We start from the raw sequence: 68,401 nt of genomic DNA, 5'->3' as shown, positions 1-68,401 counted from the left end.
CTGCAATATTTTTAGAGATTTTTTTAACAGTGCACAAAGGAAAAATCATTTGAAATTCTATAAACACTCTCTTGTACAAGAAAATGCTTTTTCAGTCTTGGTACTTCAAAATTTCACATTTAATTCAATGTGTTACATGCTGTTTCTTAGTAATTACTTGCAAAATTTACTAGCAGTTTCTGAATGAAAATTGTTTCAAAGTAAATCCTACACCATTTTTTTAATGATTTTGAAAAACTTCTATACCATTTTAAAGAACCATGTTTATAAACTATGTATATGTAGCAGAGTGAGGTATAGCCCCAGTATGATTGGCTGGCGTCATCCAAACAGGTGAACCAAACAGTGTTTGTAGTGTGGTATGATTGGTTAGTTGTATAAGTTTCAGTAGCCTATTAGTGCCTGTGTTGTGACTATAAAAGAGGGAAGTGTTTGGCTGTTTGATATGAATCATCCTTGGTACCGCCCCTTTAGTGACATGTGGCACTTTGAATGCGTGCTAGCAGTTGGGTTGCTTAATTGATTGCGTGCTAGCAGTTGGACATACCTCCTGTATGTCATGTGAGCTGGCTGTTGGCCAGTTCTCAGTCATGGGCCAGCAAGTAGCTGTAATCCTGCATGGTGAGTGACCATGTGTATTGCAGCAGTTTACCGTTTCTTTGGCTTGATTGCACGTCCAGGAGTTTCCAATGATCTTAATGGAAGTCTAACTATCATCAAGTGACTGCGCTGCTGCTCTGTTTTGTCTTGTTATTTTCAACAGTTTTGTCTGGAACTCACCTGGGTCCATTTTGTTATTTTGTTTGTTTTATGTGTTTGAAGCACAGGATTGTGCTAGTTTTGTGTGTGAGTTAGCTGGGAGGCTAAATTCTTGTAATCTGGCTCTTCTTGGCCCTTTTATTACCCTCCTCCGTGCCAGTGGCTGTGTTTGTTTGTGTTTTTGTGTAAACTGTTATTGAATTCACTTGACTTGTCTTCTGTATTGTTTTGTGTGGATTTAGGTTTTTAAAGTGGGAGGGGTTGGCCATGGTACCCTGTACTGGTGTGTCCACATGGAGTGCTGCACTTAACATTTTACCCTGTTTTTCACAAGATTGTGTGTGTTGGGTAGAAATTTGAGGGTTCCTGTTGGCCACCTCCATCTTTATCTGTTGATTTGTTTTCTTTTTAATTAATTTTGTATGTTACTGATATTATTTGAGACCTTGTGTGACGTATTGTATGGACTGACTGTGTTTTTATTAATTGTGTTTGAATAAAGAAATTCTTGTTGTTATTGTCTACATCTTTATGGTCACCCCGCCTTTTGGCAACGAACCTGTGGGCCCTTGTATGGGGCTGTTCTGTCCTGGTGTATTCCAGGTGGCGTAGTCGATAATAGGATTTTTCTTATTATTGGTAACTTCCCCTACCTGACCACTCCTTGCCACACATATACTATGTATATAATACCAATTCATAAACATTAATGCATTTTTGGTTGTCATACCACATAACATTTTACAGCCTGAACTAACCTAAAAATTTTAATTATCTGAAGCCATCTGTATTTTAAGTGGTAAACAATCATAAAGTTTATCAGAGGTCCTCTCTATGACAACCTTATGTTTCCTCTTCAGGAAACCGCTTTACAGTCGAGCTTGGCTCTGAATACCAATCAAATCTGTCCAGAAAATGGGAAGGGACGTCACGGGCGAGGTGACTTAATGACCAGCTGGTATAAAAGCACGTGCGGTGAAACCGGCATCAGCTTTCTGTCATTCAGCTAAGCGCTCTGTGTCTTGTGAGTCATATTTAGCATTGTCTGTCTGTATTATGTCTAAACGTGGTTGCAAAACCAAGTGTGGGAGTGAGGCGCAATACAGGCTGTGTGTTCCTCCGTCCAAACGTTATTTGTGTGCGGAGGATACACACAGTCTGTGTGTGCTTTGCTTGGGAGCGAGGCATGCGGAGGCAGCCCTCGAGGGGGCTGACTGTCTGCACTGCGAGGGTTTTTCTCTGCGTGTGCTTCGCTCCCGAAAGGCTCTTTTCTCCGGAGAGGGCTCTTTCATTAGCGCTCCCCGCGGCGCTGGTCCCGCTTCCACTGAGGCGGAGCGGAGACGGCATTCGTGGGGTTCACAACAGGATCTAGCAGAGGGATCAGAGACGAGCGAGTCTCTTTCTCCATCCTCACCTGCCGGATCCCGCTGAGATGCTCGCCACCCCTTCGGGGGTCTCTGGAGCTGCTAATCCGCTCTGATTACACCAGAGGCCAGTCTCGAGAGACTGGTTCCCTTAGTAGACTATTTCGCAGCATGGAAACTACTGCCAAATGTGTCTCGATGGGTCCTGCGCACTGTAGAAAGAGGCTACAGAATCCAGTTTGGTTCTCGTCTGCATCAATTTCACGGGGTGATTTCCACGTCAGTGGGCCCCGAGCAGGCTCTGGTAATGGAACAGGAGGTACATACTCTCTTAAGAAAGGATGCCATCGAGGTGGTTCCTTCTCTCGAGAGGGAGTCCGGGTTCTACAGCCGGTACTTCATAGTTCCAAAGAAGGATGGAGGGTTGAGTCCCATTTTAGATCTGAGGCATCTGAACCGCTCAGTCAGCAGACTGAGGTTCAAGATGCTCACACTCAGGCAGGTCGCGTCTCAAATCAAGTCCGAGGTCTGGTTTGTCGAGATCGATCTAAAGGACGCATACTTCCGCGTCTCCATTCTTCCCTCTCACAGGAGGTTCCTGACGTTTGCTTTCGGGGGCGAGGCTTACCAGTATCGGGTACTTCCTTTCGGCCTGGCACTCTCACCCCGCACTTTCACGAAGTGTGTGGACACCGCGTTAGCTCCGTTGAGGCTACGGGGCGTTCGCATACTCAATTACATCAACGATTGGTTGATTCTCGCTCAGTCAGAGCAGAGGGCGGCTCAGCATCGAGATGCTGTTCTCGCCCACATGAAAGTGTTGGGGTTAAGACGAAACGCCGAGAAAAGTGTTCTTTCTCCAATACAGAGAACCACTTTCCTTGGCGTGGTGTGGGATTCAACTATGATGCAGGCACGTATGTCTCCTTCTCGGATCAAGTCGATCCTCACAGAAGTCGGGAGAGTGAGAGAAGGCCAGTCACTCACTGTAAAGCAGTTCTAGAGACTGATGGGTCTGATGGCGGCTGCGTCCAACGTTATACCTATTGGCCTGCTGTACATGAGACCCCTACAGTGGTGGCTCAAGACCAAGGGGTTCTCCCCGAGGGGAAACCCTTTTCGCATGATCAAGGTCACGCGGCGGTGCCTACGTGCCTTGGACATGTGGAGACAACCTTCGTTCTTTTCCCAGGGCCTGGTGTTGGGAGCTCCTTGTCGCCGCGTAACGCTAGCGACGGACACATCCCTCACCGGTTGGGGAGCGGTCATGAGTGCCCACCCTGCCCACGGTCGGTGAAGAGGTCATCATCTCTGGCGGCTGTTATCCGAGGAATGGATGCTTCACACCGAGGTGGTGGAGCAGATTTGGAGAGTGTTTGGCCAGGCTCAGGTGGACCTCTTCGCTACTCAGGAGACAGCGCAATGTCCCCTCTGGTACTCTCTACGTCATCCAGCTCCCCTGGGGCTGGATGCCATGGTACAGACGTGGCCGAGGCTGCGTCTGTATGCCTTTCCCCCCGATTGCTCTGCTCCCCGGAGTTCTGGAGAGAGTGCGCCGGGACGGACACCGGCTGCTATTGGTAGCCCCGTTTTGGCCGGGCCGAGTATGGTTCTCGGACCTTATTTTTCTCCTCGACGGCTCCCCATGGGAGATTCCAGTCAGGAGGGTTCTCCTCTCATAGGCAGGAGGCACCCTTCTGCACCCCTGCCCGGAGTTATGGAAGCTGTGGGTGTGGCCCCTGAGGGAGGTTGTTGAGACCATTCTGCAGTCCAGAGCTCCCTCTACGAGGAAACTGTACGCCCTGAAGTGGAGACTCTTCACTTCATGATCGCCAGCTAGACCCAGTTAACTGCCCAGTAGGTACAGTGCTGGAGTTCCTGCAGGCTCGACTCTCCGCAGGGTTAACCCACTCCCCTTTGAAGGTCTATGTGGCGGCCATTTCTGCTTACCACACCCCTCTTGGTGGATCGACAGTGGGCGCACAACCCCTAGTTACACGTTTCCTCCGTGGTGCATTGAGGCTAAGGCCTCCGGTACGGTCCCAGGTCCCACCTTGGGACTTGGCTGTGGTGCTGAACGCTCTCTGTAGGCCTCCCTTCGAGCCTATCGAGGAGATCTCAGATTGCCATCTCACTCTGAAGACCGTGTTTCTTCTGGCGATGGCATCTCTGAAGAGAGTGGGGGACCTGCAGGCCCTTTCAGTGGCCCCTACCCATTTGGACTTTGCGCCTGGTATGGCCAAAGCCTTTCTATACCCTCGTGTAGGGTATGTCCCCAAGGTTCCTTCTGTCACACCACAGCCTGTTGTACTGCAGGCCCTTAGTCCTCCTCCCTTTCGGGATCCTGACCAGCTGAAGCTAAACCGTATGTGTCCAGAACGCTGTAGGCGTTCCCCAAAGTGTCGTCGACGCAGTGTCTCGTTCCCTCGAGGAACTGGGGTTACACAAGTAACCCAAGACGTTTTTTTCTTCCCTTTATGTTCCCACATGCCTTTGGTTGGGTGGATTTAAAAAGCTTTGAAGCAGATTTGTTATATTATTTGTTGTCTGAGAAATAGCATATAGGCCTACGCAATGCCATACTATAGATACAAGTATCACTACTGCTCATACTTATCACTCATACCTTCAGTGTGTAACTTGCATCTCACTGTACTTAATCTCAAATTATGCAGCTTGAGGAGTGGTCTGCTATAACTTTTATAAGCGTCATCTACTACATTGTGTAAATGAGTTCAGTGCTTTCTGGCTGTTTAGAGTGTTGGAGTGAGTGTTGGATGTGAATGTGCCTTACCTTACAATCATTCTAAGGGCCGAAGTTCCACAGCTATAAAAATACCACAGCTGTCAGAACTCACTACTATGGGTCTAATGGGCTCATAAGCAGTTATCCTGAAATATGCACACACTTTTCCATATCTTAACATTAAATGATTGTTAAAAATTTAAATGACTAAAAAATATATTTTTCCACCAGTAAAATAGTGAACCTCAAGGTCATACAAGTTGGAGAAAGAATGTGCTTTTGAAATTGAGTCAAATTCGATTTCTCAGAGTAAAACAAAACTAATTAAGAAAACTCATAAGAACGTATATGTAGAGCTTGAGAAAGCCAACTGAACAACTATTTAAGGTTCTTCTTCTTCTTGTTTTTCTTCTGAGACTATATTTGGATTGTATCTCCTCTTAGATTTTTGAAGCTACATTCACCAAACTTGGGTCAGACATTCAGACTTGTCTGACTCGGATTGTTATATCGGACTTATGGTTTTCATTAATCGGATGATGAAAAAGTCCCATAGACTTTCATTGAGGGAGTCACAACTTTTGTGCAATAAGACTTGTAGAGTGTTTAGCTGTCTGTCACAAGCAAAGTTTAATGACTATCCTCGGACAACATGCTAATTTGTGCTAGTAATGTGTTAAATCATGCTAGCAACAAGCTAAAACATGATAGCAATGTTAAATCATGCTAACAACATGCTAAAACATGATAGCAACATGCAACATGCCAAAGTAAACATTTTAACAACATAACATGTTAGCAACATGTTAATACAGGATAGCAATAGCAATATGCTAACATGAAACATGGTAGCAACATGCTAATCATGCTAGAAACATGCTAAAACATGGTAGCAACATGCTAACAACATGGTATGGTAACAATGATAGCAACAGGCGATTCATGGAAGAAAAATGCCAGCAACATGCTAACAACATATTAATCATGCTATAAACATGGTAGCAACATGCAAACAACATTTTAATCATGCTATTATGTTAGCAACACGCTAGTCATGCTAGAAACATACTAGCAACATGTTAATAATGCTAACAGCATGCTAATCATGCTAAAACATGCTAAATCATGCTAGAAATATGCTAGCAACATCTATCTAATCTATCTATTTAAACTTTCAAACTTAAAGCTTCTACAACAGCTTCAAACGTTCAGGCTAGGCCTTCTCAAGCCAGTCTTAGGTTTGATCACAAACTTTACTCTTCTAGGTAGAGTTTGTTGTAGGTGGTAAATCTTTTCAAATGTGATTAACTTAACTCAAAGAACATTTAATTTCTGAACTGCTGCAACGTACAACCACCAACGTAACAATAATTTGCCAGATTCAAGTTTCATCCATTTCAGATCAAAACTGAACAGCATCGCTCACTTTATATTTTACTTTGAAAGTGTCTTGAAACATGCAAGAAGCAATGTTATACAGAAATGTCACCACTTTCTTTTTTTTCTTTTTTTTCTCTCTCAATGACCTTGGGTTCTTTGTTTCTCCCAGAAATATGTCACATTATGAAAGTAAAATGGGTTACAAATCCCATTTCATGTTCACTACAAATCTCCATTTCACAAACAATAGCACTTGGTTACAGTGAATTAGAGGCATACAGTTTATGATTATAGACATTAAAAAAAAGTTAATGTAAAACTCATTTGAGTTTGGCAACACATTGGCATTGTCTCATCAGATCTATCCTTTCTTTAGAACCGTTACCTTCTAAGATGCCCATTTTCTGTTACTAATTCTGTCTTTTCTTGGATTGTCTTTCTCCACCTCTGTTATCTTTTCTTCTAGTGCCCCCTCATCCATCATTTCAGTAGTGGGAGAGGCAGGGGGTGTTTGGATTGACCCCAGAGACTTCTAAATATGTTACCCTGTGCTAGAACTCCTTATACCTTCCAACTAAAGGTATGCTTAACCATCACTGAGGAGACCGCAGCTAACAACAGCATCACGTAACCCTCCTTGTACACATCTGATCCATGGGCTTAAACTTCATAATTCCGATACAATTTGTGTAGAGAACACTAACTCTGGGTGTCCTGTTACCTTCCAATAATACATCTGCCAACATGTGTGAAATGAGGCTCATTTGTGGTCTTAACATGATTGTATATTGTACAGTAGTATGAGGTGTAGAGAGTGAAAAAAAATCTGAGTAATCCAAAGAATGGACAACTTAAAACTTTCATTGTATATTTAACATGATTTAAAAACTGAATGACTGTCTTTCCTCGATGAAATGCAAAAGGAGATATTTTGAATTTCTGAGCTGCTCTTTTATATAGAACTGAAAGCAAATAGTGACTAAAAAAAAAAAACTTTTTAATGAGAATGCAATCTCAAAACCCATTATTTCTTTAGTGTCTCAAAACTGATCGATACATCCCAGAATTTAAGTTATTAAAGATATTAAAATCTATTCCTCCATTTAAAGTTCCGGGTCTCTGACTCCAAAGTCGCGGGTGAGTAATGACATGCAACATTGTACATGGCACCCCAGCTGGTGGTGGAGGGATCCATGTGTAACACAGCATGCCTGGAGACCTGTTGTAGGGGTACAACTGCCCGAAGAAATGTGACCACGGAGTGAAGGATTGGCGGCAGGCCGGTGTGACTTGGACCTTGTGAGTGCCGCGCTGCCACGCCTATCCGGCCATGGAGCCAGTGTTGAAGCAGTCTCATATGAAGCAGCCCAAGCAGCATGACTGCTGCTGCAGCTGCCATGTGCCCCAGGAGCCTCTGAAATTGTGTCATTGGGACCGCCATCCTGCCTTTGAACAAATTCAAGTTCAACACTGACTGAGCATGTTCCTCTGTGAGGCTGTCAGAGGCGGGATTTGAACTTGGGTCTCTGGCACAAGAGTCTGAATTTCCACTACTGAGCCACAGAAGGGAGTTGAACCCAATAGTCAGTATGTTCTTAGAATGTTCTTAGCAGACAGCCATGTCTGTAGTATAGACGAATCCAACATTTTCTTTTAGCCAAACCCATTTCAAACAAGGTTATCTTATTATATTATTGTTACCTTATAGACTTAAGAATACATCCATGCCAGACAAGGAAGATGCTCTGAATTGAATTTACAAGATTTATTTTACCAACCAAACATGTTAACATATTTGTTGTCGTCTTCTAAATAATGGCGCGAGTGGGGCTCGAGGAAGTAACGTCGCCTGCGTCTGCGCAGTGCAACCTGATGCAGCTCCAGAAGAGACACAGGAAACAGAAATACTGCAAAATAATAATAATGACGCGACTAAATGAGACAAAATAACGTTATAACATTTCGTTTCATCTCGTTTTGGTCAACGAAAATGAAGAGACATTTTAGCATAGTTTTTATTTTGCAAAACACATTTAGTCTCGTTTTTATTCATCAACAATATTGCATTATATATTTAATTATAGTCATCATCACATGACCAGCATTTACGGTTCCGTCTTGTCTCGTTTTCGTCATGTGATAAAGGTTCGTTGACGACGATATTTAGTCATAATTTTCGTTGACGAAAGCAACACTAGTTAGCAGCCATACACCTCAGTGTAGTCTCAAGTAGAGCCCTGCACGGGCCTCAAATTTAGGTCCTAGCCCGGCCCTGACCCGAGACGTTCAGGCCCTAGCCCGGCCCGTGTCCGACAGCTTATCAGAATTACTGGCCCTAGTCCGACCCAAGCCTGTCTTTTTTTCCTCTTCTCCCAAAACAGCTTATACTACTGTTTCGGCTATTAAAATAGTTCAGTTTTGTATGTAATGGCAAAATGATTATATTTTGTATCGTTTTTTATTAAGTTAATTTAGAAAAACGTTTGGAGCATTTTTTATTTATTTTTTTTTCAATGGAAACAACTTAAAATAGCGTACACCGTCATTTTTTTCTGATAAAGGTAAGAGTAGCCTAATACATCATTCAGAACTGTAAAGGGTCCACTTTTATTTGTGTGCACTCACAATATCAACAAAACGTTGTGCTATAAAACAAAGAAAACAAACATGATGCACTTTCTGCGGTCTCGTCTTGAACAGGAGCACTTCACAAAAATTAACCGAACCTGAGTGAATACATTCCTCACAGACATGATAAATATATATATTGAAAGCTTTAAATTACCACTTAATGAAATATAAAAAAAAACTTATTATAATCATAATCAAAAAAGATGCATTTCTCTCTAAAGGTGCATCTAATGAGGAGACGGCGAGTCAGGATCAGCAACTTCATCCTTGCGAAACGGACTCAGAAAATACTAGTTTAATAGTAAATAACTAAAATATCTCCTTACTATTTTCGCTGGACACATTCATGGTAATTATGTTTGCTGGGGCTTTGCAGCAAGCTTTAGCCTATTGCATGCATTTGAACGCAGAACTCGGTAGCTGCGCTGACGGCAGTCGCTGCTGCAGGACACTAAACACTGTTGAGCTGCTCTCAGTCGCAGCAGCACGGTCTCGTGTTGTTTCCACCAGCGCGACAATTTTATTTTCATCACTAATTGATGGTTGTCTAAAATATAAAAATAAGGAGAAACCTAAAGCAGGCCAGAGGCCCGGCCCGCATCTGAACTATTATGTGAAAATTGGCCCTGAAATGGCGGGCTGAAATGCAGGGCTCTAGACTCTCTCAAGATCTTGGTTAAGCCTCTCTGTTTGCTCACTGGACTCCGCATGGAACCTAGACTGTAGCCCCCAGAGATGGACAAAATGCCCGCCAGAATCAGGAGGAAATTTGGGATCCTCGATCAGAGACGATGTCTTGTGGGTTGCCAAAGACTCAAAAGACGTGGTTTATAACCAATTCAGCAGTTTCTTTAGCTGTGGGTAGTTAGGTTGCATTTACAAATTTGTCACATCCTCATTGATAGTTGGCCACCAAAATCGTCTTTAGAGGAACTCAAGAGTGTGAGAAGTACCAGGATAGCAAGTGAGAGGAGAGGAGTGTCCCCACTGGAGGATCTGGGAGCAGAAAGCTTTTGGGACAAACAGACATGAAATTCCTGGCAGCACCAGAATCAATCAATGCCTGGAGTTGGTGTTTTTGGTCTCCCCAAGTGAGTGTGATGGGAAGGAACAACCCAGAGTTGGAAGGTGAAGCTGTGTCTGTAACTCCCTTTACAGTCCTTCCTTGCCTGTACGGGACTGGGCGTTTCCTGAAAGCTCGGGGCAGTTGGAGCAAAAACGACCATACAACCCACAATATAACAACAGCACTCTCTCATGCAACGGTCTTGTTCTGACAGAGAAAGCCTAGTCCTACCCAATTGCATGGGTTCTGAAGAATCTTGGGGCAGTGGTAGAATTTGAGCAAGAGCTGGACTGGCAGATAATGTAGAAACATATGGGCGGTTCAGGCTTCTCTCCCTCGGGTGATTATCCAGCCAGATTGCTTGAGCCATAAGAGTCTCGAGATCACAAGCAGGCTCTCTGGTAGCCAGATCATCCTTGACTGCCTCTGACAGACCGTTCAGGAAACACACCATGAGGGCCTCGTCGTTTGAGCCGCTCCCTGCTGCAACTAGCCAAAACTGTATGGCATATTCAGCCGGGCTGCCATTATTTTGTCAGCGGGTGAGCAGTCTCTCAGAGGCTTGCCTTGCTTGAACTCCTTTTCAAATGCAGAATAACTTGAACAGAAGAGTGCCTGTGCCTTCCAGACCGCTGTTGTTCAAGAAAGAGCCTTGCCAGAAAGGAGGGTGATAACATAAGTGATCTTGTCCTGATCTGAGGGGAAGGAAGATGGTTGTAATTCAAATGTGCCTACCTTGTGGTGGAGGTAGGCAAGGTTCAGTCAGAGGAGAGAGCACTCGAGAATCCAAAGGGATACAGAGGCAGCAGTAGAAGCAGTAGCTGAAGTAGAGGGCCATCGGTCAAAGATCTGATGGACAGAAGTCATGAGATCAGACAGCACCTGTGAGTGTTTAGCCATCAAAGTCTCCTGCCGAACTAATGCTGTCTCATGGCGTTGGACTGTGGACACATGCTGAGCAACTGTGGCAAGGAGTTGTTAAGAATTAGGTGTCTCTGGGTTCATAATGTGGTTTGGTTATTCTGTCAGAGCCGGGATTTGAACTTGGGTCTCTGGCTTAATTTCCAGCACTGAGCCACAGAAGGGAATTGAACACAATAGTCAGACGCATTCTTAAATTAACTCAGAAGAGTTTATGTAACAAAAACAGCAAAAAGGATACAAAAATCCTTTTCTTAATGAAACAGAAAAATCTCAAGTCCAAAAAATATCCAAAAGGAGAAAATAATCTCCAAAAAAACAAAAACTCAGGAAAAACTCCAAAAACAGCAAAAAATAAACACAGGGAAACAATTCAAAAGGCTTTCCATAAATAGTTCTTAGAACTAGAGCAGACTTACAGCAGCAACAGGCTTAGGAACAACAATAACCAAGCAAAGATACAAAGGAACTGATCAGCTTAAATACACAGCCCAAAATGAGACACATGTGAAAACAATAGCACTGATTACAAGAGGCACAACTTTGACATGAGAGTACTATGGGACCTCTAGTGGCCAAAATAAAACATTACAAAGCAAAAACTCTGACAGAGGTGTGCTGTCTGTTTGACTGAATCCAACTCCATTTTCAGAAATGAGATCCTCTGCATCAGGGAGAGTTTGCTCTTTTCCCAGTTGACCTGAAGACCCAACTAGCTTGAGGTGCCTGAGCACAAGGTCCCTGTTCTCGCACGATTGATCCTGAGACTGTGAGTTGAGGATGCACTCTCAGGGGAACAAGAACCCCCTTTTTCAACTTTCATGAAGACACGGGGACAAGGTCAGCCAGAAGAGACACTGCACACTGAGTCCAAAAATTTTGTTCAAAATTTTCGCACGTTAAAAAATAAATATGACCTCACGTTATGTCAATCATGTTTACACACTGCCTCCGAAATTTTCATCCGTCATAAAAAATATTCGGATCGGGTTAAATTTTTTGCGGTTTTCGCATGCATGGCAAGCATTTTGAGAGGTGTTTTGACAGTTCAGAGCCACCGTACAAGCGAACGCCAAAATCAATCAAGTTCATTCACTTCATCTCACAGCACAAAGCACTGTATATAGATCCTTGCACACTGAGTTCACAGAAATTGGTGGTCTTCTTTTTAAAATGTGGCTCTAGTGTCGCAAAGCATCAAACTGAGCCACTGACATCCTGAAGTAAACTTTGAATCGTGCAGGATAATCCCACTAATCCTTAAGGAGGAACTCTCCCTTCCTCTCTATATTTTAGGATTGGATGGACCCAATATTTCCTTTCTTTTTCTTTTTTTTAAGAAGCGAGAGGACAACAAAATAATCCTCAATGCTTGAAGACTCCATTTAGTAGGCTAACATTACTGTTTTGCGAAATTAATTAATACGCATCGGACTCAGTGTGCAAGGTTTCTGTGCGTGACAAATTTTTAGGATTACGAATATGAAAAAACACATGCGAAAATTTCGGACTCAGTGTGCTGAGACCTTAAGACCTTGTACTGATATGTTCGTCCTTTGAACATGAACAGCAGAAAGGGTCTGTGATGCGGAAGGATCGAGACATGAAAGTACGCATCCTTCAGGCCGATCACTGCAAACCAATCTCAGGGACAGATGCATCCAAAGAGGCATTTTTGCATCAACATCTTGAACGGTAGCCTGTGAAGGGCCCGGTACAAGACACGCAGGTCTAAGATTGGTCGTAACCCACCACCTTTCTTGGGTACATTGAAGTAGGGTCTGTAAAACCCTGCCTTCATATCGGCTGGAGGGACCGGATCTATCGCGTCTTTCGCCAGTAGGACTGTGATCTCCACACGCAAGACATGAGCATCGGCTGCCTTCACTGATGTTAAATGGATGCCCCTGAACTTGGGGGGACGCAGGGTGAACTGAATTGCATAGCCGAGTCTGATGGTCTGAAGGAGCCAGAGACATGGGATGGGCAGCGCTAGCCAGGCTCCCAGAAACCGTGCAAGTGTGACCAGCGGAACCACCAACATACCCACAGTGGGGCAGCGAGGTGGAACGCAGGGACCCAGATTTGGCAGCTCTTTTCTGTGGATGGACCAAAGCGGGATTTGAGTGTGTGGTGCAACGCTTACCTGTTTCCACGTTTGGGCAGAGGCTGCATGAGTAGAGCCTTTGATAGTGCTCTCGAACTGCCCACTGCTGCATGCTGGCGACAGAGGCGGATGAGTGTGATCCAGGTTTGGCCCATCCACAACTCTCCGTGCCCTCTTGGAACCCAGAGATAGAGGAAACTGCTTTTGTGTTGAGATTTTGACAAAAAGGAGAACAAAACAAAATAATCTCCTCCCGGCCCGGGGTGCAATCATCATCTCCTGAAGAGGAACCTCCTCCATCTCTGGGTCACCCGTCTCAGCTCTTACCTTTCCGTTTGCTTGGATGGGCTGGGTGGCCTGCGCGACTGCCTCCACAACGGCTCTCACCATGAACTGGTGAACCAGCGCGAGCCACCTAGAGAAACCAATCATCCAGCCTCGAAGGTTCAGGACACGGTGGAGGTCTCTATAGAATAGTCATCCTCTCCGGCTCTGATTCAGGCATTGTCACCACACAAAAAGGTGACAGTGCAGCCAAATCTTCTTCCCCAGAGAGCTCAGGCTCACCCTCTGATGCAGCAATCGACATCTGGTCGGGGGGAGCACCAAAGGATATGGCTGGTACGCTCCTTTTAGAATCTGGTCCGCAACTCCGAAATGGTCATGTACCCGCAATGAGAACATGACTCATGAAGGCCACCTCAGCATGCTTAACACCCAGACATGTGAGGCAGTGATCGTGACCATCGCCCAGTACCAGGTAACGACCACATCCAGAAACGCACGAGTGATACATCATTTATAACAAGATGCAACATCGTCTTTACAGAGATGCAATGCCGAGTTTGCCAGACGCAACATCGTCTTTAAAAAGACGCACCCATGAATGCTCTTTTAGGAAGTGCTCTTTAAGTTGTGCTGAGGCATACAGGGGGTAGTGCAGCCTGTAGTGTGCACCCACTCAACGAAGGATCCGACCACCCACTGCAGCACAGCACCGATCATACAACGAACACTGAAGCTTATTGGAAGAGCAGAACGATCACAACCGCTCAGCTCTGAAGCGATAAGCTGAGTAGGCATCGCACCTGCTGCCTATTTATATTCCCGCTGCGACGAGTGCAATTATCGCATTCCAAAGTGCATTGGCTCAATTAGTTTACACTGGATTGTGCTCTCTGGCGAGATTACCAATTCATCAGTCACCAATGTGACATCAAAAGTGACCAAAGGTAACTGGCGAAAAGTGAAAGGTAACTGGCATTACTTATTTGAAAACATAATGCAGATATTTTCTTGTAAATTAAAAAGTAATGTGTTACTTTATTAGTTACTTGAAAAAGTAATCTGATTACGTAACTCATGTTACTTGTAATGCGTTACCCCCAAAATTTATGATGAACCGATTTATTGTAAGCTTTTATTCACTTATAAACATTGTTGATGGTATTCTCAAACATGCATGTTTGATGCACAAGAACCAATGAGGCTGAGTAATTGTTTGTGTTTGGAATGACGTGAGGGTGAATAATTGGGGCAGTATTTTCATTTTTGAGTGAACTATTTCTTTAATGTCTATTCAAACACGAACTGAGCATTTGAGAGAGATGACCCATATGGAACACAATGGCTAAATAAAGTTGCTCGTACAAGCCATTTCCTACATTTGCAAGATTTATATTGCTCTTGGAAGAGCTGCAGACACTAAGAAGCAATATGCACAAAAGTGCCTGTAGTTTTGAGGAAGGAAAAGAGCCATTCAGGGCTTTCACTCAACTACCCAAAGGAATTCTTAAAAGGTTTAGAATCACAGCTGTTTCGTCGTCTTTCTCTCTATCCTTGTTGTGATCACCAGATTGCTGACCTGTACACAGCAGTAAAAAACAACCTATCTGAACTTCATGACTGGTTTGCCAAATTAAAAATCACTTCTAATGTTAAGCTAAAACTCAAATTCCTGCTGATCCATTGGTTTAATACTTAACACTTTAATACTAATGTTGCTTGAGACATGTAGTTACTATAATATCAACATGAAACTAAATCTGACCTTGTTTGAGTCATGATATCATCTAGGCCATACAGGTTATTGGTTAATATTTAACAATTGCCTAAACAAGATGTAGGCATCATTTTAGGCTGTTACCAGCTTTGTTAGCATGGCTATGCTAATACATAGCAGCTAGACCAGCATCAGACAGTGGGGAGATGATATATGGTGTGGGTTATTTTCTAAGTCAAGCAAAATTGTCAGATCATTCAAGCAGACCTTCACTCTTCATGAAGTGGAGCATCAGTTTTTGATGTCTGTCAAAGATGAAGACGATTGGCTAAGCCTTTGAACAATGCATGATTGTGAGACATTTCCACAATGTTCTTTAACTTTATTGGAGGACAGCATCGGAAATCTGCTTTGAGAGATACATATACAGGAGAAGGCTGAGCACTTGTCTCTCTGAGCACTTGTCTTTATGTGCATAATTTAAAAAATAAATATCTCCCACTATTTAAAAGCTGGTGCAAACTTGAATGAAAGCACACCAAAGGGCATGAGAGGGGACTACATTTCTAAGAGGAATGTACATATCAGTTAACATTACAATATACTTTTTTTTTTTCAAAACATAGGCCATAACATTTAAATATGATAAATGAATATAAATATTAGTGCTGGGCAATGATTAATCACAATGAATCACATCCAAAATAAAAGTTTTTGTTTATATAATATATGTGTACTGTGAAGTTTTTGTTTATATAATATATGTGTACATGTATTTACGTGTATATTTATATTCATATAATTTATATTATATATAAATATATTTAATATATAAACATAACATTTTTCTTAAATACGTGCATTTAGTACACACACACACATATTATGTACACAAAAACTTTTATTTTGGATGTGATTAATAGTGATTAATCATTTCCCAGCACTAATAAATATATAAATATATATATAAATAAATATATAAATATAAATACATTTTTAAATTAAACAAATATTTATTTATTTGTTTGTAGCTTGTATTTTGGAATTGAAAAGCCTGTTCTTACAGTTACATTTTGGCAGACACTTTTTATCCCAAGCTTGTTTTATCTTAAGTTCTTGCTTGCCCTAGGAATCAAACCCATGACCTTTGTTTGCATTGTTAGTGCCATGGTCTGCTGTTTGGGCTATAGAAATGTCCTTAACGTATTTCTGAAGATAGGAAATACTATAGCATTTAAACACAATAAACACTAAAGGAGCAAAGCTCAGGGAAAAAAGCTAGAGACCCTGGAGATTTTTTAGTCTAGAGTAACATATAGGCTACTCTAGTCCTGCATTGTTTCATACAATATTTGCAAAAGAATGCTGGCAATGATCTAAGCCGTTGTTCTTTACAGATTAAGCTAAATACTGGCTCGCTGTTAAGAAAAAACTGCATCTGCATTGTACTAGTGATAGTAGGCTACGTACGATGTTTGCTGAATGCTGATGCATGCGCAATGAAAGGTCAGATACCCCACCAGCTTAGCAACAGATAATCCATTTGCTATTAATGAACTGGCGTGTGAACTATAGATGATTGATGTTCTCATTTAGCAGTGTGTGTTTCCTCGTCACATGTCATGACCATTGTGTATTCTAAATGAATAAAACCCCATCGATTTAAAGCAATCAAAGCTTTTACTGGATGTTCTTATCTTAGCCTGCTGGTACTAAATAATAGCCTTGAATTCATTACAAACTAATTAACATAGAGCGCTTAGTCTGGTTATAGGAATGCATATGTAATGGTTCATATTACTGTTAAAGCTACAATTAAAGTTAAATATCACATCTGTGTTTGAGTTATGTTTTGAGTTGGACTAAGGTAGTTTTGCGCTGTTTCTTGTGTCCTTTGTCCCTGTTCATTTGTTGTTATGGTTTCATGTGCTACATGTACATTTTCTTTGTTTAGCCACCAATTGTTTCCCTGTTTACAGCTCTGAAATTCAGTTAGGTCTATTACTGTCTATGTTTGCAAGCTGTTCTGTTTGTGTTTCTAAAACTTTGTGAGGTACCTGAGTATTTTGTTATTTTGATTTATTAATAAAGACTGCTGTGTCTAGATCCAGCTTTTTTATCCTCTGCATCTTATTTTACTTTCATATTTGATATTTCTGAGTGAAACAGGATATTGCATTAAAAATGTAGACCTTATTTTATCCACCAAGATTCAACTAATTCATTCTTCCATATCAGGATGGAGCAGAACTGAATGTGTAGTGGCAGTGGATTGTGTATAAAACTACAGAAGGCTGTCAATCAATTAAAAATTAAATAGTCACAATTAACCACATTTCTCAATATTTCTTGAGAAAAGTCCCTCAAATGGCAGATGAGTGAGTCACTGAACACTGAGTTGGGGAAAGTTACTTTTAAAAGTAAACATTACAATGTTGCGTTACTCCATTAAAAAAAAATATATTAATTGTGTTACTTTTATGAAAATTAATGTATTATGTTACTTTTGCATTACTTTTTGTCGCCTGCTTATTTATTTTTAATTTTAAAAAAAGTTAGATTTTTGGCAACTGTAAAATGCCTTTCACACCAAATAAAATGTGAAATTAATAAAGCTCAGGCTGAAGGAAGTGCCTCCGGTCTACACCTCATTCCCAATTTCTCTAAACATTGGGCAGGAGAGCTGTCAGTGAATAAATGGGAAAACAAAGTAACTTGCATTACTTATTTAGTTTTTTTTTTTTATGTTATGCATTACTTTACTAATTACTTGAAAAAAGTAACCTGATTACTTAACTCACGTACTTGTAATGCATTACCCCCAACACTGCTGAATAGACACTACAAAAAGTGGTCAAAATTTGCGTTTTATATATATATATATATATATATATATATATATATATATATATATATATATATATATATATATATATTATATATAATTATTTGTATTGAAATTAAACTGACAACACTAACATCAAGATAAATAGGGTCAGTGTTGAGCTGACTTTAAAAAAGCAATGAGCATTATCACCAACTGCTGATCAGGATTTGGCATGTATTCCTCTTGTTTCACTGCCCTCTATCCGCCATGCATAACTCTTGTCTGTGTGGATCAATACACCCCAAAATACCACTGTCTGTTCTCTGGCACACCTGGAGGCATTATCTCACTGGCTCTTTACAATCACACCATGCTGTATTTAATTAAAGCCATATGTTGCAACAATGTGTGTGTGCAAGAAGCCACACATTAAATATTCACCAGTTCATTTTCTAACTGACCTTTGTTGGTCGCCTGGCTGTAAAATAAATGACTTGAGAGGAAAAAGAAGAAAAGTAGGATGTTAGGTAAAAGGTTTGTTAAAATTCCTAACCATTTGAGGAATGGTGATGATGCTTGCCTTAGCAAATACCTCCAATGAATGTAAAATCTCTGGCTAAAACTCTTCCCATTCTCTCTATAACAGTGTTATCTTTAGGGCACATGGAATATTTATTTGAAGCTGGAGGTGGCTGTGAAGATACTGATCGTGAAGGTGACCCATCAGGTCTGAGAAACAGAGAAGAGACTTCAGGTTTCAGCTCTCCTTCAAGTGTCCCTGTACATTAACTCATTGATAGCCATACTGTATGACAGATATCAAAACCTCACAGTCGATGCACATGACGTCAGAGCTGTGCATGCATGCTATGTTATGCCAGCATACGCGTATGGAATATTTAAATACAATCAAGGGCACGGCACAAAATTCTTGAATTATTTGACTATGTATATTTTCGACATAAATCATGTGAAGTCTGATTGATTAAAAAGTTCTGCCTGATTCATTTGACTAAAAAGATTGCTTCTCCAATACAATAGCCCTGACAGTTCTAAATATAGATGCTTAACAGCCACCTGCCTCATTAACCATGATATAGCCCTGACCGAGGAACATGCTATTGGTTCCTGGAATCAATGAAAGTTGAATTTTAATCTCCTCACATTAGCGTTTTAGTCAAGTGCAAAAGAAGGGCTAATTTAAAGCTGATGGAGCTGATAATTTGAGCAGAGTCGTGATCTAATGGTGTGACTTACAGAACAGAAGGGTCAGCAATATTTTAAAAAGAATCACTGTGCCTTTTAACTGCTTTATGCCTTTTTCTGCTAAAAAACAATAATAATAATGATAGGTATATCTATATATAAAATAATTGTCTTCATTTTGTTTGTGATTTGATGAGTGGCAATGTTGGGACTCAAATTTGAAGTTTAGCGCCAATGGTTACATATTTGAGTGCCAGTGGTGTATAAAGTTGCAAAATCTTGGCTGATATGATTCATCGATTATGCTGCAGAATGTATTGCGTTTACTAGAGTATCATGTTAGCTAAGTAACATATTTATGCCAAGCTCCAAGGTCATCGTCAAGAGGGAAACTAGAAACTTTTTCCTAGGCTCCTTGGAAAAACATGCCCGTGGTGACATTTCTGCATATTACATTGTTTCTGATATTGTTTCTTGCATGTTTCACAAGTAAAATATGGGTGGTGTTAAACATGAATCTGGCAAAGTTTTATCATGTTGGTTGTATATATCACAGCAGTTTGGAAATGAAATGTCTGGTGAATCGCACTAAAAGGTTAATGCATTATTGCATTTGAAAATAACCATCTGCGTTAAATATCGTCAATTAAAATAACAAAAGCAAATGTGAGGTAAAAACACATGAGCTGAAGCAACCATGCCATTTTAGCTTTCCTATACAAGTCGTTGAGCTCTTTTATCATGACTCATGTTTCACGGCAAGTGCAATTTGGTACCAAGTGAGCTACTGAGCAAGTTTATTATGTCAGAGCTGCATATGGAATTGGTTATGTGATGCAAAAATCAAAATGTGGTTTACAAATCATGCATTATGGTATATGTTTTTAAGGTCATAGTACTGTGCAAAGATCTTCATGAAATGATGAATTAAGTCTTTATTAATTGATAATCTCCTCTGTAAAATAATGCATTTTGTGAAATGGAATAAATGTTGTTAGTGTTTTACTGCCAGTAGTTTTAATTTCAGCTGGAAACTACAGGAAATTTTATGTAGAGGTATGTTTTTAGAGTTTTGCACAAATGTAGTTATAGGCACATTTTTCTAAAGATATTGTTTGCCTTATGACAAAGCGTCCACTGTAAAAGTCCTGCTGAGATGTTCTGATTGGTTAGTATGCAGTTTCTAAGTGTTGCACTTTTTATCATCTGTCAGGTAAAATCTTTGTTTATAAAAGTAAAAGCATACCATAACCTCAATAAGATGTTTAATTTGAGGTATCAGTCATATTTGTAGCACAAATGCATGATTACACATTAGAGTTGTGTTACTACCAGTGCACTGTCTGAAGAAATGTGCAAAAACTGTACCTTTAGGGGTAAAACAGTACCCTAAAAGGGACACGTTTGTACCTTTTTTACCCCTAAAGATTGCACATTAGTACCTTAGAGTAGTAAGATGCACTCTTATGATACTAATATGAACCATTTAGGGGTTAAAGAAAGTACAGAGGTGTTCCTTTGAGGTAAACTGCCCCAGTGACAAGCTGTTGTACCCCATTTTGCACTTTTTTTGAGAGAATGTGTGGGACTTAGAACAAATCCTTAACCATAAGTATGAGCAACAGTAGTAGAGATGCTTGCCTTAGCAAAGCTATTTACTTACGATCTGATGGATTAAGAAAAAGAATGCCGACAAGCAAAATGAAATTGTAAAAGTAAGTAAGTAATCTCAGACTTTTGTAATTAATCTTTCTCTCACTAATTTACTTGGAATCAATGTAATGTCACTTCCGTATCTCATTACAATAGTCTCTCTCTCTCTCTTTCTCTGACTGAATATCCTTCCTGCGGCAGCCAGATGGACATCTCAGGCTCCAGTCACGTATTGAATGTCTGTCTGGTCTGTTTCTGATGATGATGTTTGTTTGTCCTTCCCTCAGAGGGCAAATGACAAAAGAAGTCATAACAGGAAAAAGAAAGAAGAGACAAAAGAACAGGCGCACTCTATTCCCTTAAAAAAATACAATATACCTTACACCCATACGTTCACGGGGCATTGGCTGTCTGGTGATTTATCGAGTGAACCATGTCTCTCCTCTGGGCAGAGAATCCATGGAGAGTAAAGAGGACAGTCGTTTACGTCTAACCCTTATTATCATGCTGAAGATCTCATTGCTGAAGCAGTCTGTCTGACAGGACGCTTACAAAACAGACGGAGTGACCGGACAACCACTACTTCTGATTACTGCTGTTACTTCACTCAGCTGTTACTTTAAACATGTGCTTACAGTCTGTGAATACTAAGCATTGTCAAAACCCAGAATGTGTTTGACAAAAGCAAAAGTCCTTGAAAAACGTTCTTAAAGGTGAAGTGTGTCATTTCCACTAGCTCCAAATATATTGCAAAAATAATGAAAAGCAGGTTTCCCAAACACTACAATATTGCTTTACTGCTTTTTATTAATATTTGAAATACTTAATTTTTTAAAAACATTTGTCTAATCAAATTTGTGATTTGACCAATATGTGTAAACAAAAACAAAACAAAAATCAAATCATAGAGAGGACCCTACAGACCCTACAGTCTTTTTATGACAAGGCAAGGTTAGTCCAGAATGCCAACTGTCATGTGGTGCGACTCTTCAAAAACCTGGTGATATTTATATATTTTATATTTTATGATATTTGTAAGTAAAAAATTCTAAAAACTATTTTAAAAATTACGATTTGGATGTCTACACCAATATGTTTCAAGGCATAAGGGAAATATGTTATTTTTACCCAAAGGTTTACCCACAAGACATTTTTAGAAAAACTTTACATCTTTTTTAAAACATGGATTAAAAGGTTTTCAAAACCATATTTAAACCAACATAAATCGAAATGGGCCCCTAATACAATGATTCAAATTAAAAATGTTAAAATAAATGTTTAATGTTTTACCAAAATTTGGTTACACTGTATTTTAAGCTGTCCAGTGTATACAATTAAGTACTGCGTAATTTCAATTAAAGGTGCGGTAAGCAATTTCTGAGAAACACTGTTGAAAGTGGATTAAGAGAGGGGTGTGATCCGTTTGGTTTAGGATTAGCTGCTTGGAATTCTGAATAATTTACTGTTATTACTACAGTACATGTAATGTGTGATAACAAGGACACTGTAAAAATAAAGTGTCACTGAAAATTACTTTGTATTTCCTTGGCTCTACAAAAACCAAGCTGAGCTGGAAAGTTCGGGGTTTCAGTGTCATAAGTTGCTGCTCTGGCCACCAAACAACCATAAGAAGTGTGAAGAATGGTAAGAGACAGAAATGGCATAGCAGGCTGGAAGGAGAACAAACGGAAACAAAACAACGCACAGAGCAGATTGGTTTGGCCAAGTGTGAGGGAAGGAAAGCTTATAGAGTCTGGCGCTGTAATTGGGCCACATATGAAACTCAGCATGTGTCCTTCTCTCACAGAAAATCCGAGAGCACCGTGAGAAAATTCTCCTCCCTATGCCGGAGATCAATTTCACACAAAGTGCTAAGGATTTGCCGCAGAACCATAGAGGAGTCACTGAAATAGACTTGGCTTGTGATATTGGACTGGGTTTGGCCTGAACCTCAGCACTTTTACTGGATGTGTTGTGCAGGAAGCATTGGTTTTTGAGCGGGGGTGATCTAAGCTGAGACCAGCAACTCAAAACTTGCATTCAGAGGCATTTTATAGTGCTTTGCTCTAGATCTGAAAGTGTGTTCTTACTTACTGGCGTGGGAGAGGCCCAAACTGAGTGGCTAAATGGACGCACTAACACTTTTATGACAGCTGTGCCTCTGTGATTATAGCTAAAGCATCAATTAGTCATTATTGTATCACTCACATTAACTAAAGAGTGGAGAAAATATCCCTGAACGCAGATTCTGTGAAGCTAGCTGAATCTAATTTTGTCAGGCAAAATAGCCTTGTGGCACCATCTCAGAGCAACTACACTCTCACTCTCAAAGCCTCATAAATATTTGACAAAAAACAATAAATAGAGACACAGCCGCAGGCCACTGAAGTATTAAAGTGTAACATATGTGCACTAAAATATAGAGAAAGCAATTCAAGCACAGAATGGACAAATGCTGTCTCTTCGCTTTTATCTATCTATCTATCTATCTATCTATCTATCTATCTATCTATCTATCTATCTATCTATCTATCTATCTATCTATCTATCCTCTGATAGCACACATACATCAAGGAGATGTCTATTTAACGTCTGCATTTACATCTGGAAGACATACTTTTTAGAGTCTTTGCTCATCTGCAATACGTCTATAGGACATTTCCTATCAGATGTCAAATAGACGTCTATCAGATGTCTTTAAGATGTTTATGATTTAGAATGTATGTAAAACTGACCTTACAGACGTCTGTCAGACGTTTGTACTCAGCAGATGCTTTCTAGATCAAACAATCTTTAATGGGGTCATCGGATGCCCATTTTCCACAAGTTGATAGGATTCTTTAGGGTCTTAATGAAAAGTCTATAATACTTTTTTTTTTTAATTCTCAATGGTAGTGTAAAAAAAGACTCAGCAAGCCGTTTTCAGCAAGCCGTTTTTTAGGTCATGTTGCTTTAAATGCTAATGAGCTCTGCTCGCCCCGCCCCTCTCTTTTGTGAAGTGATGAGCAGACTATAAACGTCAGCTGCGAAACTGGCGAACTAGTACATTAGTAGGAAAGGCGATTTGCAAAGATTCGTAAAAAACCCTTATACTCACTTCTGTAGGTGAGGGTGGATCACGAATGATTCGTGCGAACATAGATGCATTTCGGCAGATTGGGGATCGGCGCATTCACTTCAAAGCGAAAGTAACGTTAATCCTCTGCGTCTTCAGCGGCTCAGATGTCGGGAGTAAATGACGACTGTTATATTCATTATTACATCCAATAATTGAACACCTCAATCGCTGAATTGGAGATGTTCTTGTCTTCCCCTGCACCGGAGTCGATACAATGGCAGAAAGCTCTCAGCTCACTCAGGGCAGGTCTAAGGTAAGATGGTCTTGTCAATCAACTATCGTGGGAGTGGCCTGTGCAGAACTACGTCATTCTGACAGAAAGGGGATTTAAAACAAATACTGGGTGGATTATCATTATAGGATGGATGTGTACACACACTTCCAACACACATTTATGTTCAAACAACTTGTAAAGTGAATTTTGCATCCGACAACCCCTTTAACAGATATCTTGCTAACTGGCTCATGTGCTAACTGGTTCTATATCTTTGTCTATCTCAGTTTTACACTATTGGCTAAAAACCTTTTCCAAAGAGTTTTCCGGAAAATATATAGCCTAACACCCTGGTCACTGTCATATCCACGTATTTATGTACAACTTTTCTGTATTAGACCAAAGTCTTTTAGATTTCATATACCACTAGTTGGCATGCAATAGTATGACATGCTTAAGATCATGACTTGTCACTGCAATGCCTTGAAAGGCACATGGTAACACTGCATGCTAAAATATTTCAGGGAGGAGCCCAATAGTAACATGATTACAGCACCACCACGATGCACTCGTGTCTCCTCTTTTGTAATAACGACGGCACTCCACTGCGTCCACTCTACCGTGATACCCGAATCTCGAGCGAATCGTTCTTTTGAACGGGTTCTTTCTATTGATTCATTCGAACCGAATCGCGTTTGTGAATCACAGGAGTAAAACTGTGCGTGTGAAGTGGGTTATATATCCCAAAAACAAAGCCGCTTATTGTAAAAACACACAATCAAAACACATTACTAAAGTTAACATACAATATGCAAAAATGCATTTTACCACAAAAAATAAAACGACGACAACTGAAACGAATCGGTGAATCGTTTTTATGAAACAGTTCACCGAAACGAACCGTCCGAACGAACCGATTCGTCAAAAAGAATCGGACCTCCCAGTGCTTGCTGCCATCTGTTCGGAGCAGCGTGACGCCCCCTGCTGTCTGATGCATGAACGGCGCTGGACAAGTTTCACACAACCCTGAGCGACTCCTCAAAGCGATGTGTGCAGGAATTTGAATCGGGTGATGCTCCCAACAGCGGGTTTCTTATGGTTTTCGCTTGTAACCTAAAAGGTGCCGTTTTGCCCGTGCGGAGGTAAAATGAGCAGCACGGAGATCCAGAATTCAGGAGAGGAGCCCTGCTTTCGCCTGGAGCACCTACCGGGCAAGAGTCCGTACCTAGCGGGCAAGAGTCCGCACCTACCGGGCAAGGCGTCTCCGCAGGTGAACAACAGCTGGGATGCGCCTGAAGTGACGGCCAACGGGGTCCGTGACATTGAGGATCGGATTTTACGAATCACCGGTTATTACGGCTATAAGCCCGGATACTCCAGCCACAGAAGTAAGTGTTCAAAAACACACGCAATAACAAATGCATGTCTATGAATATGAATGTAAAGGAAACTATGGAAGCCCGTTCCCTCCACCTTAAGAAAAAATATAATTCAGTAAGTCATAATAATGAGATATTTTCTCATAATAATGAGATACTCTCTCATAATAATGACTTAGTTTTCTGGTAATAATGAAAAACTTTCTCGAAATAAAGACTTACTCCGCGCATGCGCAGTGCATGAGTGGCGGCACGCTAGCGACATCTGCTGGTCAAAACCATGCAGGAACATCGCAAACAGCGCTTGTTCTGTAATCTAAAACTGTATAATCTATTAATTAAATAACGATTTCAGATCAATTATCTGCATGTAGTCTTGTTAATTTGTAGCACGTACCAGCAAGTTACTCTGCCCGATAGTTACGGCTTCAAACATTCAAGACTAATATTTCAGTTAAGAAATACAGGCATTTTATGAAGGAATGAAAGCCATTACGCATATAAACTTAATTTATAGATGTCTATTTCATTGATCTATTAGTTTTATTAGCTGTCCCTTTCATGCATCACATGCTTCATACAGTAAGCCATCTCATTTCAAAAGCACAAAGCATCATTGTTCGTTACCACGGCAACCGATTGGTCTTCAGCATCCCACACCGCTTCTTGCAGGACAAACACTTAACCTGAAAAATGCTTAATGTGGCTTGAAGTACAAAGACAGATTGAGACAAATTCAGTACATAACTTAATGATCATGCATACTGTATGTACAGGCATTCAGGTGGACCCAAAATATGAATGCAACGCAAAACAACAACTCTTATGCAGCATTTTCTATAACGCTTAACATGCAACTTTGGGTGTTGTGTTCAAATTCTGGGTTCTTATGCTTGCCTGTATGCATGATCAATAATACTGTATCCTGAATTAGTCATTGTACTTTAAGCCACATTAAGCATTTTTCACGTTCACATGTCCTGCAAGAAGCGGTGTGGGATGCTGAAGACCAAGTGGTTGCCGTGGTAACGGTCAATGATGCTTTGTGCTAGCAAGAGGAGATTGGGCTACTGTATAAACATTGTGGGCTAATGCATGTGATGCATGAAACTGACAGCTAATAAAAACTAACAAATCATCGAAATGAACATCTATTCGTTAAGTTTATATGTGTAATGGCTTTCATTTCTTCATAAAATGCATGTGATTTTTGTTGGAATACATTCCTCTATATCTGAAGCCATGAACTTCATTGTCTGGCAGAGTAACAAAAGACTACAAGTTATGTGCTTACTGCATAAATCTGAACAACACATGAATTCAGTCGGTAGAACTTTCTGTCAAAGTTTTGAATGTAACAGTAGGCTATGGAATAATGTAAAATATAACAGGATAAGATTAACATGATAGAAGTAGATATAAGAAATAAATATATTATTATATAAATAATAAATAAAAATAGAAAATAAAGAATGAATTAGATTAAAACTATTCAAAATGTAACAAATAATATAACAGATGATATAATAATAAAATGCCTCTTTATAGACAATTCAGATCCAGTAGTGAAGTAATTTAGTGTCAACAAATATAAATATCTTGGAAATATATGAAGTCAGCTGTGTGGTTGGCTAAATACATATGGCTTTTATTACCTGTTTATAAATAAAGCTAAATCATACTGCACAGCACTCATAAATGCAATGATAGTAATTACAAGTAAACAAGAAATCATACACATTGCAAGATGTGTGGTTAGACAAAATGCACAGGTTGAAAGACATTTGTTGAACACTTATTAAAATGACAGTGTGAATGGAGTAGAGTGATGATTGGATCCTAATTATAGTCTGTGTGCCATTCCTGAATTTCAATGCCTCGGTCTATTTTTATGCAATCGAAAGAGTCTTGGCACAGGACAGATATGATGTTCCGCTGTTGTAAATATGCAATTTGAATGATGTTTATTATTATTGTGGCCAAGTGTAAGTGCACATATCACACAATGGCCAGTGCAGGGACAGTAGTGTCTCTAGTGTGCCATTATTACATTGTTGCAGTATGTAAGTACATGAATCATGTCTAATGCATATCAGTGTGTAGTGTATGTGTGCATGCATTTGTGTGTAATGTCTCTGAGTCCCTGAGGACGGTAGATGGTAACGTTAACTCGGCGCTGCATTCATCTTTGGCACTCGTTTTGTTACATAAGCACATCACACATGATGGTCTGTGCCAGATATGCCAATTAAAGCTAAAAGCAATGGGGACAATCTATTCAAATGGCTTTTCAAATGAAGAAGGCAGTTTTGTAAAACATTTTTGTTGTTTTTTACTGTGCTCAACCAAAAATCTCTTTAAAAGTCCAAAAAGGTTTTTAGAAGACTTTTTTTTTTTATGCGAAGGTGTCACATTGAAATGTTTCCTCAGAGACTATATGCTCACCACTGTTTTAAGACCTGACTCAGCAGTATATGCAGTGAATTAAAGTGTCAGTCATAGACAGGCAAGATGAACAATGTGAAAGCACTATTATTTAACAGAACTAGTTGTAATCACCATCCATCCCAAAGAACTCTGTCTGTACACTCTTAAAAATGAAGGTGCATCAAAAGGTTCTTCACAGCGATGCCATAGAAGAACCATTTTTCGTTCCACAAAGAACTATTTAGTCAAAGTTTCTTTAAAGAACCATCTCTTTCTTCTGGAGAACCTTTTTTTGCCACAAAGTACCTTTTGCAATACAGAAAGGTTCTTCAGATGTTAAAGGTTCTTTATGGAACCATTTAGATAAAAAGGTTCTTCTATGGCATCTGTCAGTCTGTGTCTCGTGTTCCCCCGCCTCTCGTGTCCATATTTGGCCTTCCTGTTCCTGTCCTCGTTCCATGTTCATTAGTTGATTAGTCCCTAGCCCTGTGTTTGATTGCCCCGCACCTGTTTCTGTTCTTCCTCGTTAATTTCCCTGTGTTCTTAAGCCCTGTGTCTCCGTGTCTCCCATGTCCTGTATTGTTTGTCAATCATCCAAGCTCCATGGTCTGCACAGTTGGAATTACAATAAAAACCTGGTTTGGATATCTCCGTGTCTCCTTGCCCCGAGAGGGAACGTGAAAGCATCGTGAAGCACCTTTATTTTTTTTAAGTGTACTCTGTCTGTAATTGATGTCAAAGCCCAAAAACCTAAAACACATTTTTGGGGAGGCTTTCTGACCGGGACATGGAAGCTGAAGGTCATCCTCAAGAGCATCTTAACCATTAGTGTTTGTTGGACCTTTTCTTTTCCAGTATAAATTAAAATTCCAGTTTCATTTAATGTTTGCACAATTTCAAAAAGCAACAAATACTATGTTTTTGTATATTTCTAATATATATTTAAATTAATGTATCGTTTTTATTTGAAAATATAAAATGATATGTATTTGACTGGCAGATTTGTGTAGGTGACACTCATAGTGTAATATATGTGCATATCTACACTGCCGTCCAAAAGTTTGGAAACGCCCCAGGCAAAGAGGGATTTTGGGCAACATCATCATAAATCCTTATTATTTTGTGATGACTCTGCATGAAAAATAGCTATTGATAAATCATCTCTGAACTGTGTTCTGCTTGGTCTATTGTGTTTTAAAATTAATTGGCAATCAATCAGCAGCTATAAGCTATAAAGGTGTGTGTGACCCAATAATCTAGAGAAAAGAAACCATATATTATTACCCCACTGACAGGGTGACCATGTGCTATGGAGGCACTGCTTCTGTGATTTTTCATCTATATTTAACTTTTTTCTCCTCACTTTTAACTACAAATAAATCAATAGAACAAAGATACAAATTAAAAGAGCGTTTTAGATTTATAGGTGTTCAAGTACAGAAATTGAATAATCAGAAGTAAAATAACATTGCATATTCTTTACTGTATCAGTTGATAGATTAATAGTTGTTAAATCTAAGTTATTCAGTCAAGAGCGGTGAGGGATTTTATCTATATTCTGTATTTATTTATTTAGTTTATTTTTTCTTGGATTAACATTAAGGATACCGATATCACCTGGTAAATTATATGTGGTCACTTTACAATTCACAATTCACTCAATGCAATGAGCACAAATTATGCAAAACGAGACACTGCACTGCTCTTAGCTACCATTAGGTTGGACACTGTAACTTTGTTAATAACAGTTTAAATAATAAATACTGTTTTTTGTAGACCAATGTGCATCAGCATCGCCTTGGCTCCCTCAACAGAATTTTCCATTGGTTTTTGGTTTATTGCACAAAATAAGCTCTTACACCAAAAGTTTGATTCTTGCATGTTCTGTTCATCATGAATGTTGTAAAAGTAAAATGTAAGGGGAAATTAGTTCATGTCCTAATGTACATTATAACTTGAAGCTACTGAACCTCAGCAGCTCCTAACCAACCCATGATGGGACTTTCCTACCAGCTGGATGTAGTTGCATCAGATCAGACTGGCTGAAATATCTGCTGCAGCTTTACAACATGCATATGCTGTCTTGCACAGATCCTACAACAAGCTTACACGCTGGAAACTTTTGCAACTGTTTGCTAATTAGCTGAAAAAGCCATCAAACCCATCTTGAATAAGACCAAGAAAGAATCATCCAGCAAAGCCTTTGCCAGAAACAATCTGTTGGTGTCAGGGCCGCATTAACACTGTAAGGGGCCCCTGGGCTTTACCACTTGTGGGGCCCTTCATCCACCAGAAATACAGCCTACATTCACACAATCTTAATAATCACAAAGTGCAAGTTATCAGCCTTTTATTTTGCTGAAATAAATGCCATAACAAAATATCGAAACCAATAAGTCATCAAGATTCATGTACAACATACACAAATATCATTGCATGAACTATGCACATATTTTGCACAGGCTATCGACTCCTTGCAAAAAAATTGGCCTTTTGTTTTCTAGAAATAAATGCGATAAACTTTCATATAAAAAAATTCACTGTTTCATTTATAATTTCAAATAAACAATATACAAAAATGATACTGTCTGAACATGTTTCTATTATTTATATAAATTAATCAGATCATGGGCACAGGCTACTTAGAACTACATTCTACATCGGCTCCATCTTGCAAACAAATTGGCCCTTTGTTTTTCAGAAATAAATGCAATAAAGGATCTAAACTTTCATATATAAAATTTCACTCTTTCATTTATAATTTCCTATAAACAATTTACAAAAAATCTTACTGTCTGAACATGTTCCTTTTAATGCTATAAATCAGGGGTGGCGAACGTCGCTCCTGGAGAGCCGAAGCCCTGCAGAGTTTTGCTTCAACCCAAATCAAACACACCTGAACAAGCTAATCAACGTCTGAAGGGTTACTTGAAAGCTACATGCAGGAGAGTTTTAATTAGGGTTGGAGCTGAACTCTGCAGGGCTGCAGCTCTCCAGGACCGGAGTTCGCCACCCCTGCTATAAATTAATCAGATCATAGGGAGTACATTACAAAGGTTTCCTTCGGCTTTTTTGGGATGAAAAATCTCTTATGACATCAGAAAAGTTCAACCCCCTTAGTATGTCACTTTCGATTGACATGCATGTCAGATGATTAAGTCTTTCTTGTGCCATTGTCGATCTGAGTCTGTTTTTTACCAATGACAACTTTGAAAAAGAACGTTCTCCAGTTGCATTTGTTACTGGTATAGTTAAAAAAATCCTCAGGGCAATGTCCACATTTGGGAATACGGTGTGAATGTTCCTTTTTCGGATTAGCTGTAAACACTGACTCGCTGATTTTACATCTGTATTCCTGATGTATTCCCTAAAATGTTCGAATTCATCAACTAAATCTTCTTGTAAGTCACAACTATATTTCTTTTGAAGCATTGTGGCAGATGAACGAATTTGTTGTGGCGAGAGTTCAGTGACCTTGTTCAAAAATCCAAATGTGTTGTCCAGTTCTTTGTAGGCCTCACATCTCTTGCTTACCTCTGCAACAAGTTTATCAATGATGACATTAAAAACTTTGACAACAAATTTATGTCTACCTGACATTGCAATGTCACAATCTGGTCCTGATGACTCGTCTGCTTGTTTCTTGCGCCGCCTGGTTCTCTGTGTGTCTGCCTTGTAGTTTTGTGTGACACTTTGTGACATTTTCTTTGCTCTCTCCTCAAACATGTCAAACTGATCACGAAGACCAGAGACGAAGTCTCTTAGTGATGAAATGAGCTCATGTGCTTGTGAGAGGTCCATTTCCACTTTTTGCAGGTACTCACTGACATGCTGAAACCGCCTTAGAATAGCGTCCCACATAGTAGTAAGGAAAGCCACCTCAAGATTGTCCATTTGGTTATGGAGAGTTTCTGCCTCGCTGCGTGTAGTCATATTTTGGTTTTCATCTTCTGCAATTGTTTTAAGAGTGCCATGAATGCATTCATAGTTTATATACAATGCGTGTACTGCCTGGGAATGTGCTGACCATCTTGTCTCTGATAAAGATTTAAGTGTCTCTACTCTCCCTCTGTCATTGCACTGTAGTCCAGCAGTTAGAATTTGCCAACGCCATGTAGACTTTGAGAAAAAGTTGAAAAGATTCTGAATAAAAGCAAAAAACCCATTTGTCTCTAGGCAACAGTCTACTGTATTTACTCCGACCAAGTTTAAAGAATGAGCAGCACACGGAACCCATTCTGCCAATGGGTTGATCTCCCGTATGCGAGCCTGGACTCCTTTATACAAGCCAGCCATGTTGCTGCCATTGTCATAGCACTGACCTCGACAGTTTTGTATGTCAATGCCCATTTCATTCAAAACTTCAATGACTGAATTAAAAATGGATTCACCTGTGTGACTTGTTATTGGCAAAAAGGTTACAAACCGCTCTTGAACCACACCTTCAGGTGAGATGTAGCGCATAATGACAGTCAGTTGATCAGTATGTGCAATATCTGGAGTTGAGTCAACACTTACAGCAAAATACTTAGCCAGTTTGATTCTGTTAATTATTTCTGAGTAAACCTTTTCTCCCATTAATTTCACAAATTCTTCACAAGTAGTGGTTGATAAGTATGATGGTGTGCCTCTACCGGCATTTCCAAAGCGAGCAATGTGATCACTGAGAAATGGATCAAATTGACTAATCAGTTCGAGCAATCCTAAGTAATTGCCATTGTTTTGCTGACCAAAAACATGCGTCTCCCCTCGAAATGCAAGTCCACGCTCAGCTAGGAACTTCACAACAGCCACAACCCTTTGGAGTACACTAACCCAGTAGTGGCATTCTGTCTGAAACTGTTCTCGTAGTTCGTTGTCAATCTGTCCTTTCTGTGCAGTTCGACATGTCCAAACATACATACACTTGTGATGTGACTCAGAACTCTCATGCTCAGCCACACGCTGTTGTGCATGCTTCCAGTCATTAAAGCCGCAGGAGGAAAATGGGGAATCTTTCTTCTCAGAAAACAAGAGGCACACAAAACAAAATGCACATCCCTTTGATGGAGAATAAAGCATCCATTCACGTGACACAGATTCACCATTTGCAAGCTTGCGTGAGAAGAGACTTTTGGAAAAACTCCGTTTCTGGTGTTTGTACTGTTTTTCTGACACAGAAAAATCAGAATTTCTGTTCTGGCATATTAAAGGTCCTTTCTCAATCCAGTATTCCCTTGCTTCTTCTTTAATGCAGCCCCAGCAACCTGGATCTGTGTTTGTGTAATCCGGTTGATTTGAGGGTGAAGTTAGAACTTGTTCACTTGCTGCGTTACTCTCCAAGCTTTCCTCAATGCAGTCATTTAGGACGTCAGAGGTGCGTGGTTCATCATCCAGGGCTGGGGCTGTGTAAGATAAAAAAAATTTTTTAAATAAAAACCACACACAAAAAGGCTATTTAATATTTTTATTTTTAAATATTTAGGAGCACAGTCAAAAAATTCAGAAGCACCTTCTGATCAATGACAAAAATCACATTCCAAGGTAATATTTGTCTCTTAAAGTGATTTACTGTGGCATTTTTTCTAACTTTATTAAAAGTATATCATTTTATGTCAAATTCAAAAAATCTAATGAATAATAATCTTTTCCAAAATTTCTAATTAAAACAATAGAATAAGAAGAATGAGTTACCAATCAAAAGAAATAAATAATAAAATTAATTTCCACTAAAGATGGCACAGAAGAACACAGAGGCATATAGGTATATTTACAGACATTTAAAGAGGCTCAGAGGTGGCGTGGGTGTTTTAAATTCATAACAATGTTGTGAGATTAATGTTTTAAATATAAAAATTTGAAATTGAAATTTGTTTTATTGAAATGATTTAAATAACTGAAATGATACTTTGAAAAAATAAAATGGCCAGCAGGTGGCGGCAAGTCACTGTTTTCTCACTGAATCATTAATTCAATTGATTCGTTCGAACGGCTGATCATTGGCTCACTAGATTCCTTTAAAAACGCAGGTTCATTCATAAACAAAATACCGCTGTGTTTGCTTGGCAGAGGCTCGGCTCTGGCAGTGTGCTCCCTAAATCTTTGGGGACTTTGTTTGAAACTATTTAACTTACCTTGACGAAATAGAGCAAAATCAATTGTTATTGTCAGACAATGTAACGTTAAGTCCCTTAATATTAACTTCTTGTTTAATATTGCAAATGCGACTGAAATGGTCGCATTGTAGAGCCCTGAAAGGCATACACAACTTGTCTTTATTAATATAGCCTATAACAAGAGTACTTTATTTGTTTGTTAATATGTAGGATATTCCTATTTAATTACATTTATGCAGAATCGTTCACATCAGCATCGCGTTTGGATCATAAAAAAAATATTATCCACAGCGTGTGTAGTGGCTACTGCAAACTCAACTATTTTAAGATGAGAAACAAGTTAATTAGTTGACTAATTATAGCCTACTGAATCTAGCTACTGCTAGCATATGACCTACCAGTAATTGGTGGTGATTGCCTTCCCCCTTCGCCATGATCTTCGTCTTCATCTTCTCCTATGCCTGTGTTAAAATATGCCGTGAGCTTGGGAATTTTTGTCAACAAATTTGACTGACGTTCAACTTTACTTTTTGCTATTTTTCTCTTTTGAGACCCGCTTTCGTATTTTCGAGACATCTCATCAACTCATCCATTTGACTCGATGGCGGCAGTTTGCTTATTAAGAATTCAACGTGAGTACGTCACATGTGAATTCGATACAGGCCAATCACTGGACGCGTTCAGAAACGTTAAGCAATAATGGATATTTTTATTGGATTTCAGACAGAACATATAAAGGCCACTGATGATTGCAGGGTTCAGTAAGTGAGAGATTTTGACTGACATTTGTCGCGCAGGAACTGCATTCAAGCACAGGCATTCAAAGCAAAGCGATAAAGCGTAATTTTAAAGGGACTGTCAATTTATTATAAAATGCGGTTAATTTTTTTTTCCGGCATCACCGGGCCCCCCCGCCAGCCCGGGGCCCTGGGCTTAAGCCCAGGTAAGCCCGTGCATTAATGCGGCCATGGTTGGTGTCATCTGTTGTCTTCTGAGCTCTCTTACACAGAGATGGTCAATGTGACCCAATCATCTAAACGTAACTGCAGCGCATGAATGCCCCCCTCCATCTCAGCCCAGACCACCTCGCCTAGAGAGCTACTTTTAGCTACAGGCCTAATGGGGCTCTTCTCATCTACTTAGCCAGAGAGACGCTGTTAACTGTAGTCTCACTTGGGAGCTTTACAGACTTCAGAACAGACAGCTGACGTAACCAATCGTTCCTGAATCATTAACCCAAATAGAAAATAATGTTCGCACTTCAAGTCAGCATTATTTTTAGTATCATTAAGATGCTATTATTACATTTTCTTTTTCATTTGAATTTTAGTTAAGTATATTTTTGACTTTTATTAGCTTTATTTTTTAAACAAATCTATAATGTTTTTGTTCATTTCTATAGTTTTAGTTGGTGTAGTTGTTTAAAAAGTTTTTATTTCAGTTTTTGTTTATTCCATTTCAAGGAACATTTTTTTATGGTTTTGGTTTTAGGTTTAGTTAACTATAATAACCCCTTGAGAAGTCAAAGTGCCCATTTGTGGTTGAATACACAAATTCAGTTTTTTTGACACTGCTCTAAAAAGGTGTCGTTGACTCGTTTAAAAAAAAAAAAGAATGCCTAAAAATATCACAACATCTGAGCCCATTAATGTGGGCACTTGTCTGTATGTTGTTACAATAGATACATGTCGAAGCAAGTTACAACTGAAAACAAATTGTGTTAGAACTTAAAACTTTTTCAAATACTTTTTAGGTTTATAGTGAATTTATGAGAGAGAGAAAAAAATATATATATATATATATGTATAACTAAATTGATTGCCAATTAATGTTAGGACACAACAGACCAATCAGAACACAGTTTAGAGATGAATTATAAGCAGCTCTAGTATTTTATATGTTATTTATTTAATAAAATGTTTGCATAATTTGTGTTGTCCCTTATTAATGCAAAGTCATGACAAAATAATATTAATTACTGCTGATGTTGTCCAAAACCCCACTTTTGCCAGGGGCGTTTCCAAACTTTTGGACTTCTCTTATGGTCATAATGTTTTCAGACATTTCCTACAGGGTGTATTGGAGTTATAATTGTTGTGATTATGATCATAATAATTATCACAAAACCTTTCAGCCTTAGTAAATCTCTCGTCAGTATTTGTGACTTGTTTTTAAATGGAGGAAACATGTTTATATGCTGCATCAGCACAACATTTCCAGAATATATAATACTTTTATACTTTCTGTGCACTCCTGTGCTGCCCCCATCTGGTCATTTGACAAATATCTCTGCACGCTTTTATTGATTCATGATGATACAGTCATAATCCCACTTACTCAGAATGCTGAATCACACACACATACACATTTACGGGGTTAATATTGTTCATGTGCACATTTGCTGCTACCAAGGTTCATATTTGGTTAGCATTAGGGTTGGGGAATGACAACAAATCAAATCTGGCAATAACAAATCATAAGGTTTGAGTTCATAGAGGAGCTGCAACCCCTTTGCCTGGCCAAAAGGTGTCACTCTTCTCATTTTACAGTGGTTCTAGCTAACTGTTAGCATTCCAGTATTTGCAACTCTAAAAGTAACAACTTGGACATGGCCATCTTTGCTCATGGCACTTATTTGCAAAAACATTTTAGTTGAAGCATCTACCAGAAGGGCTTAACTGCTAAAATTAACCAGCAGAAAATTGACCTCCACATCCAATTTGCTGCTTCAAACCACAAGATGTTTTGATAACTAATTATCTGAAAACTTGATCAATAAATTAGTTGATGTAATATGTGCTTATGGAAGCCTATTTCTGCCACATAACAAATGATTTGGGAAAAAAAGAGATACTAACTGTAAAAAAAGTACAATTAATGTACAATAAAGTACATTTTTAAGTACAATTAATTTAGCTGTATAAGTCATTTCAACTTAAATGACATTAAACTGACTTAAAAACATCAGTTGAATCTTGTAGAACTTGTTTAAAAAAAAAGAGTAAAAATTGCTTAACTTTGATTAATGTAATGTAAAACATGTCATGACTTAATGATCATACCATTTTTATAGTGTAATTATGAGATACTGAATCATAATTATGAGATAAAAGTCCAAATTATTACATACAATTATGTCAAAAGTATGACTTAACATCTTATAATTGACTTTTTATCACGTAATTGACTTAGTATCTCATAATTTTTACTTTTTGTCTCTTTTTATCTCATTATAGCTTAGTATCTCATATTTCATTTTGATATATCATATGACTTTCTATGTTATAATTTAGATTCACCAAAGCATGACTTTCTTTCTTATGCAGCAGAAATGGGCTTCCGTATCTGTTAACAGAAAAGACCAGGTTGTGTCCAACCCGCTGTAGCCTGACCTTTAGAATTTATTTTCAAAATGGTAATCTTGATTCTAAAGCGATAAAGACAACAAAGTTCATATTTATGCAAATCTCACAGCTCCTCCACTAATGTAAGTCTTTTATGGGGTTTGGACGAATTGGTTATGAAGTGTGTGTAATACTCGTAGCGTGTGGGTGCACTATTCCCCTCTCATCTCGCTTGCGTCTTGTAGAACGCAGCTAATAGACGCACATAAAGGACGCAGCAGGTTTGTGGACAATGGTGGAGGAACATGGCACTGATCTAAATGACAAAGGTTCTGAATGGGGCTGCGATGACAGCGTCGAAGGTGGAACACAAGGGCCAGGCGTTGCTATGGCAGGACGCAAGAGGAGGGGGACATTGGGATGAAACAACAGGCATCTCGAATGGCAGGTGTCCGTTTGAAAAAAAGAGGTTGAAAATAAAACCACTACTCAGTATAGGTCCATATTTGTGCTTTTTTTATTTTCCGTACAGGAGGAGTTGATTATAGTTTAGTGTCTGCAGTACTTTAATAATATATCAGCGAGAGAAAAGATAAGTCATTAAAAAGGCTGTGGTTTAATTTTCTTCTTGGCATCAGCAAATATATGGAGTCTTGACACAAAATCCATCATCTAGTGTGTGAATATGTAATATAAGCTTATATTTCAACTGCAGAAATATTAATCTGTCTTTCAATATTTCTGTCTTTCTTTGCACGGCTGGGGTTTATATTTTAGGGTTTTGAAGAGCTGTATATATGTGCACACAGGAAAGATATTTATATACGTGATTGAATGCAAACTCAATTGACTAGAGGGAAAGGGTTGAAGAAGCACTTTCTGTGTATGTGTAAAGAAACAACTCATGGTCCAATAAAACATTTATGTTAAATTATATTACAGTGGATCTAAAAACTATTTGGATCTTTATAATAGATATAAATGCTTGAAGGTCATTGCACTGATAACTGAGTTCCACTGTAAGTTTATTTTGAGTTATAAAATTTACTACACTGTTCGAAAGGTTTTTTGAGTTATAAAAAAATTAATACTTTTCAGCAAGACTGATCAAAATAACAATAAAGACTTTTACACTAATACAAATAAAATCTATTATGAATAAATGCTGTTCTTTTCTATTCATCAAAGAATCTTTTTACATAAAATGTATCATGGTTTCCACAAAAATAGATTTTTGACATTGATAATAATAAGAAATAGTTTTGAGCATCAAATCAGCATATTAGAATGATGTCTGAAGGCTCATGTGACACTGAAGTCTGCAGTAATGATGCCAGAAATTCAGCTTCACATCACATGAATTACATTTTTAATTTAATGTTTGAGGGGGCAGTCATGGCCTAATGGTTAGAGAGTCGGACTCGTAATCCAAAGGTTGCGGGTTCGAGTCTCCGGCCGGCAGGGATTGTAGGTGGGGGGAGTGAATGTCCAGTGCTCTCTCCACCCTCAATACCACGACTGAGGTGCCCTTGAGCAAGACACCGAACCCCCAACTGCTCCCCGGGCGCCGCAGCATAAATGGCTGCCCACTGCTCCGGGTGTGTGTTCACGGTGTGTGTGTGTTCACTGCTGTGTGTGTGCACGTTGGATGGGTTAAATGCAGAGCACAAATTCTGAGTATGGGTCACCATACTTGGCTGAATGTCACTTCACTTTTTTAAATAGATTCAATTTGAAAGCAGTTATTTTAAATTGTAATAATATTTTACAATATTACTGTATTTTGTTTACCAACCTAAAACTTTTGAATAGAGGTGCATTTAGGCAATTTAGAGTTGTGTAACTTAGTGGAACATGACCACAATTCTTTGTACTACACCTGCTGTTACTCTGATAGGACTTTGGTGTGAACTGAAGGGGAATTGACTTCATACATCCGCTAAAAATCACCTTGGGAGCAGTTATTACAAAAATGAGAAAAGTTAAGTTACATTCATATATATATACACACACACACACATTCATTTGTAATGTAAAATGTAGGAAGCTTTCTGCAACATTAAGATTAGGAGTCGAGGCTTGAAAATCAAACTTGTTTGTTCAAGGAGGAAATAAACACAGTGGCAGTGAGGTACATTTTCTGGCATAGTACAACCAGAACTGCTGTTGGGTGACACTTTTTGAGCTCATCCTAGAAATCTGACTCTTCTTAAAAACCTGCTACAAATTTGCCAGTATAATAAGTGCTGGCTAAGCAAACAAGCTTCATTGAGAAGTATGCGTTGGATCACAATGCAGTACGTGTTTGTGTGTGTGGTGTTAAATCCAGCCAACGTGAATGAATGAGAGGCAGAAAGCTTTATTTTGTGTAAGGCTGTGTGAAATGGGAAGAAACAGATGTAGGTGTGTGTGGGTGTTTCGCTAATCGAATGCATGGCTGGGACCACTGGAACAAGCATCATTGAGACATATTAAATGCAAGGCCATGAAAACCGCAGACAGGGTGTAATGGACTTTGCTCTGACCGGGCAGGCCTACTAAAGGGGTACTCGATACTTGAATCGGTCTGTGATTTAAAGACTCCCTTTAGTCCAATAAAATCCCAGCACAGCACAGTACAGCTCACATAATAAAGCAACTTTTATGAAATAGTTCACCAAAACATAAAAATCATTGACATTTCAAACCTTTTGCAAGGAACATAAAAGGAGATACTTTGTTAAATGTTGAAGCTGCTCTTTTTCCTAAAGCAAAAGCATATAGTGACCACAAAATCATTCTATAGCGTGTGTGAAAAACAAACCAAAAATTTAAAATCTACATAAATACCTGTTCACACCAACACAAATGTTTTGCATTATTTTTTTCCTCATTAATCATAATTATGAGATTAAAGTCAGAATTTTGACATAAACATAATTATGAATGTTTTGATATTTAATATAATCTTTTGTATGAGATGCGGTGAGATTTTTTGCATATGATTCATTTGTTTAGACCAAGGTGTCAAACTGGAGAGTTTAGCTCCAACCCTAATTAAACACACACTTGATCCAGCTAATCAAGTCCTTCAGGCTTATTTGAAATCTACATGGTTTGTGTGTTGGAGCAGGGTTGGAACAAAACTCTGCAGGGCTGCGGCCCTCCAGGAACTGAGTTTGACCCCCCTGGTTTAGCTCAATGCGTAAAAAAATAGAAATACACAAATTGAGACGTACCTTTAGTTTTAGTTCTGATTAACCCAGATCAGTTTTTGTTGTATATCAAAGAGCTGCGCTATCATTCTGCATAATTTCTTCTTTTCTATTCCACAGAAAAAAGAAAGTCATAGCAATTATGGTCACTGTGTCTTTAATATTATGGAGAAGTATAGCGTTAACATTCTTTTGTGTTCCACAGGAAGACAGACCAAATAGGGCAAGTAAAAGATTACAGAATTTTAATTTTATCCAAATGGTAATCATCAGCTATGAATATCCTAAAAGCAATTCCAACTTAAACAAAAGTACAGTTCCCAGACTCCCACTTCCTGACACTTTGAGTGATTAACAGGAGATATTGTATCATTTCATCCAGGAACGCACAGAATTTTCAGAGACAAGACTTTTTATGGAGTCCCCCAAGGCTCTGTACTCGGTTTTATTAGCATAATGCTACAGAGACTCAGACAGCAAGACAAGACCTTTGCTAAAGCGAGCAGTGGAGGGCCTTCAAGTGGAGCACAAGTGCTGATGAAAGAAGGAAAGAGCATGATTGGGCAAGGAGAGAGAGCAAGAAAAAGAAAAAAAGCTACTTTCTTACTCTTCTGAATAACTCATCTTTTTCATACTGCCTCATCAATCTCACATGGCATGGAACTGACTGGAAAAATGACAGACTGGAAAAGCAAAAAGAACGATGAGGAGAAAGAGAAAAAGGGGAGAGGGGCCTATGCAGCATAATCAGCCCGAGCTGCTTGGTTACCTTCCAAACACAGCAAAGGATACTCTGAGCAGGAGAAGAGGCGGGGACAGGGAGAGAGAGAGAGAAACGGAGGGAGAGCGATATGAAGGGGATGATTGCATTCCACACACTCTTGAAGTTCAGTCTCCCTAGGAGACGCACGATAGCAGCATGACAGTGCAACATCTACACTAGAGCACGACTGTACCACGCTGAGAGTGTGTGTGAGCCAGAGAGAAAGAGAAGTAAGTTTGGCTCTTAGCAGAAAGAAAGAAGTAGCAGCAGGAGAAGAGCAAAGTAAAAGATATCAAGAGGAACCAGAAAGAGACTGTGGGAGTGACAGGAGAGATGTGCGTGGGGATGAAGTGGGTTTGTTGGAGGAGGTGAGCCGTGCCGCTCATACACACACGCACACACACACTTCCAAAAGCTCAGGACTCCCAAGGAAGGAGGAGAGGATGAAGAAACACTCGGCCCGAGTGGCCCCTCTCAGCTCCTATAGCGCTCAGGTGCTCACCTGCCCCATCTCTGAAGGTAAAATGCAACATTTGTGTGGTTTTGGTTACATGTAAAGTACAAATTTATCCCCAGAAATGTGCTAATCTGAGAAAACGTTCTTGTGAAGTCTAGTTATAAACTAGTATTATAATTAGCATAGTAGTTATAATTAACTTTTTTATGAAAATGATAGAAGTTTGTTTGCTCATTTAGCTCGTTTAGTTAGTATGCTGTGAAATGTGTTGAGTGTGTGTTTGTGTGTGTGTTCGTTTCCAGAAGTTTGTGTGTTTTTGCAACCAAGCAGAAAAGGAGCCGTAACTCACCTCAGCAGTTTATATCTCACTTTCAATATTAAATTACATTTTATTTAACAATGTACTGATTGTTTATTTAACTACAATGCCGGTTTCAGCTGTCCTTCAGGAGTAACACTTTACAATTTGTTAACTCTAAAAAATAAAATTCATTGTTTATTTGTGTTAGTTCACAGTGCATTAACTAGTGTTAACATACAACCTTAAATGTTAAAAATGAATTACTAAATGTTAAACATAACATTAACTAAGACTATTAAATGCTGTAAAATTATTGTTAGTTCATGTTAACTGATGTCGTTACGTGATGTCAACGAATGAAACATTTTGGTAAAGTGTTACCCCTTCATAAATTCCAGTAAGGTTCATTTTCAGTGTTTATTTTCATTATTTATCCATATTTATGCTGTATTTCTGAAAATGAATATTTTTGTATTTAAGATTGTGTTGATCATACTGTTTGTCTGAGTTCTTGTGTTTGGTTGAGATTTAAAAGAACAGTTCAATCCTCAGGGATACAGTTGAAAAGATGTGGTTTTACCACACAAGAGATATCTAATTATTTTCACTAGTGTTTTGGTGCTGACTCTGGTTGTAGCAGCAGGTAGCATACAGCACTGTTGCATTATGGGATTGTGTAATGTTTCTGATCACAGTTTTTAAAACGTCCTGGTTGTACTGTTATGCAAACCTGAAGCTGTAGCTCGATTTACATCGATAACTGATAGCTGATGCTTAATTTATATCGATTACGTTGATTATCTGATTTAAATTATGATACATACGTTGCTTTTCTCAAACAAGCAAATTGCTAATTTGTTTTTATTTTATTTATTCATAAATACATATGAATGAAAGGTGCTGTCTAATACTACTACTTCTACAGGTTCTGATTAAAATTAAAAATAGAATGCTTACAGTAGTCTGACATGATAACATAGATATCAACCTTCAGTTTTTTCTTTACATCAAGATTTCAAGTTAAAATGTATGTAAGTGAGAGTGTAAACTTTAGGTGCTGTTACCTCAGTTTATATATCAAAGCCTTTTCTTTTCTGAGGCTTTCAAGCATAAAAAGTTAAACCGTTATAAATGTCATTGTCACATGTCGGTTTTCCTTTCAGTTCTGTTTTGACCTTATTTGGTAGTTCCTGTTCTTATTTAGTTAATTAGTAATCATCATTTAGTCTTGTCACCTGTGTTTGATTAATTATCTAGTTTGCTCCTTTGTTTCCTGTTTCTTTTATAAGCATTCAGTTTTGTCCCAATCCTTGTCGGATCTTAAGTTAACATAAAGTCGTAAGTGTGTTGAAGCTGATTATTAAAAGATTCTTTTTTTGTTTATACTTTTGTCGTGCGCCTTTCATCCACAACCACTGACCGTTACAGAAGATCCGACCGCATACTGAAAGACGAGATCAACGCTCAGGATGCTGGAGCTTGTGCCCGTCGTTAGCGGGGGTTCACGCCGCCGTTCGCGGCTCGCCCCTGCCCGTGCTGCGTGGGATGTCGGGCTGCCTGTCGCGGCTTACCCAGGCCACCCGTTTTGGGGAGAACGGGTCGCCATTCGCCGCACGCCCTTACCCACCGCCCAAGTGAAATTCGCTGAGACGGCGAGGAATGTTCCGCCCGCGGCGAGGAGGATTCCGCCGCAAGGGGCGATGAACGTTGCGCCGTCGGCGACGAAGAGGATCCCGCCCTACACGGCGATGAATGTTCCGCCCGCGGCGAGGAGGATTCCGCCGCAAGGGGCGATGAACGTTGCGCCGTCCGCGACGAGAAGGATTCCGCCGCCTATGACGGATCACCCCGAGCCGCCGAGGGAAGAAGTTCAGGTACCAGTGGGGATTTTAATTGAGTTTGAGGGCATGTCATTCCCTCCAGTGCCTGCTCCTCGCCAGTGCCATCCAGTGCCTGCTCCTCGCCAGTGCCATCCAGTGCCTGCTCCTCGCCAGTGCCATCCAGTGCCTGCTCCTCGCCAGTGCCATCCAGTATCTGCTCCTCGCAAGCGCCCTCCAGTGCCAGCTCCTCGCCAGCGCCTTCCTGTGCCTGCTCCTCGTCTGAGCCCACCAATTCCGGCACCTCGCAAGTGCCCACCTGAGTTCCCGCTGGTCCCGTCCAGCCCACCTGGGTTCCCGCTGGTCCCGTCCAGCCCCGCGCCTCCCTTGCTCCCTCTAATGTCCGCGCTGCAAGAGCGCCCCTTAGAATCCGCGCTGCCAGAGCGCCCCCAAGTGCCCGCGCTGCCAGAGCGCCCCCAAGTGCCTGCGCTGCAAGAGCGCCCTCCTGCATCTCCGCTGGTCCCGTCCAGCTCTCCTTCGTCTCCGCTGGTACTATCCAGCTTCGTGCCTCCCGTGCGCCCTCAAGTGTCCGCGCTGCAAGAGCGCCCTCAAATGTCTGCGCTGCAAGAGCGCCCTCCTGCGTCTCCGCTGGTCCCGTCCAGCTCTCCTTCGTCTCCGCTGGTTCCGTCCAGCTCCGCGCCTCCCGTGCGCCCTCAAGTGGCCGCTCCTCCGGAGCGCCCCCAAGAGCCCTCTCCTCCAATATGGCCGCCTGAGGGGAACTTTCCCAAAGAAATTTTGGGGGGGGGGCCATATAGCCTCAGTTTGTGTGGCCAGGCCAAAGGCCAAGGCCACAAAGGACCCAGATCCATCATGGCCTCCCGAAGACCCCGATCCGCCGAGGCCGCCCGAGGACCCCGATCCGCCATGGCCTCCCGAGGACCCTGATCCGCCATGGTCGCCCGAGGACCCTGATCCGCCATGGTCGCCCGAGGACCCAGATCCGCCATGGTCTCCCGAATCTCCAGTCCTGCCATGGCCTCCTAAGGCTCCAGATCCACCATGGTCGCCCGAGGACCCTGATCCGCCATGGTCTCCCGAATCTCCAGTCCCGCCATGGTCTCCCGAATCTCCAGTCCCGCCATGGCCTCCCGAATCTCCAGTCCCGCCATGGCCTCCCGAATCTCCAGTCCTGCCATGGCCTCCCAAGGACCCTGATCCGCCCTGGAGGCTTCCCTGTTCTCCTCCCTGTCCTGATCCTATGCCAGCCTCCAGGACGCCCGCCCCCCCTCCCCGATGTTACGGTGCTGGGACGCACCTACCGGGAGGGGGGCGATATCTGTCACATGTCGGTTTTCCTTTGTTCTGTTTTGACCTTATTTGGTAGTTCCTGTTCTTATTTAGTTAATTAGTAATCATCATTTAGTCTTGTCACCTGTGTTTGATTAATTATCTAGTTTGCTCCTTTGTTTCCTGTTTCTTTTATAAGCATTCAGTTTTGTCCCAATCCTTGTCGGATCTTAAGTTAACAAAGTCGTAAGTGTGTTGAAGCTGATTATTAAAAGATTCTTTTTTTTGTTTATACTTTTGTCGTGCGCCTTTCATCCACAACCACTGACCGTTACAGTCATCCATATTATTATTTTGTTTTTTGACTGACATGGGGTGGCAGAACTTGCTTTTTGACAGTAAAAAGTACAAATATAACGAGGTCATAGACACTGGTAAAACAATTAAGAAATAATAAGAAAAATACTTTTAGTGGCACTGCTTGACATTTGTCAACCAAATTGCTCATCATAATTCAGTGTATATTACCAATTCCTGTTCCAAATGTCTTCTTGTAAAATTATGCTTATGAATCTCACTGCTGTAAAATAACAATAGCATTTTGTGCAGCGCAGTGAAAATATGTAGGGGCGGTAAACCAGGGATTTACCATTGATGTGACATTTCTGTGCCTCCACATCTTGGACCTGCGGTTCCCTGGTATTGTTGATTTCTGCAGGTTGTTAAGCTGTCCAACCAATCCGCAGGATATAAAAAGTCTGTCAGTGTGGGTGCACACTGTGGGAGCCCTTTTTTCCATATAAAATATGTCTAAAAAGGTTTTTTTTTCACTTTAAAAATGACATCATGTGAGTTGTGTTGTGGTTTTAGCTGCAACTGTCTCAAAAAAAATTAGGATTGCTCAGCATCAGACAGGACAAAGGTGCTCATATCTGACATCTTGGAGTCAAAAAATCATAACTTTTTTCTTATAAATCTTGATGTTATAATGACTGCATTATTACAATGCAAGTTTCAGTCAGACTGCAGAATTTTTATCTTAACTGATTCTAATAGCATTATTATATAGTACATGCAGTTTATAACTTTATATTTATAGAGAGAATACAAGTATTTGCATTTTAAATGTATTATTTTCTATTCTAACTTTCTCACTATTCTATAGTTTCAATTTAATTTGAACTAATTTACTAAAACTAATTTCAGTGAAATGAAAAAGCAGTGATATACTTGTACACCTAAAATAAACACTTAATAAACACTTTCATATATCATGTAGTATAGTCATATACAAACAGTACATATAGATAGATAGATAGATAGATAGATAGATAGATAGATAGATAGATAGATCATTGAATTTACGTACCTTTTTGTTTGAAAGGTGAAAGTCATATGAAGCAACAATCAATAATGCAAAGTGAGGTCAGGGTCGTGTGTACTGTTCATTGAAGTATACAAGGACTTTGGTTAGTGCAGGCCGTTCCTAATGCTCTCATTTAGAATACTTCGATTTTGAAAAGCCAACAAGACAAACACATGGAAAGTACAAGAACACCATACCATCATTTCCAATATATCCAGTCTTCATAAAGTTAGAATCAAATCAGACATTAGTGTAATGTTGAATATAAAGAGGTAAATGACTATGATAAATAAAAGTTATGTATATTATAGGGCTGTAGTACTCGAGTCCGGACTCGAGACGTTTTTCTGTCGTCTCGGACTTGTTTGGACTCGGACTTGGTCATTGGACTCGCCAAATGTTCTAGTTTGTCTCGACCAGTCCAGGTATATATGCTTTTTTTCTCTTTCAAAACAAAACCATTAATCTGGCTCGCTTGTTCGGAAAATGGGTAATGTAATTGGTTTAATTTACAATCCATCTTGAACGGGCATTGCCATTGGTCGCTTGGTAAATGCACTGCTGCATCATATGCCTGGCTCTGAGTGTGCGAGCTGCACAGAGGCATAATTCATTTTTATTTAAAAAAAAAAAAAAAACGTCCCAAGACATTAAAATGTTATACAGTTTGTGCTGGTGGCAAAATAACCTTGGTTTTCATATAGTAGTTTGTGAAGGAAGCGGTGTTGCATGTGATGCGTATTGTTGTGCTCTCTGTGGTTTACCTTGTAATATTAGTAAGCAAGGCCTTGGTTGATTTACATCCACTTTGAAACCTGTTTTTAAAAGTTTGCATTTTCTAGCCCCAAAAATACATTTGTCGTGTAAATGAAAGGCCAAAACGCAAAAAACATTCCCATTTTTTTTATTGAAAAAAATTATTGTGTCGTGTAAACGCCCCCTCACCATAGTAATTCATAGTAATTCATAGTAAACATAATTTCATTATAAAGTCTAGTTCCCTGTATTTCAGTCAGGGTGAGATCCATGGCTTGATAGCAGGATCACAACAACAAAGTGGCATTGTGAGCTTGAGCGAGTGTGTGTGTGTGTGTGTGTGTGTGTGTGTGTGTGTGTGTGTGTAGACTTGCTTGCTGACCCAGCACACTATGCTAGTGACCATGGGCCAGCGCATGTCATCTTTTATTCCTGGCCTAGTGTAAATTGATCACTCTGAGTCTACAGCATAACGGATCTTGGCTTTGTGATACTAGCGCTCTTCCCTTCTGTTCATTCTCCCATCCACCATTCTTCTATCTATCTATCTATCTATCTATCTATCTATCTATCTATCTATCTATCTATCTATCTATCTATCTGTCTGTCTGTCTATCTGTCTGTCTGTCTGTCTGTCTGTCTGTCTGTTTTCAGCATACTGAGGTGTAATTTTGTCAGTACAGCTTTGATGAAGGAGGTCATGACTGATGACAGCAGGATGTATTCTGATTGGCTGATTTCTTATTGGGCGCCCTGTGGTGTCGACTTTCCATGTATATCCCACTATATCTGAATGGTCTCTGTGCTTATCCATGACCCTGTGGAGCTATTTTTGATAGAAGCTTGTCTGTGCGACGTAGGCAGATTTGAAACGCTGTCCGGCTTTAGTGCTTCACCTGCAGGTAACTGACACTCGCAGCTACTGATCGATACATCCGTACGTACCACAGAGAAATATCAGGGGCAGCCGCATGAGGAAGTGTTGCTGAATTTCTCATGAATAAAACACATCAACAAAGCACATGATTAGCATTTCTTAACCCTGTCTAAAAATAATCTGTAATGCTGTGTTCCAGTATTTGACCAAATAAAAGACAGGAACAGAACATTTTTGTTATACCGCAGGTAGGAACAGAAAGTAATACAGCAGAATTCAAGTGTATTTGCATGTCCTGCTGTAAATACTAATGCTTGGAAAGCAACTAAGGAACAGCTTTAAAAAAAATTGATAAATTATAGAAACAAAGTAAAAACAAATATAGAAGGAGGACTAGGTAAGAAAGAAAGAAAAGACCATCCACAGTTCAGTAGATGAGGCTAGCAGTTGTTTTTGATTTTGAATAGCCTACTCTGTTAGCCTGATGGGAGATTTTCAGACTTTAAGGATGTGCAGGTAAGGTTTGCTTTTAAAGTTTTACACTGAAGACATGCTTAATATGATGTAGACTCAAGTGAAGACTCACATTTTAAGTTGATGGTGCTCAAATGAAGGAATTTTGGAAGTTGCTGCTGTTGTGGCAGTATTTTCACCCTGTGTCCCAATATTACAAAAGTTTCTGTTTAATTAATTCACTTGTTCATTTTACACCATTTTAACATGGGAGACCAGGCGTGTGTTTCCCAAAAGCATCGTTAGCTAACTATGGTTGTTAATTCCATTGAACTCTATTGGTAACGAAGGAAATTGCTTTTTGGAAACACTCCAGAAAAGGACAGCATACAAACGGAAGTTAGAATCGATCATGGCAGAACTCATGAAATATTAGTAAATTAAATATTATAAATATTACATTTTAATTTGGTAGTAAAATATAAAGTGTTGCACATTTTATTGGTTGCAAAGATGAGTATTTGTATTTTGTACAACAATTGCAATTATCACTTAATGAGACGCAAAACAATTACTAAACTGTGTAATCTGTTGGAGACAACTGAACAGACATTTAGAAATTTATTTTAAAAGCAAAGTTTAAAAACAATCTAAATAAAGCTCCGTCTGGAGGACACTTCAACGTAACCGGCTCTGAATACAAGTGAAATCTGTCCAAAGGATGGGCGAGACGTCACGAGCGAGGTGAAGTAATGACCAGCTGGTATAAAAGCATGTGAGGTGAAACCGGCGTCAGCTTTTTGTCATTCAGCAACCGCTACTCTGTGTGTGTCTGTCGATCTATGAGGTAAGTCTTATTTAGTGTTGCTTGTTTTACAGTCACTTGAAATAAGCTCCACAATGTCTTTAAGTGCAGGGAACTAGCACTTGGGCAAGAGCAGATCACATTACAGGCTGTGTGTTCTTCACTGCTGGGGATGCACACAGTCCGTGTGTGGTCTGCTTGAGAGCAGAGCACGCAGAATCAGCTCTTGAGGGAGCTGACTGCCCGCTTTGTGAGCGTTTGTCACTGCGTATGCTTGCTCTCGGTACTCGGTGCCCGTCTCTCCTCAGTGCCCTCAGGAGATCGGTCTGCCAACTCTGCCACGTACGGTGTTCCAGGGCGCAGCGATCTCCAGCGAGCACACATCTCAGTTTTTTCTGCCCGGAAACGTAGCGGAGCTGAGATGCTCGCCTCCCCTTCGGGGGTCTCTAGAGCAGCTAGTTCGGCTTTCTTCTGCCGGTGTGCCGTTCCAGGATAACAAACTAGTAACTCTGATTACACCAGAGGCCAGTCTCCAGAGACTGGGTCCCTTTCTGTGCACCTGGCGGTGTGGGAGGCCCTGCCAAGCATGTCTTATTGGGTCCTGCGTTGCAGGCTCTGGTTCTACCAGTCTAGTATTCCTAGAAGATGACAGGTCTAAGGACAGTCGATTCAATAGGAGACTTCGGCTGAGGCAGTCCTGGTGCCCATGGCCCAGGACTCATGAGGGCAGGTCCCGCTGGGGAAGGGCGGCATACCCTTACCCGTATTCAGTGCCCGTCTCTCCTCAGTCCCCTCAGGAGATCGGTCTGCCAACCCTGCCACGTTCGGTGTTCCAGGGCCCAGCGATCTCCAGCGAGCATATATCCCAGTTTCTTCTGCCTGGAAACGTAGTGGAACTGGGATGCTCGCCACCCCTTCGGGGTCTCTGGAGCAGCTAGTTCGGCCGGTGTGCCGTTCCAGGGCACAGCCGCTCTGATTACACCAGAAGCCAGAGAGACTGGTTCCCTTAGTAGACTATTTTGCAGCGTGGAAACTACTGCCAAATGTGTCTCAGTGGGTCCTGCGCACTGTAGAGAGAGACTACAGAATCCAGTTCGGTTCTCGTCCGAACTGGTGTATGAATTCTACTCTGGTGGTCCCCGAGCAGGCTCTGGTAATGGAACAAGAGGTAGATACTCTCTTAAGGAAGGAGACCATCGAGGTGGTTCCTCCTCACGAAAGAGAATCCGGGTTCTACAGCCGGTACTTCATAGTTCCAAAGAAGGATGGAGGGTTGCGTCCCATTTTAGATCTGCGTCAGTTGAACTGCTCAGTCAGCAGACTGAAGTTCAAGATGCTTACACTCAAGCAGGTCGTGTCTCAAATCAGGTCCGAGGACTGGTTTGTCACGATCGATCTAAAAGACGCATATTTCCATGTCTCCATCCTTCCCACTCACAGGAAGTTCCTGAGGTTTGCTTTCGGGGGCAAAGCTTACCAGTATCGGGTTCTTCCCTTCGGCCTAGCATTCTCACCCCACACTTTCACGAAGTTTGTGGATGCTGCGTTAGCTCCGCTGTGGCTACAGGGCATCCGCATACTCAATTACATCAACGATTGGTTGATTCTCGCTCAATCAGAGCGGATGGCGGCTCAACATCGAGTTGTTGTTCTCGCTCACATGAAAGTGTTGGTGTTAAGACTGAACGCCAAGAAGAGTGTTCTTTCTCCATTACAGAGAACCACTTATCTTGGTGTGGTGTGGGATTCGACCACGAGACAGGCACGTATGTCCCCTGTTCGGATCGAGTCGATCCTCACGGAGGTCAGGAGAGTGAAAGAAGGCCAGTCACTCACTGTCAAGCAGTTTCAGAGACTGCTGGTTCTGATGGCGGCTGCATCCAACGTGATACCTATTGGCCTGCTGTACATGAGACCCCTACAGTGGTGGCTCAAGACCAAGGGGTTCTCCCTGAGGGGAAACGTGCTTCGCATGATCAAGGTCACGCGGCAGTGCCTAAGTGCCTTAGACATGTGGAGACAACCTTGGTTCTTGTCTCAGGGCCCGGTGCTGGGAGCTTGGTGTCGCCACGTAACGCTAGCGACGGACGCGTCCCTCACCGGTTGGGGAGTGGTCATGAGTGGCCACCCTGCCCGCGGCCTGTGGAGGGGTCACCATCTCGCTTGGCACATCAACCAGCTGGAGATGCTGGCTGTGTTTCAGGCTCTGAAACACTTTCTCCCAGACCTAAGAGATCACCATGTGTTGGTGCGCACCGACAACACAGCGGTGGTCTCTTAAATCAACCACCAAGGAGGTCTGCGGTTGCACCCCCTGTACAGGCTGGCGCACCAGATCCTTGTGTGGTCCCAGGGCAAACTTCTCTCATTAAGAGCAGTTTACATCCCTGGGCATCTCAATGTGGGAGCAGACATCCTGTCGAGACAGGGGCCGTGGCCCAGGGAATGGATGCTTCACACCGAGGTGGTGAAGCAGATCTGGAGAGTGTTTGGCCAGGCTCAAGTGGACCTCTTCTCCACTCAGGAGACAGCGCAATGTCCCCTCTGGTACTCTCTAATTCAACCAGCTCCACTGGGGCTGGATGCCATGGTACAGACGTGGCCGAGGTTTCGTCTGTATGCCTGTATGCCTTTTGCTCTGCTCCCCGGAGTTTTGGAGAGAGCGCACTGGGACAAGGTCCGGCTGCTGCTAGTAGCCTCCGTTCTGGCCAGACCGAGTGTGGTTCTCAGACCTGATCTCCCTCCTCGACGGCTCTCCATGGGAGATTCCCGTCAGGAGGGATCTCCTCTCACAGGCAGGAGGCACCCTTGTGCACCCCCACCCGGAGTTATGGAGGCTGTGGGTGTGGCCCCTGAGGGGGCACGGCTCATAGCTTCCAGTCTCTCAACCGAGGTTGAGACCATCCTCCAATCCAGAGCTCCCTCAGCGAGGAAACTGTACGCCCTGAAGTGGAGACTCTTCATTTCATGGTGCAGAGATCGCCAGCTCGACCTAGTTAACTGCCCGATTGGTACAGTACTGGAGTTCCTGCAGGCTCGACTTTCTGCAGGGTTAACCCACTCCACCTTGGAGGTCTTTCTGGCGGCGATTTCGGCCTACCACGCCTCTCTTGGTGGACAGTCAGTGAGTAGACACCCCCTAGTTACACGTTTCCTCTGTGGTGCACTGAGGCTAAGGCCCCCAGTATGGTCCCGGATTCCTCCTTGGGACCTGACTGTGGTGTTGGATGCTCTCTGTAGGCCTCCCTTCGAGCCTATTGAGGAGATCTTGGATCGCCATCTCACCCTGAAGACTGTGTTTCTTCTGGCGATTTCTTCTCTAAAGAGAGTTGGGGATCTGCAGGCCCTGTCAGTGGCCCCTACTCACTTGGACTTTGCGCCCGGCATGGCCAAAGCCTTTTTGTACCTTCGTGCAGGGTACATCCCCAAAGTTCCTTTTGTCACGCCACAGCCTGTCGCACTGCAGGCCTTCAGTCCTCCTCCCTTTCGGGAGCCTGACCAGCAAAGGCTTAACTGTATGTGTCCAGTGTGAGCACTGGATGCATACGTCCACAGAGCTGCCCTGTGGAGAAGGGCGGACCAACTGCTGATTTGCTATGGTCCCCCTAAGAGAGGTCTTCCTGCTTCAAAGCAGACCCTCAGTCGGTGGATTGTCGATGCCATCCACAGCCATATCACCCTGCAGCCCAAGACCGGTTGCCCACTGAAGCTAAGCAGGGTTGAGCCTGGTCAGTACCTGGATGGGAGACCTCCTGGGAAAACTAGGTTGCTGTTGGAAGAGGTGTTAGTAAGGCCAGCAGGGGGTGCTCACCCTGCGGTCTGCGTGGGTCCTAACGCCCCAGTATAGTGACGGGGACACTATACTGTCAAAAAAGCACCGTCTTTCGGATGAGACGTTAAACCGAGGTCCTGACTCTCTGTGGTCATTAAAAATCCCAGGATGTCTTTCGAAAAGAGTAGAGGTATGACCTCGGCATCCTGGCCAAATTTCCCCATTGGTCTCTGACCATCATGGCCTCCTAATCATCCCCTTACACTGATTGGCTTCATCACTTTGTCTCCTCTCCACCAGTAAGCTGGTGTGTGGTGGGCGTTCTGGCGCACTATGGCTGCCGTCGCATCATCCAGGTGGATGCTGCACACTGGTGGTGGACGAGGAGACACCACCCCTCACAATGTAGAGCGCTTTGAGTGCTTAGAAAAGCAGAAAAAGCGCTATATAAATGTAATGAATTATTATTATTATTATTACATTGCCTACGAGTCCTCTGACCTCCCCTCGCCGATGGGAGTCAAGGCTCATTACACTAGGAGTGAGGTGGCCTCCAAGGCCTTCCTCGCAGGTGTCCCAATACAGGACATCTGCAACGCTGCGGGATGGTCTACGCCCCTGACCTTTGTCAGATTCTACGGCCTGGACATGCGGGCCACTCTAGGCTCTTCCGTCCTCTTGCCCTAGATGTGCTCCACATGGATACACACTGGGCAGGGATTGGTAAGTCTGGCAGCGTGGATATCTCGTTCCCCAAAGTGTCTCCAGACGCAGCTCGAGTTCCTGAAGAGGAACGTCTTAGATTATGTATGTAACCCCAGTTCCTCGAGGGAACGAGACGCTGCGTCTCGAGGCCACACTTCCGGCATCCCTGCCAGCGCTTGCTTCATTCTAGAAGCTGACGCCGGTTTCACCGCACGTGCTTTTATACCAGCTGGTCATTACATCACCTCGCCCGTGACGTCTCAGTCATCCTTTGGACAGATTTCACTTGTATTCAGAGCCGGTTATGCTGAAGGTGTCCCCAAAGCGTCTCCAGACGCAGCGTCTCTTTCCCTCGAGGAACTGGGGTTACATACGTAACCTAAGACGTTTTTTCGAAAATCTCTTGATGCAGAAAGTTTTCTGTGAAGGTTACGGTTAGGGGTTAGAACATATAGTTTATACAAGCTTATAAAATCATACATAATTAAGGTTTTTGGAAAATATAAAATAGCAGAAAGTTTTCTATGAGGGTAGGCTTAGAGTAAAGAGGATAGAAAATACAATTTGTACAGTATAAAAACAATTACGTCTATTTCCGTGCATGCTTGCAAAAGGACACGGCTTCAAATCCCTCCTAGAAAAATTACAACTGTGCTTGATGCTCCATCATTAGTATACATTTTCATAATAATGCATTTGAAGGTGATGTATTTAGCTAACATTTAAATGTGAATACAAACATGTCTTTATCATCCTATGAACAGAATATGTACGCTAAACACAGTTGGAGCTGCAGAACAGTGTGCAGAAGAAGAATAAAAATAAACGAGAGGGATTTCATAATCCAGTTTTATTACCTGTAATGAGGCAAGGAAATATAATGTGTGCTGTAATGGTGCAATACTGATCTGTGTGTTGCAGGAGAGGAGGGCTCAGATTCTCATGCAGAGACTCCAGTCAGTGAAACAAGTGGAAATGGCACTGCATACCAGACCTGCGCCAACACAGTGCTCAAGGTTCTGGGGGGTTTGCTGGTGGTGCTGTGTGTCTCCTCGTCCTGGGTGGGCACCACACAGGTGGTCCAGCTCACGTTCAAATCCTTTTCCTGTCCCTTTTTCATCACATGGTTCAGCACCAACTGGAACATTCTCTTCTTCCCCCTCTACTATTCTGGGCACGTGGCCACCACCAGAGAAAAACAGACGCCCATTCAGAAATTCAGGTGAAGTCAGAATGAATGAATCTGGTCGATTATGATGTGATGTGAACAACAGAACTTTTTACAAGTACAATAGCATTACTAATTTGTCTGTAGCTAACACTTTTATCCAATGCAGCATACTGTATACTTATTGCAGAGAAAGTTCCCCCAAAGCAGGAATGGGCAGCATCAGTCCTGGAGGGCCACTGTCAAGCAGAGTTGAGCGCTATCCCTAAATATATATCAAGTAATCCGGTCCCACTTTATATTAGGTGGCTTTAACTACTATGTACTTACATACAAAAAGTACAATTATTTTGTTTATATTGTATTGCAAACACTTTTACTGCTATTGAGGTGGGATACAGGTAAGGTTAGGGACAGATTTGGTGGTATGGGTAGGTTTAAGTGTGGGTTAAGGTGTAAGGAATGGGTTAACAACTATAAATGTAATTGCAGAAATTAATTACAGATGTAATTACATGCAGGTATTTTTCAATAGCTAAGCACAATGTAAAAACTTGAATGTACACAATAAGTGCATTGTATCAAATGATTCATTTAAATAAGTACATAGCAGTTACGGCCATCTAATATAAAGTGGGACCAGTAATCCTGAAGAATTAGATTAGATTTTTCAGATTTGATTGGGGAGTTAAACTCTGCTTTAGTGCAAGAGTCAGTAGAAACAGTTCAGTTCAATTCATGAGCAACTCATTCAGAATGGTTTTGCAAACTAGAGCAACCAATTCATTGAAAAAGTCTGCTCAAAAATGAAAAATTGAACATTTCTATTTTTTCATGAAAAATTAATACTTTTTTTTGTTTATTCCACACACAATGTACAATTTTTTAGGAAAAAAAAACACTAAGCTTGATGGTCCACCACTAAACTTAACCTTCAGGAGGGCATATGCAAATCATATAAAAATATATGAATGAGATGCTATGACCTTTTAAATCTTAACTACCCCACAGATAACCCCTAAAGCTCAAATCTGCAACCTTTTGGTTACCAAACTAAACTTTCAATTTCTAGGTTAAGCCACTGGTAGGCTACAGTGCTGCATTATCAAAGTAAGCAAACAACAAAAACCTTTATTTTTTTCTCATTTCACTGTGTAGGGAATGTAGTCGGTTGTTTGGGGAGGACGGAATGTCTCTGAAGGTGTTTCTGAAGAGAACAGCGCCTTTCTCCATCTTGTGGACGCTTACTAACTACCTGTACCTGTTAGCACTGAGAAAACTAACCGCTACAGACGTCTCAGCGCTCTACTGCTGCCACAAGGCCTTTGTCTTCCTTTTGTCATGGATTGTCCTCAAGGATCGCTTCATGGGTGTGCGGGTAGGTGGAATATAACCCTAATTATTGCTTAACTAGTTGCAGTATTTCATGTCTATTTATTTATTGGGGATTCAAGTATCAAAATCATTTTACCTCAGCAACTGTCACGGTGCACACACGAGGGAGGAACCAGGAACACGCAGACGAGGATACCAACTCAAATAACATACTTTACTGAAGAACATCAAGGCAGGGCAAGACAAGGCAGGACCAAAACACAGACAGGAACACCGGGGAGTAACGAGTAGACCAGACAAAGTTTAACTGAACAGACAGGACTAATATACACAGGTAAATCATAGATAACGAGACGAACACGGCTAGACAAGAATTAACTAATGATTACGTTTAACAAGGACAGGAAACAAACCAAATATGGGCACAAGAGGCAGGAACACATGACACACACACGACAGTTCCCTGACATAACTCCCCCCTCCCGAAAGGCTCGTCCCGAGCCTTAACAGTTCCATCAGGGAGGGGGGGTGGGCGCTCTGGAGGCCTCTCAGGACAGACACGGACCACAGGACGGGGACCTCCAGAGCGGAACAGACAGACAGGACCCATGGCGGAGCAGGGAGCTCAGGAGGCCATGGCAGGTGGTAACTGTGGCCATGGCATCCTTCTTCGGCCCACCCACTCCACCCAGAGCTCTACTACCCCCCCCCAAAATTTCCATGGGGAATCCAGGGGGTATCAGGAGCCCTCCGGGGCTAGACAAACAAAACAGTACAAGACACGACATGAAACCCTCCAGGGTCAGACAAACAGGACAGGACATCCCACAGGAACCAGAAGCCCTCCTGGGCTCGCTAGGAAGCTGAGTCTTCCTCTGGGCTTGACGAGGAGTCAGGGGCCCTCACAGGGTCCCTCAGCGACCTCCTCCACTTCTGCGACAGGGGGGGCAAGCGGCTGCGACTGGCCTCCATGGCCACAATTCAAGGAGCCGCCTGCCCCAGACGAGTCTCCATGGACAAGACAAGACATGGCATGACAAGGTAAGTTTAAAATGTTCCTGTGGGCACAACAAACACAAACACGGCTCTCCTGGCCGTGACATGTGGACTTGATCCACGGAGAGGGTATCGGCGACCGGCAGGCTTGAGTCAGCGGCAATCCGGTGGGCTTGAGTCAGCGGCAATCCGGTGGGCTTGAGTCAGCGGCAATCCGGTGGGCTTGAGTCAGCGGCGGACCGGCGGGCATTGAGTCAGAGGCGGACCGGCGGGCATTGAGTCAGAGGCGGACCGGCGGGCATTGAGTCAGAGGCGGACCGGCGGCGTGCACAGGGGAGCCGCGGACGGCGGCGTGAACAGGGGGAGCCGCCGACGGCGGGTTGGCTTTCCCCGCGGACGGCAGCGTTGATCTCCCGCGAACGGCGGGCACGGTGAAGCCGCCGACGGTGGGTTGGCTTTCCCCACGGACGGCGGACTTGGGTGAACCGCAGGTGGCGGCGTGAACTCCCGCGAACGGCGGGCTCGGTGTGCCGCGGACGGCGGCGTGAACTCCCGCGAACGGCGGGGTCGGTGAGCCGCGGGTAGCGGCGTGAGCCGCCGACGGTGGGTTGGCTTTCCCCACGGACGGCAGCGTTGATCTCCCGCGAACGGCGGGCTCAGTGAAGCCGCCGACGGTGGGTTGGCTTTCCCCACGGACGGCGGACTTGGGTGAACCGCAGATAGCGGCGTGATCTCCCGCGAACGGCGGGCTCGGTGTGCCGCGGACGGCGGCGTGAACTCCCGCGAACGGCGGGCTCGGTGTGAGCGGCGAGGTTGGGAGCCGCGGACAGCGGCCGATATCTCCCGCGATCGGCGGGTTGGATGAGCCGCGGACAACGGCGAACTTCTCCCGCGATCGTCAGACTGCAGGGCTCGCGGCCAGCGGACTCGCGGCACTCGCGGTAATCCTGCCGAACTCCCACGCCGACTTGCAGTGGGCTAAAGCGGGATGTCGAGTGGCGACTTCCATGCCGCCAGGGACAAACAAAACAGGAACAAACAAAAAACTTTTCAAAAACGGAAAACAAAACAAGGTGAAGGGGCGCCGCTTACTGTTAAGGTCTGGTCTTCTGTCACGGTGCACACACGAGGGAGGAACCAGGAACACGCAGACGAGGATACCAACTCAAATAACATACTTTACTGAAGAACATCAAGGCAGGGCAAGACAAGGCAGGACCAAAACACAGACAGGAACACCGGGGAGTAACGAGTAGACCAGACAAAGTTTAACTGAACAGACAGGACTAATATACACAGGTAAATCATAGATAACGAGACGAACACGGCTAGACAAGAATTAACTAATGATTACGTTTAACAAGGACAGGAAACAAACCAAATATGGGCACAAGAGGCAGGAACACATGACACACACACGACAGTTCCCTGACAGCAACCATTTGATTATGTTTAAAGTTGAACAGTTTCTTTGGTACAAAATGATAATATGTGACCCTGGACCAAAAAAAACTGTCAAAAGTAGCATGGGTTTATTTGTAGCAATAGCCAACAATACATTGTATGGGTCAAAATAACAGATTTTTCTTTTATGCCAAACTCATTAGGACATTAAGTAAAGATCATGTTCCATGAAGATATTTTATAAATTTCCTACTGTAAATATATCAACTTAGTTTTTAATTAGTCATATGCATTGCTAAGAACTTCATTAGGACAGCTTTAAAGGTGATTTTCTCAATATTCAGATTTTTTCCATCCTCAGATTCCAGATTTTTAAATAGTTGTTTCTCAGCAAAATATTGTCCTATCCTAACAAACCATATATCAATGGAAAGCTTATTTATTCAGCTTTCAGATTATGTATAAATCTCTTTTTTTTTTAAATGACCCTTATGACTGGTTTTGTGTTCCAGGGTCACATATTTGCTTTAAAATTCTTACAGAATCAACACAAATGTGTTCCAACAGCTGATCAAAAAGCCTTTTTTTCAATTGTGAGTTTTGTATACAAGTGAAATTCTGTACCAAAATATATGAGAACTGACCATAGTGTGTCCATTTATATTTATATCTCAGGGACTTTATATGATAAACTCTAAATTATTTCATTATAATCCTCGAGTTTGTGTTGCATTCTCCCTTCATTTTTCTTATTTTTCTAAAACTTAGGTCACACTTTAGTTTGGGAACCAGTTCTCACTATTAACTATGACTTTTGCCTTAAACTTCTAATTTGCTGCTTATTAATAATTAGTAAGGTAGTTGTTAAATTTAGGTATGGGGTCGGATTAAGGGATCTATTAAATGGTCACCCAGAATAAGACATAGATATGTGCTTTATAAGTATTTAAAAAAAAATGTTAGTACCATAATGAGTAATTGTTATGAGATGCTCCTTCAAGGAATGCAGGAAGACGAGGGATTCAGAGTAATCAGGTTCTTTAATGATGCAAACGTATTCAATAACAGAATATACGGCATAAACATAACTTTAAGACACGACGAAGAAGATTACTGAACTCAAGGCTTATAAAGAACACAAACTGAGGAAACAAGATGATTAATACACTGGATGATAATTAACTAAACAAGGACAGGAAATACCAAATAAGGACAAAACGGAACTAAATGGAAACCGACACGTGACAGATATCATCCCCCCCCCCTCTCTTTGAAGGTGCGTCCCGCACCATAACAGTCACATCGGGGAGGGGGACTCCGGGAGCCATGGCGGGACAGGAGACTCAGGGAGCCATGGCGGATCCGGGGACTCGGGAGACCATGGCAGGACAGGAGACTCAGGGAGCCATGGCGGATCCGGGGACTCGGGAGACCATGGCGGGACAGGAGACTCAGGCAGCCATGGCGGATCCGGGGACTCGGGAGACCATGGCGGATCAGGAGACTCGGGGAGCCATGCCCATATTATTTTTTCAGGAGGCCATGGCGGAGCAGGGAGCTCCGTGGCCTTGGCCCTTGGCCTGGCCACACAGACAGTGACTATATCCCCCCCCAATTTTCTTGGAGAATTTAGGAGAAGCGGGCTCTTGGGGGTGCTCTGGGAGCGCGGAGCTGGACGGAACCAGCGGTTTCGTAGGAGAGCTGGACGGGACCAGCGGATTCATAAGAGGGTTCATGCGAGGAGCAGGCACTGGAGGGATGACAGCGGGCTAGGGAGAGCCGTGGACGGCGGCGTTATTTTCGCCGCGAGAAGCAGCACAATCTTTGTCGAGGGCGGCGGAACGGGCGGGATTCCGGCTCGGGATTGGAGACTCTCCAGACACCGGATGGCCGTCTCCTGCCAGCTGGCTGATGGAACGAAATCCCGAGCCGGAACAGCGTCTTGAGCACGTCTCCCTCGAGGGAGCTGGCGAGGGCGAGCGGTGCAAAAGCCTGTGCATTTTCAAGAGGCTCTTTGTTGGCGTGAGCCATATTGATGAACTGGGCTCGTTCATCCACCTTCTCTGTCGGTCGTGTCTTCTGTTATGAGATGCTCCTTCAAGGAATGCAGGAAGACGAGGGATTCAGAGTAATCAGGTTCTTTAATGGTGCAAATGTATTCAATAACAGAATATACGGCATAAACATAACTTTAAGACACGACAAAGAAGATTACTGAAGTCAAGTCTTATAAAGAACATAAACTAATGAGGAAACAAGATGATTAACTCAAGACAGGTGAACTGGATGATAATTAACCCTTTAGGCACCAGGTTTTTTTGGAAAAAATGCTGGATTTTGACATCAGGATTTCAAAAGCTTGTGGCTTGAAAGGGCTTAAAGATAGAGATCTACAGTAAATTAGAAAAATGTTGGGCATGACCGAAAGATTATGTGGGGTGTAAATATACTCATCTAATTTGCATATTATGAAGTCACCGGGGGTGGCCCTCTTGAATAGTAGATATTGAATTGATGTTTCAGCTTATTTGCATGTTTTTTTGTTTTGTTTTTTTGTTTTTGTCTTTTTATCCTCATTCCAAATGATCAGAAAAGAAGAAACCAACAATAAAACAGGAGAAAGTAATAAATTATTACTATATTACCATTAGTAAAACAGTAGCCTACTTTTTGATCAGTTTATCAGTAATATTCAGGAAATAATAGATATTGAATGGATGTTTGAATTTATTTCGAAGGTTTTTTTTTTTTTTTTTGTCTTTTTATCCTCATTCCAAAGGATCAAGAAAAGAGGAAATGAACAGTAAAACATGAGAAAGTAGTAAATTATTACTATATTACTGTGCCATAGTAAAATGCATGTGCCTATTTTTTTATCAGTTGACCAGCTATCTGCCCGATCAGGCATCTAGGTGACAGTTTATAGTTCTTGAGAGTATGGCACCTCTCATTGTATGGCACAGCGCACAGACATACCCGACTGCTGTACTTTGTCTGCTGGCGGCGCGATCAGAACAAACGGCGAAATCTGGCCGATCATCAGAGAGCAACAGCTCTCCTGTGGACACTAAGACCACGTCCACCCCTGCCACCCCCATCCCCGTTGGGCAAAGTGTTAAAATGATCACTTGTTTGTGCTTTGTGAACGATCGCGCCTTGCGCGGCGGCATCATTGCGCGGAAAAGATGTACCGGGAGAAGCGCGATCATTAGACGGCCATCATCATTTCCAAAAGGCAAATATTCCCCTTCAGAGTCAGAATCGGCGAATAACATTTGCATCCACATCCTCACAAACAACTTTTTATTAGCCATTTGGCGATTTTCTCTCACAAATCTCACAATTTACTCACGTTATGAACTGAATTGCTTCTGCATCAATGACACATCACACATCACATCACAGCTCTATTTCCTCAAACAATTTTGGTCTTCAAACTTCATTCATTTGGGTCAACAAGAAGCTTCTCAAAGCTTTGCTGCTGTGATCAGCGAATTTGAAATGACACATTAAAACGGTTTCAAATTTTGCCAAAATTTTGATTGTTATTCACACATCCTTAGACAAAAAAAATTGCTTGCTGTTGTATTTTATTTGGTAAGTAGGCTTTTAATTATATCAGGATAATGTATAGTCAGCTAATCCATATCACAAAATAAACCCTTTGGGTTTTTTTTTTTTTTTCTGGGGTGACTGGCTAACATTATATCATCATTTACATTTACTCACAGGTCTTAAAATGAATGAATCTAGTTACAGCGAATGTGCTGAAATGAGTTGCATAAAAAGCACTACCTGTTGATATATCAAATGATCCATGAAATTGGATTTAAACAACAGATTGATGCTTATGGAGAAGGAACAAGTGATGCGGCACTCAATTTTTAACACATAACAGATACAAATGGAGAGTCAATGAGAATTTGTTCTTGTTCAAGTGTAAAAAAAAACTTTGCTTTGCCAGAAGCTGTTATTATGCTTAACTTTTTTTAGTATCTGCTTATTACTCCTTGTCCCATGTAAATGATGCACACTAATATTTATTGAGGTATAAACCTTAATCGTTATTAGACCTTATTGTTTAATAATGTCTTTGTAATCTTTCCTCTTAGATTGTGGCTGCCATTATGGCTATCACAGGCATTGTGATGATGGCTTATGCTGATGGTTTTCATGGGGATTCCTTTATGGGTGTGGCCTTAGCAGTCGGCTCCGCCTCCACTTCTGCTCTCTACAAGGTGAGTGCAGCTGAAAATAACAATTCCCAGAAGATCCTTGATGACCATTAAGACTCCTTCAGTATTGATATGCTTTTCCTGCAAAACCACTCAGGTGCTGTTTAAGATGTTCCTCGGCAGTGCCAATCTGGGCGAGGCTGCTCATTTCTTCTCCACCATGGGCTTTTTCAATCTCATCTTCATCTCCTGTGTTCCCCTCATCCTGTACTTCACCAGAGTGGAGCATTGGGGTTCCCTCTCCTCTTTGCCCTGGGGTTACCTCTGTGGGGTGGCCAGCCTTTGGCTAGGTAATGTGAAATTATGGAAATGTTATAGATGTTATATATTGCCAATTTGCCAATAAATATTATATATTGCCAATAAAACTCTTAATTTGCTGCTTATTAATAGTTAGTAAGGTAGTTGTTAAGTTTAGGTATTGGGTAGGATTAGGGATGTAGAATATGGTCATGCAAATTATGTGCTTTATAAGTATTAATGAACAGCCAATATGTTAATATGCTAATAAGCAGCTTTGGTCCCTATACTATAGTGGGTAACACTTTAGAATAGGGAACACTTATTCACTATTAACTACGACGTTTCCCTTAATAAATTCCTAATTTGCTACTTATTAATATTTAGTAAGGTAGTTGTTAAGTTTAGGTATTGGGTAGGATTAAGGATGTAGAATAAGGCATTAATATGTGCTTAATTTGTACTAATAAATGGCTAATATTCTAGTAATATGCATGCTAATATGCAACAAGTTAAGAGACCTTAAAATAAAGTGTTACCACAGTAATAAATGGCAAATGCTAACCAACTAATATATAACCAAATAATAAATAAATAAATAAAACCTTTAGTTTGTACACAAGTACTGGTGTTAAATCATGCTGATGGTTTACCACTTGATCACTGCTGGTTCAGATGTGAGTTAGTGTTGTAGTGGCTCAAATACAACCCTTAAGTACACTTCCAAGAGTGCTTAGTAAGTGAGAGAAGTCTGGTTAGAATCATCGGTTTACACCTCGAAGTAGCATTTCTGTGATATCCAATATGTGCTGCATCAGTCTATGTAGAGCATAATAGTAACAGATCCACTTATATTTACTGTATATTTGAGCTGAATTGGATCTCTGTATCTCTAGGGTGTTTTAAGGATAATATGATATCCATTAACTTTTGTCACTCGTCCAAATCATGTGAAGTTCTCTGTGTATTTGGCCACTTAGAGAGGATTGAATGACAAAAAAATGCTATATGGCCAAATCATAACATAAAGCTCCTGTTTTTGTCTTTCTCTCTCTCTCTCTCTCTCTCTCTCTCTCTCTCTCTCTCTCATAGTATTTAACATCCTGGTCAATGTAGGAGTGGTGCTCACGTATCCTATTCTCATATCCATTGGAACGTTACTCAGTGTTCCAGGCAATGCAGGTGTGTGAGTCCATGCTGTATGTCATTAGTACTTGAAAATTACTATTACTATTAGAAATATATATGGATAGGAATCATTTTAAAAATACAACAGAGCAGATCTCTCAGCCTTCAAATAAATAAAATATAAAAACTCTACCTAAGTGAGTTTCTTCACTCAAAGCAAACAGCTGCACCATGACAAAGGGGTGGTGAGGTTGCCAAGGTGACAGTAAATGCCTTAAGAGGGTGCTTGTCTTTAAAAACAGTCTTTCAAGGTTAGTTTGTTAAATTACGTGTAGCTTTTCTTCAGAAAAGCTCCTATGATTCGCTTGCAACAATCAGTATGCTACATTCCTAATGTTTTTCTGTGTACTGCATTTTAAAGGAGTGGGAATGTAAATGTATGGGTAATTGTTATTATTATAAACCATTTTACATTTCCATAGCCAGTAATGAGGAACCAAGGCTATTAACTTGATTCGATTTTTGTCTTTATGAGCACCAATGTTAATACTTAAAATTCATATTTATTTTGAAGTCAGCAAACACCCACAGGATTGCAGTTACTATTCATCTAAAGAGTTTTCCCTCTTAAATAACAGTAACGAATGCTGAACATTTCCTTATTAATGAAATTTATTTGACTGGAGTTAATTGGTTGCTTTGCCAGAGTCAGTAATTCTCTCCCACGGAGATTTCGACAGTCTGGGCACAAGGTCATATTTAAATGATAGAAACTCACTCTTGTGTATAGTTAAAAAAATTATATTTTTTCTAATAAAACACTGTACTGTCAAAAGAAGAAAACCTGCAACTGTTATTTACATTAAATAAGTAATACGGTTTTTACCCTAGCCTGGTTAATCTCTCATTTATGCCTAATTAGTTTTATAGTTTGCATTGACTTTGTTACTTAAGCAATCAGCCTGAAAGATAATAAAATGGGCATAAAAATCAGAGATTTACTGTCTCTAGGGACCAGAATATTGTGAGCACTTTTGAATGAACAAACAAGCACTACCTTGCAATTCCCTAGAAACCACCCAGAACACCCTAGAAACCACATAACAACATACTAAAAACCACGCAGAACACCTTAATAATATTTTAGACTACAATGAAAATAAGTGTCAATGACATGAAGCTCACCTGTCTTATTTTATTCAATGATACATTCTGATATCACAACAACAACAACAAAGCCTATGTATTAAATTATTGAAATGGTATTTAGTATCATTGAGATACCATTATAAATTTTCTTAAGATTTTGAATTCGTTTTTTTTTTTTTTAGTAAAAAAGTTTGTCCTTTTTCATTATTTTATTTGATTTTATTTCAGGTATATTTTTAGTTATTTTAGTACATCCAAAAATTCCAAAAATTAAGCACTTGTAATTAGATTATAATGCATTTATGTATATGAAATGTTTAGTTTATAAAATAGTATATAATTTAGTTTACATTTATTTTTATGGTTTTAGTTTTAGTTAACTATAATACTCCTTACAGGAAACAATATTGATAGTTTGGCATAATGTTATTATTAGTATTTCTTTAAAGAAAAATGGTTTTACTGCTTATTCGCTGATGCACTATGGAAATTCCAAAACACAGTGATTTTGTGAAGTAATACATTTAAAATAATAATAATAATTTTAAAAAGTTTTCAAAGTTTAAGTTAACTGACAAACTGCCAGTTTTTTTTTTTTTAATCGACTTTTTACTTGATATATCTGAAAAATTATATAAAAAATGTTCAAAACCATATGAAACTGACATGAATACATGTAGCGCTGTTAAGAACTTTGCATATGTGTTTTAAACTAGAAAAAGATCTGTTTCTTTTTCCAGCTATCGATGTGCTGAAGCACGAGGTCATCTTCAGCGTGGTGCGTCTAGCTGCCACCTGCATCATCTGCCTGGGCTTCCTGCTGCTGCTGCTCCCTGAGGAGTGGGATACGGTCACCCTGCGCTTCCTCACCACCCTGGCCGACAAGAAGACGGAGGAGCACGGCGAGGAGCTCACAGAATCCAGCGTCCACACACGCAGCCGGAGTAGAGCCAACGGAGCCGTATCCATCCCCATGGCATGACCTTTGACCTGTGAATGAACAGCCAGCGATCAACACCGATCCTCCCTGTGGCAGCCTTTGTATGTGGCAGTTTGATTGTATTTGTATTTTAGAAAGACAAAAGAGAATAAGCAAAGAGAAGGATGTTTTTTTTTTCTTTAATAGTAATCACAACATAAACCAATCAGAACACAGAAAGTCACAGAAAGATAAGAACATGCTGCCCTGCTCTTTAATGGAGTTGAGGCTTGAGTGTTCTGAGAAGAGTGCCCCAACAGGGATATTTACTGACAGTATTTTTTTTATTTTACAGAAGGGATCTAGCATTCTCTTCCCTGCAATCGCTATGGGAAGATACGCATCCATTCCATAGAAATGGACTTTCAGACTTTCGTCTCCCCCTGCACGACAAACCCTGCACCCCTGCACCCCTCCGCTAGCCCCTTCCCATGGAACGTATTCTGTGAATATAGACTCTGTCAGGGCCAGTTCGGCTCACTGTACACATGAATGCATTCAGAGATTGGATATATATGTATATGAAATATGAGGATTATTTGCATTGTACGTAGTAGTGTAATACATGTAGGAGAAATATATTATGCTTTAATGAATAAGCCTTTCTTTTCTTTTTATAATAAAAGACAAAAATAAAGATCTGCTTTGAAAAGCACTTGTTGTGTACTTGTTCAACACCTGAAATGTAGTGTGATAATCATGTTCCGGAAGAAACCATTTTTTTTTTTTTCATTATTCAATAGAGACCTAACATGAGCTTTGAGATAGAAATGGGAACACATGCCATGATACTCTATACTCTCCTATACTTTCAAACAACATATATGTATATTTCTGAATATTTTACAATAAATTTAAAATACCATTCAAAAGTGAAAGAACTTTTGAAGAAAAAAATTCCGCAAGGACGGATTAAATTGATTAAAAGCAATACGAAAGACTTTCACATTGTTACAAAAATAAAATAAACACTGAAGACTGGAGTAATGGCTGCTGAAAATTCAACTTTGCATGACAAAAATAAATTACATTTTAAAAATATATTAATTTAGAAAACTATGTAAGCTGTTTCCACCACTGAATTAAAGAAAAAAATAATAGTAATAATAACTGTAACTTTTTATCTCACAATTCAGACTTTAAAAAATGTAAGTTTACTGCAATTTAAACACGTAATTCTGAGAAATAAAGTCAAAATTGCGAGGTATAAACCTGCATTTCTGATTTTTTTTTCTTGAATTGTGAGAACTCGCATTTGCAAGTTATAAAGGTAATTTTGAGGAAACAAAGGGACAATTTTCCTACAATTGCTAGTTTATACCTCCCAATTCTGAATCCACCATTTTTGTTTGATAAACAAACCAGACAGGAGAGTAGATTACCGTTGGTGGACTTGAACTTGAAAAATGGTGCATACTTTCTGTGTTGAAACAAGATACCTTCCGACAGACAAGACAGAGCAGCTTGCTTTTGATATGAATGAAAGACTCAGCTTTCAAATTGTCATTTTTTAAGAAATTCAAACAAAAAATACAGTTTTGTGGCTCTTTAATGTGTTGTGACAGCGGCATGTCAACCATTCATCTTTTCCTCTTTACTAGTTATAGCACAAAATAAACATGAATGAACATCAGAAGGTATCTTGTTTCAACCACAGAAAGACACCACACTGTAAAAAATAAAAAGTTTAAGGCAACCAGCTTCAGCAATTGTTTTTTGTTTTTTCAGCTTTTTTTTAGCTGATTTTTTTAGTTTTCTCAACATTTGTATAAATTGGAAACAACAAGTTGAAAAAACTCAAATATCTGCTGAAGCTGGTTGCCTTAAACTTTTACGTTTTCTCAACTTTTGATTTTGTACAGGGCAGTACACACCATTTTTCAAGTTCAAGTCCACTGACGTTAATTTCATCTCCTGTCTAGTTTGTTTGTCAGACAAAAATGGCAGATTCTGCATTATGATTGGTCAGATCACC

At 41.0% G+C, this 68,401-nt stretch overlaps 1 protein-coding gene across 4 annotated transcripts; it reads left to right on the top strand.

Annotated features, from left to right (window-relative positions):
* The first annotated feature begins 24,953 nt into the window (after positions 1-24,953).
* slc35f4 (solute carrier family 35 member F4) lies at positions 24,954-67,074 on the top strand. Of its 4 annotated transcripts, none has more exons than XR_013782420.1 (8): positions 24,954-25,382; positions 54,714-55,014; positions 56,119-56,338; positions 62,808-62,933; positions 63,028-63,220; positions 64,263-64,352; positions 66,188-66,488; positions 66,722-67,074. XR_013782420.1 is itself a non-coding variant. In XM_079386298.1 (7 exons), exons 1-7 carry the CDS (start codon positions 25,142-25,144, stop codon positions 66,427-66,429), a joined length of 1,413 nt encoding a protein of 470 aa, XP_079242424.1. In that variant the 5' UTR covers positions 24,999-25,141; the 3' UTR covers positions 66,430-67,073. The 4 variants fall into 4 exon arrangements, 2 of the variants coding, with proteins under 2 accessions (XP_079242424.1, XP_079242425.1); XR_013782421.1 differs by lacking the exon at positions 24,954-25,382 and adding an exon at positions 41,324-41,715 and having other exon boundaries at positions 66,722-67,073; XM_079386298.1 differs by having other exon boundaries at positions 24,999-25,382; positions 66,188-67,073.
* Positions 67,075-68,401: the final 1,327 nt, after the last annotated feature.

Source organism: Barbus barbus (assembly GCF_936440315.1).
Source record: "Barbus barbus genome assembly, chromosome: 30".
Lineage (NCBI taxonomy): Eukaryota > Metazoa > Chordata > Actinopteri > Cypriniformes > Cyprinidae > Barbus > Barbus barbus.
Note: the sequence above shows the minus strand (reverse complement) of the source record. Positions and strands in the feature narration are given on the sequence as shown.

What these genes read in the sequence shown, in the direction of transcription:
- slc35f4 (XM_079386298.1), top strand. Translation starts at nt 25,142, where the DNA reads ATGAGCAGCACGGAGATCCAGAATTCAGGAGAGGAGCCCTGCTTTCGC. An exon ending in ACGCCCATTCAGAAATTCAG is followed by an intron (nt 55,015 to 56,118) that starts GTGAAGTCAGAA and finishes TTCACTGTGTAG; the next exon opens with GGAATGTAGTCGGTTGTTTG. An exon ending in ATCGCTTCATGGGTGTGCGG is followed by an intron (nt 56,339 to 62,807) that starts GTAGGTGGAATA and finishes CTTTCCTCTTAG; the next exon opens with ATTGTGGCTGCCATTATGGC.